The sequence below is a fragment of the Balaenoptera borealis genome (genome assembly GCF_965194805.1).
Source record: "Balaenoptera borealis genome assembly, chromosome: 1".
Classification (NCBI taxonomy): Eukaryota; Metazoa; Chordata; class Mammalia; order Artiodactyla; family Balaenopteridae; genus Balaenoptera; species Balaenoptera borealis.
The window spans coordinates 190,950,310-191,022,398 of record NC_138860.1 but is presented as its reverse complement, the minus strand read 5'-3'; the positions used below and the strand labels follow the sequence as shown (position 1 = coordinate 191,022,398).

At 45.9% G+C, this 72,089-nt stretch overlaps 1 long non-coding RNA gene across 2 annotated transcripts; it reads right to left on the bottom strand.

Annotated features, from left to right (window-relative positions):
- Positions 1-18,719: 18,719 nt before the first annotated feature.
- Positions 18,720-61,212, bottom strand: LOC309606113. Of its 2 annotated transcripts, XR_014231664.1 has the most exons (3): positions 32,976-61,212; positions 27,734-27,786; positions 18,720-19,812 (listed from the first exon to the last, which is right to left on the bottom strand). It is a non-coding gene; the product is annotated as an uncharacterized lncRNA (long non-coding RNA). The 2 variants fall into 2 exon arrangements; XR_014231663.1 differs by having other exon boundaries at positions 27,734-61,212.
- Between the last annotated feature and the right edge of the window lie 10,877 nt (positions 61,213-72,089).

The window sequence follows — 72,089 nt, the reverse complement described above, 5'->3', positions numbered from 1 at the left end:
TCAAACCCAGCCCGCCAAGAACCCTTTCTCAGAGCAAGAATTACCGGGCAAGAAAGCTCACGATGGGGTTTTTTTTCTTTCATCAAAAACAAGTCACGTGGTGGTGTCTCTTTACGTGGTTGACACACCTCCTTGACTGTTTTGGGTTTTATCTGTTAACACAAGTGTTCTGCAGGCCATGAAATCCATGATGTTCAGATTCTCAACCTTAAAGGAGGATAAAGAGAAACCCGGGTGCTCGGAAGCTCAGGGTTCACAGAGGTCCGCGGAGGACGCGTGCTCTCACAGAAGCCGTCCGCAGGGGTGTTTCTCCCAGGTCCCACGGTAAGTGCTCACACACAGGAGATGAGGAGATGCTCTGAAAACACAGGGGTGCTGGAAATAGGGGCTCCTCTGCTCCAGAGGAAAAGGAACCATGGGATTGCCCACAGCCCCAGCTGCCACCTGAGTTGGGGAGCAGAGTGACCTTTACAATGTAAGTTAGCCAGCTCACAATAAAAGCCAGCTCGCACCATTGACTCATGTGTCCAGGTCTCCAAGACTCCATTAGCTCTTTCTTCTCAGTCCCCGTTGGCCTCTGAGCTCTTTCCTGCACACCTCTCGGGGCTGGAGCGAGACGTCCACACTCCATGTTTCCTCCAGCAGTGGGGCGTCCCTGGGCGCTGCGTGCAAACTTGCAACCTTCCGGCCCACGACACCTCCCTGCCTTCCTGCTTTGGTTTCCTCCTTAGTGTACATCACTATTTAGCCTCCTATATATTTGGTACCCTTACCTTGTTTAACATATCCATCTGCCCCACTAGAATGTAAGCGAAGGAGAGCAGGGAGTTTTGTCTGGATTCCCCACGGCTGTGTCCCTGGAACAGTGCCTGGCACAGGGTGGGCATCCATTAATCACTGGGAAGGGATGAAAGAACCAGTAAAGAGAGGCAGATAGAGAGATGCCGCGGGTATAACAGAGGATGCAGATGCTGACAGTCTCTGTGAGGGAACTCTCGTCTGCCAGGCTTACTGGAGACGTTGTTTTTCCTTTGAAGAAATATATTCTGATTTTCATCGCATAGGTGAGTTGGAAAATATGATTTTTAAATACAGATGCTCAGTTTATAGCCAACTTTATTGGAATATTTCTGTTCAGTAAATTAATTTGCATCACATCACATTTTAGTGGCTGAATGGGATTTCTGAGAATACTTAGAATTCTGTGGGTGGTCTTGTACTTGCTTAGATGTACGTTGATGGTTATATTTTTCTCTTGATAGGGGAGATCGTTCTAATCACAGCTCGGCAATATACAGATAAGAACGTTTGTATAATTGGGCTTCATCAGCCATTGTGAAAGGTTTGGGATTGGATTGGAGATTCTGGGGGAGTATGGGGTTAGTTGGTGTCTCTCCCAGGTCGATTTGTCCAATGCTAATTGGCACCAGGAGAATTACAGCCCTCAAAGAGTCTGATGAGAGGATATAAACCATTTCCTCCTAATATTTTATGCCAAAAGTTGATGGTACAAAATTTAAGCTCCCTGAAGTCTGACAACTTTTCTGCAATAAATTTTAGGAGGAGAAAATAATGACTCTGGAACATCACCTCATCTCATCCCAGGATAATTTCTTTACTCTTCCAAACCATGGCTGCGGGGATGCACGCACATGACAAGTGATGGTCGGCAGGGCGTCTCCTGGACCACGAATGGAGTCCCATGCCCTTGTTTCTAATGTTGAACTGACTTCCCAGGAACAAAGGCTTTGTCTTCTGTGGGCCCAGAAGGAAGCTGCCCCGCATCTGTTCGTGGGCACATCCTTTCCACTAACCACCGTGACCAGGAGGGGCGGGACGAACGGCTGTGCTGTCATTTGGAGGCTTGTGATATGGAGTCTTTGTGGCCAGATCACTGCATTGGCAGGCAACCCGCAGATAACGGGCTTTCTAAATTATGCCACGCAATTGGTATTTTCACACTTTTTTCAAATGTAATTTCAAAATTAAATTAGGCCTGATGCAGACAGGAATACAGTGGGCACTGTTCCCCGTGGACCGTGGCCAGATTCTTCTCAGGCCACATAGAAGGGGAGGAAACTAATTAAATTTCTAGAACCCCAGGACTGGGTCTGTGTGTGCCAATGCACCCCCCCCCCCCAACCCGCCTCCCTGCTCAAACCTTCCCTGCCTTTCTCGAGGACGCAGTTGGCATCTGCAGGTTTCAGAGGGAATCCATCCTCTCCCGGTGGTCACAGTTTGCAAGTGGCAGGAGAGCAGGGGCAGGTGACAGGTGAAGGGGGGTGAGTTGACAGTTATATGGGTTCTGCTGACTCTCTGCCCCTTCCCCAAAGCTCAGCTGGGCCTGAGTCTAGATTCCGTTGCCCGACCCTATCAAGCTGCACATTCTTTATTGGGTCTTGTGTGTTTGCTAAGATCTTGCTTTAGAAAAACCAACTCTACAATGAGGTAGTGTGTCTCCCCACATCTCCCAGGTGTTGTGCCCTTGGATGACCCTCATCCACCTCATGTATCATGGTTTGGGGCATAGTAGGACCTTTGTGGGCTCAAGATCATTCCACAGACAGCCTGTGAGCTCTTCCTCTGCAGACAGGTGTCCTTGGTTCTGTAGGGGAAACAAAAATGCACGCGTTGTAGATCCTGTCCTCAGGAAGCTTCCAGCTGGGAGGGAGCCATAACACAGGTTTTTCAATACCAAACACAGGTCAGAGTACCCAGCACAAAGCAGAGTACTGCACAGGACAGAGTACCCAGCACAGGGCTAAGTACAAGCACAAGGAGAATACCCAGCAAAGGACAGAGTACCCAGCTCAGGACATAGCACCCAGCAAAGGGTAGAATACCCAGCACAGGGCAGAGTACCCAGCTCAGGAAAGAGCACCCAGCACAGAGCAGAGTGTGGAAAGAGCTGCAAGAGCATCCCAGAGATTCTTTTCTTTTTTTCCTTCTGAAATTTCTGTCCATAGTCCATCAAAGAGATAACCTTTTTTGGAGGTAAAATTCACATAACACAATACTCACCTTTTTAACCGACTTGAAGTGCACAATTCAGTGGTTTTACTACACTCACAAGGTTGTGTAACCGTTCCCACTATCTGGTTCCAGAACTTTTTCAATCCCAGCAAAAGAAACCCCATTCCATTAGCAGTCCCACCCCCGTCTTCTGTGCCCCCAGCTCCTGCAGCAGCTCACCTTCTGTCTGGAATGTGTCTATCCTGGACATTTCGTACAAATAGAATCACACACTATGTGGCCTTGTGTGTCTGGCTCCTCTCCATCAGCATCACGTTGTCCAGATCCATCCGTGCTATCGTGTGTCGCTTATCAGCACCTCATCTTTTCTTATGCATGGACCCACCACATTTTGACTGTTCATTCATACCTTGATGGACACTTGGGGTGTGTCTACATCTTTGTTGTTGTGAACAATGCTGCTGTGAACACTTGTGGACAAGTGTCTGTTTTGAAAATATGTTTTCAAATCTTGAGTATATACCTAGGAATGGGATTTCTGGGTCAGGTGGTAATTCTATGTTTAACTTTTTAAGGAACTGCCAGCTGTTTTTAATGTAAGAATGTTTCAGTTTGACCAGCACATGTTATTTAATGAACTGTTAATGATGATTTTGGCCATCCTAGTTGGTGAAAAGATGCTCTTTAATGAGCATGCTCGGAGCTTCCTCTCAGCCCCTCTCACTCGACCTATGAGACATTGACCCTGGGTGGACTTGGCCTGGAGTGGGGCTGTAGGGGAGGAACGGGGCTGAGGACTCCCTGCCACATGCTTCCTCACCAAGCTCTGGGCATAGGGCGCTGGCAGCCACCACCCAGGGCAGGCTCAGCCATCAAGGCCGTGCATGGATTTGCACCCCAGCAGGGGAGAGAAGCTGTGCCCAACATGCTCAGAAGGTAGTCCTGACTCCTGAAGATGGCTGTCTGCAAGCCAAGGAGAGAGACCTCAGAGGGACAACAGCGCCCACACCTTGATCTCCAACCTCCAGCCCCCAGGATTCTGAGAAAACGAATGTCTGTTGTCTCTGCCACCCCGACTATGGTAATTGCTACGGCAGCTCCAGAAAATGAATACAGTGAGTTCCACGCGGGCACTGGTTCCCATTGGTTTCCTTGCAACGAGCCAACTAGTCCCTTCATCAAGGTCAGGAGTCACCTGCCCAGGGGCAACTAAGGTTTGGTGGAGAGTGAGCGGAGAGGGTGTGTGGGGTGCTCTAACCTCCTAACTGTGGATCAGAATTGTTTACCTTAAAGTGGCTCCATCACTGCTCTTTTCAGCAAATTTCCCATGGCCTACGGCGAAGTGCCGTCTAACTTTCACTCTAGGCCTCGTCTCTACCATTTAATTTTAGGACACTGCCTGGGGGACAAAGGGGCCTTCGCTCTCATTTTACAGGAAGGGAGCTGGCACCCAGAGCGGTCATGGAGCGTCCCTCAGCAGGTCTGGGTGGGGCTGGGAGAGGAGGGTGCCGGCACACAGAAAAAGCTGCATCCAGAGCCACTCAGCCAGCGAGAACCAGGCCGGGAGGGAGAGAGGAGGGAAGGAAGAAGGAAGGAAGGAAGGCAGTGCTCTCCCCCAGCTCTGAGTTATCACCTATGCATTGCTGACTTGGAAGAACAGCTGCGGCTTTTGCAGAGACCGCGAAGGCCAGAGAAGGGCTGCATCTCTGATTTCATTAGCTGTGATGGGCTAGAGGGAACCAGGAAAGTGCCCTCCTAGACAAAACAGAGGGCTGTCCCCTTTTCCTGCCACCTCTGGCTCACAGGGCACAGCACACACCCACACACAAACACACACACACACACACACACACACTCCATGTTGCCCCTTCCAAACCACAATCTTCCAGACTGGGTTCTTTCCCGATGCTGAGTCCAATTGCCCTGTTGACACAGGTCATGCTCTAATGAGTGTGTCAGGTGTGATCTATATGAGTTATAGCTACATTTGCTTTCCTTACTGGTTGAAGGGATTAGAACCTGTGTTCTGTTCATTTTCAGTGCCTGCCTAGCATCTAGCTCATTTCCCAGCACGTAGTAGGCAAATTACTACCACGTGCATGATTCAATTGAATGAAAACTTTTTCCAGTGTTCATCAGTGTCACCAAGGGACCCCGACCCTGGGAACTCCATGAGTCAGGGGTGGAGAGAACTCTGGTTTCAGAATACCAGGGTGGGGGTCCCCAGCAGCTCTGAATCCCTTGCCTGTTCCTGGGGCTTCTGATTCATACTTAATTCTTCTTTTTGGCTAATAATCTATCAGCAGGCTTCAACAGCGTCTGACCACTGCCTGGCTTCTAGCAGCGGTGGATTTTGAACAGCATTCTATTCTGTATTAAACGCAGCACTTATCTTTCTTAAAAAAAAAAAAAAAAATGGGTAAAGGCTTTGAACATTGATTTCTACCTTCAGGCTAAGGTTATTTGGAGAAACAGTGGTAGGATAAAGGATGTTTTGATCTGTTTTGCATTTGCCTTAAAAAATAAAAATCACACCCAACACTTGACAGCTCATTCATTACACCCACCCACCCCCTGTTTTGTGAGGTTGATACCCAAATGAAGAAAGGCTCTCTGCTTGGCGATGCACTCCCCTTGCTCTGGAAAAGCCGTGGGGAGGAAGGCGACTGGAATCCTGATAACCATGGCACGTCGGGATGGGGGACATACAGCTGCAAAACAGGCAGACCTGGTGGAAATCCTCCATCTGTGGCTTCCATCTGTGGGACCTCAGCTAGGAGCTTAATTTCTTCCCAGGCTTCTGTTATCGTAGATGAAATGGGCTGGGTGCTTGGACCAGCCTGGCAAGGCTGCTGAGACCACATTTATGAAAGTACCTGGAACAGAGCAAGTTGTTTTTCTTGTTGTTGTTGTTGATATTATTATATTTAACCTTTAAGACACTCGGGCAGAGCTAAGAGGCCAATGTGATTGAGGTTTCGGGCCATATCAGAGGTTTGAGTGCAAGAGACAGGTGCCGGCCAAGCCTAGAGAAGGGTTTGGACCCATTAAAATGAGTTGGTGTGAAGCACAGAGAAAGTCCCCTGGCCGTTGTCCCAGTTAAGCAGACGTGCTCTTTATTAAGGGAGCAGTGATTATGTGGATTCTACTGTATTAATAACAATAAATCTGAGTAATGTCCTGAGCACAGCCTCCTTCCCAACGCAATCACTGAGTCCATGCATTAACTCTGCACTGCTTCGTACACAGAATCAGAGCTCCCACTAGCAAATTCCCTCTACCTCAGCCAGGAAACGGTGCCTCTCTGGACACACCCAATGGCACAGTCAGCTTGGGACTGAAAGGGAACAAGCCAGTCTCTTTCCGATGACATTTAAAGGTGAGCTAGGACCAGCTCATTATGGAAATGAGACAAAGAGGGAGGGTGGAGGCAAGAATGAGCACCGACTCCTTTCCAAAATGTGGGCTGCCTTTCATCTGTCTCCCAGCCACACTTCTATCAAACCCAGAAGTGTAGGAACTGATTTGTGGTTTGAATCAAAACAGTAAATGCTTTATGGCAGACATTTACTTGCTTATTCATTAGATTTGCATTTACATAAAGAACATTTCCCTTAAAAAAAAAAAAAAAGCAGAGCTGTTGCCTATAAAAATTAAAAAAAAAAAAAAGTGGCAGCAAGTTTAGCTGTTAGAAATAAAAGAATGTTGTGCTGTAGCCTATCCTTAAGAGAAAAGCTATGCAGGAAAACATTCTGACCAGAGATCAGAGACTGGTCCAGGGATAGGAATCCAGTGAACAGAAGTGGTAGAACCCACTTCCACCAGAGCAATTTATTGTGGCTATACTAGCAAACAGGAGACCCCAGAATATGGCTTAGCAGCCCATAACCAGCCTCTGAAGTTGACAATCCCGGAAACACTGGGCATGGACAAGAAAGAGAGGTCAAAGGAAGCCTCCCAAGATTTCTTCCCCGCCCCCTTCCTTCCTTCTTCTTTTTCTTTAGATTTAGAATAGGAGTTGGAGCTGCCAATGGTGCTGGTGAAGGAAGGGGTGAGCCCACGAGCAGAAATGTCCAGAGATAAGGCTGGGACCCAGGAGGGAGCGGGTGCTGTGGGTGCCTGCCTCTTGGACGCCTTCACCAAGGGTTACCTTGAAGGTACCACTGCAGAAGAAGAGAGAGAGGTGCCCAAGGCGGGGTCCCATGGAACGGGGCTGCTGCTGTCTCCTGGGACCCTGGGTTTCCAAAGAAGGGCCTGTAACAACCTTGCAAAAACGGGGAAGAAGGAGAGGTAGCAAGGCGTTGGGATTCGCATGCCCTGAGCCTGTTGTGCTGCCTCACGTGGGTGATGGGTGGACCCCTTTTGTTTACATGGAGCAGGGGTTAGGGTTGGGAGGGCCAGGGGTGTGCAGAGAAGGGGTGAGGAAAGGCAGTGAAAGTTGACACCAGCGATTCTGTGATTAAGAGCAGAGTGAGTGTCCGGGGAGCTTGTTGGCCTGAGCAGTCTGACTGAGGGCTGGGTGGGGTCAGAGATGCAGCCTCAAGTTCACTGGGGCTCTTCTGAAGTGCAGAGGCTCTTCCCCCAGACCTGCAAATCAGGACTGATTTCAGTGAGGGCCTCGGGGGACTGACAGGCCTGTTAGATTGCTCTGCTTTAGACCATTCATCTTAAAAGGTGATTCTGAACAGAAAGAGGCTGGGAAGTAGATAGAGGGAAAGGTAAGCAAAGGAATTGCCATAAAAAATCCATTTATTATCACAACAAATATTAATAAGCTCTTACCTTCCATGGATGTGGAGACAGCACAGCAAGACAGGCTGCTCTGTGAGCACTTGGAGCTTCTTCTCCAGGGAGCAGCAACAGACCACGCCCAAATACATTGTAGGGATGATGTCAGCTTTGCAACAAGTGTCATGAAGAATAAAGCAAGATAATGTGACAGGAAGTACTGGGGGGGATGGTTCCAGAGTGGGTGGTCAGGAGTGACGTTTGAGATGAAACCCCAAAATAAGAAGTCAGTCACGGGAAGATCTAGGCAAGAACCTTTCAGAAAGGGGCGACAGGAGGTGCTAAGGCCCTGGGGCAGAGGAAGGTGGGCTGTTAAGATGGAAGGAAAATGGGCAAAGGACTTGAGTAGGTATCTCTCCAAAGAAGACACATGAATGGTCATCAGGCACATGAAAAGGTGCTCAGTGTCACTAATCATCAGGGAAATGCAAATCTATTATCAAAAACAAAAGATAACAAGTGCTGGGGAGGATGTAGAGAAAAGGGAGCCCTCGTGCACTGTTGGTGGGCATGGAAATTGGTGCAGCTGCTATGAAAACAGCATGGGGGTTCCTCAAAAATTTTAAAATAGAACTACCATAGGATCCAGCGATTTCCCCTTTAGGAATATATCTAAAATGATTGAAATCAGGATCTCAAAGAGATAAGCTACACTCCCATGTTCTTTGCATCATTATTCACAATAGCCAAGACATGGAAACAACCTCAATGTCCATTGATAGATGAATGGATAAAGGAAGTGTGATATATATAATGGAAAATTATTCAACCTTTTAAAAAAATAGAAAATCCTGCCATTTGTGATAACATGGATGGACCTGAAGGACATGATGCTAAATGAAATAAGCCAGACAGAGAAAGACAAATACCGTGTGATCCCACTTATAGTTAGAATGTAAAACAGTCAAACCCACAGGAGCAGAGAGTAGAATGGTGGTTGCCAGGGGCTGAGAGGAGGTGATGGTCAAGCGGTACTGAGTTCTAGTTATGTGAGATGAAAAGTCCTAGAGATTTATAACACTGTGTCTAGAGTGAGCAGTAAGGTATTGTGCACTTCAAAACATATTAGAAGGTTAGATTTCATATTAAGTGTTCTTACAAAAAAAAAAACACACACACACACACAGACACACACAGCAAACTAGAAATAAAGAACAAGAGGAAGTTTTTGGAGGTTTGGTACCTTGACTGTGGAGATGGCATCACAGGTGTTTGCATGTGTCCAAACACATCAAGATGCATGCAATTGTTTGTATATCAATGGTACTCCAATAAAGCTAAGAAGCTCCAAATTTCAGGCAGCCAGTGGGATTGGGGCACAGATAGGAAGTTGGTGGGTAGGAGGGATGAGGATGGGGGAGAGGCAGGCCCCCTGGTTACCAGTGAGGAGCGTGGATCTGGGTCTAAGACTGCCTTGGCGGGAGGGAGTGCTGACCATCGTTGAAGAGTAGGAGCCGCCAGCCGGAGGGAGGAGATAATGAAGATACAGAAGGGAGGCCACTGTGTGCCGGGAAGAACTCTCTGGAAAGGCAATTAGGAATTGCATGGCCTCTCGCTGAATGGGTGATCATCCCTCCTTTTCAAAGCAATCGCTCATAAAATTAAGGCCTAAAAGAAAGAAAGGGCGTGAGAGATGGAATACAAATTGAGTTTCAGGGGGTGAAACTTTGCAATTTTGGTACACAGAGGCCCTGCCGGCAAGGCCGGGGATTCGGCCAGGAAGCGGCTGCAGGTCACGCCAGCAGCACATATGTAATTCTGTCCCTCCTCTCTCCCGCTCTGCACTAAATTCTTCACATCGAACACCACCTCATGCTCCGAGATGGACTGTTATTACCTCCGCACAGGTAACGCATAACAATAAACAGCTTTTTAACGTGAGCTGCACAGCCGTGCAGGTAACAAGCCAGCTGCTACCTGGCATCACTCCGCAAATATATGACAGGGACAGGGTCGCTTAGCCAAGGTCAAGCCATGGTCAGCCTTAAGTATCCAAGGCCAGGAAGACAAGCCCGAGGAGAGCAGGGCCAGTGGGAAGGCATCTATGGGGAGACAGACCCATGCTACCCACACTGTGCCCGAAGGGACTCTGCCCTGGGGACACCTGCCTGCCCACCAAGGAGAAGTCCCCTCACTGGGCACTCGCAGTGCACTGACCACTCCCTTCGTCTCCTTTAACAACCTGGAGAACCACCCTTAACCCCCTCGCAGTTCTCCCCATGCAGCCTCACCCTCAGGAAGACTGGAGGGGCCCAGGGCACGTGAGTAGAGGGTCTTTCTATCAAAAATCACTCTCCTGCTGATGCCTGGAATCCCACCACTAGCCCTCTGTGCCTTGAGATGGGAGTTCTCTCTCTTAACTGCCTGCACTTCTGGGAGAGGTGGTCTGTTAAGACTCTGACACCCCCGTGTAAATGATTTTATCCAGTAGAACACAGCCTCGGAAGATGGTGCCTGAGAATCCTCTTCGCCTAATCAATCATTCTTTCAAGGATGAATTGCTGACAATTATAAGAAGTTAGACCCCAAGCAGATGTTCTCGAGATACAAATTACTATGTATAAAATAGATAAGCAACAAGGATATATTGTATAACACAGGGAATACAGCCATTATACTCTGTACGAATACTGAATCACTATGCTCTATACCTGAAACTAATATAATATTACAAATAACTTGTACTTCAATTTTTAAAAAATTTCTCCTGACTTATTTATTCATTTATTTATTTATTTATTTATTTATTTATTTATTTATTTATTTATTTATTTGATTGTGTTGGGTCTTCGTTTCTATGCGAGGGCTTTCTCTAGTTGTGGCAAGCAGGGACCACTCTTCATCACGGTGTGCGGGCCTTTCACTGTCGCGGCCTCTCTTGTTGTGGGGCACAGGCTCCAGACACGCAGGCTCAGTAGTTGTGGCTCATGGGCCTAGTTGCTCCGCGGCATGTGGGATCTTCCCAGACCAGGGCTCGAACCCGTGTCCCCTGCACTGGCAGGCAGATTCTCAACCACTGTGCTACCAGGGAAGCCCTTCAATTTTCTTAAAGAAGATGTTCTTGCATCCTGGCCATCAGCCCCGGTTCACGCTTCCGGGGTTCCCACGATGCCTGGTTGCTGCAGAGGGTGCGAAGGTATCCCCATCTTACAGGCTGTGCTACTAGGAGGGATGCAGCCTAGACTCAGACTCAGATGTGGGGGGCTTCCAAGCTCAAGGTCTTCTCTCCAGCAGGCATCTCCTGGGAGCCCATCATTGTTTCCACAGTGTCAGGGGGCTAGTGGTTCCATTCCAGACACTCACGCCTCCTTCGCTGGTCTCAGGACAGTATTGCTACTTTCAGGACGTGCCCTACCAGCTGTTGCCCCCAGTGGTCCCTTACTTTCTCTTCCACCAGCACCCCATAATAGCACCCTCTTTATTTAACAGGAGCATCTGTCCCTGCTAAGTCGTGGAGGGGCGCTGGGGCACCAGTTGGAGGGGACACAGGCGGGGCATGGATTCCCCTATTGTAAAGGAAATTTGCTAACCCTAACCTTAATCCTAACCCTAACCCTGAGAAGTTTACAGTACAGTTGGACAGAGCCTCCAGGGAACAGGTACAGAATAAATGCAGAAGCAGCCACAAAACCCCCAAGGGTTTGAGAGGTACCAAAATTTGCCACTCCCAAATATGCCTCTTTGGCACAAGGACTATTTTGAGCTGAAAGCCACTGAGAACCAGCACACACTAAAATCAGGTCACAGATTCCCCTTTTGTAAAGGAAATTTTCTTTTATAAAGGAAATTCCCATTTGTGGAAATGTGTCACTCTCCCACACCAGGAAGAGGAGGGCTCTTCACAACCCTTATCTGTGAAGAAGGCACCAACTTCATCTGCAAAACACACCTCACTAAACAACCCTTGTTAACCATACTTTTTCCAGTCACCCTCCCATAACTTGACTCCCCCACCCAGAAACCCCAAACTCCTTTTATTTTGCTGGTTTTAAGCCCAAGTTCTATCCATCCCTTTGGGCCACTTATCGCTGGGTGCTCCCATGTGTGCATGCCAAAGGCACATGTTTGTTTTCCTCTTGGTTAACCTGTCTTTGGTCCATCTCATTATGGGTCCCCAGCTGGAGAACCTAAGATGGGTAGATAAAAAGTGTTTTCCTCCCCTCACCCCCTTCTGTGCAGTCTCACATACTCTCTTTCTTCCCCTTCAAGGCATCCTCATTGTAAGGTAGATCCATCTGTCTGATGCATCCAAGATAAAGATAAAAATACTCCCACCTACTGCATAGCTGTTAGGCACTTGCCAGACTCCTCCAGTCTCCTTGACTTCTCCCAACAATCCCACGAAGTAGGAACTATTTGTCCCATTTGAGAGAAGAGGAAACCGAGGATCCAAGTGATTAAATGCCTTGCCTGAGATCCTTGAAAATGAGAGCCAAATGTAAACTCTTTTCCATCCAGCCCAAAAGTGACTCACCCAGGTCCACTCAGCTTGTACTTGGCTGAGCAGAGACGCCCCTGGGATGTTTGAACTCTTGTTGCCCTTCAGTCCTGCCACCCCTGAACACTCTGCCCTCACTGGGTGTGACAGTCCCTCTGCAAGAGGTGACCAGGCACCATCTGCCCCAAGCACCCAGACCTGTCTTTGCCCTGGCATCCCTTTCCCACCCCACAGCGGCCCCATCACCCCCACATGCCCTGTTTTTTTTCTCCTCTGGCAGAGGAATCAAAGGCTCAGATGAGCTTTAATTTGTGACTGGACACTTTCCAACAACATATTTCCATGTCAGATGTTTCATTTACTCCGTTTATCGTGAATTCTGTGATGCTATCTCAGAGCCTAACAGTCTTCAGCTTGGGCAATTGACACATCCAAACGGACTATTTGGATGGAAGCTTCCATCTGACCAAGTGCAGCCAAAGCACCAGCAAATGGAAAACACAAACATATGGCAGAAGGAGAGGAGCAGATTTCCAGCCATATTACAAGCTCTGTAACAAATGGGGCTCTTGCAGGGGACAAAACTCTTATTGTCTTTGCTCATGGTGGACGGCCTTTAGGGCAGAATAATGATAACTGAGAATTTTGATTCAAGTTAACTCTTAAATTAGCAAAGTTCTTGAATATTAAATTTTGGCATTTATTTTCATATAAACTTTTTAAAATTAAACACTACAGTGTTAGTCTTATGCCCGAAATTATGAGCCTGGGCAAAAATTATGAGTCTGGGCATAGTTCTGGTTGAAGGAAAACCCAGCTTCACTAAAAACAGCATTGGAGAAGGGAGGATGGTGGCAGAAGCCAAGCAGGAAATGCCCCATGCCACAGATACCATACCCATGTGTCCTAGAGGTTCTCCCTCTGGTTGCCAACATCCTGGGGTCTCTGAGAAGTTGAGGGAGGAACACAATGGAATTGGATTTTGGGATGATTTCAGGGCCTAGAGATGGTGTTCCAGGGGGTGGTGTCTCCTTAACAGCCTCCTGCTGTAGTCAGAGACCCGTTCAGAACACAGAGGCATTCCTGCAGCCAAAGCAAACTTCACCGAGATGGGGTGAAGGCTGTCTGAGGGCTGGTAGGGAGATCCCAAGGAGAAACATCCTCAGAGAAGGCCAGTAACATGGCTGTGGTGTCTATATCAGTTAGGGTCCTCCAGAGAAACAGAACCAGTAGGATGCCTATGTCAGTATCTGTATTTGTGTCTCTAAATGTATCTCCCTCTATCTATCTCTCTATCTGAGATTGTGAGGCTGGCAAGTCCTAAATCTGCAGAGTAAGCATGCAGTCTAGAGACCCAAGGAACATTTATGATGTGATCTTAAGTCCAAAGGCCATCTGAAAACTCCAATTCAAAAAGGTACATGCACCTCTATATTCACAATAGCACTATTTACAAGAGCCAAGACATGGAAATGTCCATTTCAGATGAATGTCTATTTTCAGATGTCCATTTTCAGATGAATGTATAAAGAAGATGTGGTGTATACACACACACACACACACACACGCACACACATATATATATAATGGAATATTACTCAGCCATAAAAAAGAACAAAATAATGCCATTTACAGCAACATGAATAGACGTAGAGATGATCATACTAAGTGAAGTAAGTCAGAAAAAGAAAGACAAATACCATATGATATCACTTACATGTGGAATCTAAAATGTGACACAAATGAACTTATCTATGAAACAGAAACATACTTACAGACATAGAGAACAGACCCGTGGTTGCCAAGGGGGAGGATAGGTGGGGAAGGGATGAAGTGGGAATTTGGGATTAGCAGATGCAAACTATTATATATAGGATGGATAAACAGCAAGGTCCTACTGTACAGAACAGGGAACTGTATTCAATATTCTGTGATAAACCATGATGGATTATATGGATTATTACTCAACCATTTATATGTATGTACATAAATAACTGAATCACTTTGCTGTCCAGCAGAAATTAACACAACATTGTAAATCAACTATACTTCATTATTAAAAAAAACACAAACAAACACTGTATGGAGGCAAAATTCCCTCTTCCTTGGGGGACCGAGTCTTTTTCTCTCAATGTCTTCAACTGATTGGATGAGGCCCTCCCACTATGCAGGGTGATGTGCTCTACTCAAAGGCTATTGATATAAATGTTAATCACATAAAAATACCTTCACCATGACATCTAGACTAGTGTTTGATTGATACCTGGGTATCATGGCCCTATCAAGTTGACACATAGAATTAACCATCACAGGGTCTCAGGACTCCAGTGGATGGTCCTCCCCAGCACAGGAGGCTCAGATGTGGCCAGTCAACATAGCACCACTCTTGTGCCTGGGCCCAGCATGGGAGGACAGCTGGGGGACATGATGGGCAATTCTTCTGGCAACAAGGGAGGTGGTTTGCTCTAGTTCAACCACTGAACACAATTTCCCTGATGCCAAGGAGTCGACTAGGATGGCTCCTTTTCATCTTCTACGCTCCTCATCAACATGATTATTAATCCACGTTGTCAAGAATGTGAGGCTATTCCAGCTCAACCATCATCATGGCCCAGAGCACGGTCTTAGCATGAGCCTCATACCTGCCGTGTTCCTGGTACTTTAATCAGGTTGGGGAATCCTTGTGTTTTTAAGGAGTTTAGATTTTGATGACATGTCCATTGTTCCTGATTGTTACCAGCTGTTAATTTATTAATTCCCAGAGAACAAGCATCTCCATTCTTGGCATATAGATCCTGAGCTGATCAAAGTTGTAGCTAATTAGGACTTTTAGGGAAATTTCATGGACCCGTTGGCTGGCACCCATGTGGTGTCTGTGGGTCAGAGCTTTTCTGGGTTTACAAGTTGTGGTTCTCTGTACTTGGTGCCAAAACAGCAATTGATGTGGCTCAGTCTCTGAAATAATTCTCTTATCATAGTGTACAGTTCACTCATTGACTTGCCAATCAGTTTCCTTGGGGAAAATTGGTTTTAATTGCCACACGTGTCCCATGAAAGGGTGGATTTCTTGCATTTGCCTGAGCTCCCGATGAGGTGTAGTCAGCGTGTTTTGGCATGTTCACAGGCCAGTGTTGCAAAGCATGGACTTACACGTGTTTCCCGAGGCTGTGGTACGTGGAAACTTCTAAGAATTCTCATTGGAGAGCTGGATCCTGTCACAGAGTGGATGCCTCCCAGAACTGGGAGGAGAGGGGAGGTAAAACCTCAGGGGCACATTCTGTGAGGTTTCTCCCAGGTGGGCTCGAACAGACCAACTCCTGGCCTGGGAACATCACAGGCTGAGTTGAATTAACCCACATGGGCTCAAATACAACCTCTCCTACCCTTTTTCTCTCTTGTGTGTTGGTTCGTGTAGATAAGAGAGTGTGCAAAGACACCTAAAATGGTGCTCACGAAACAAGAAAGAAACCCAACCAAACAACTCCGCCATCCTGTCCCCTTCCTCCCAACATTTAAAGTCACTTTGATCAGATAAAGCCCAGGACAATGTGTTTCCCCCTTTCCTGGGTCCTAGGAGCACTCACTTGGATTGCTAGGAACCAATTATAATGATAATTATGACGATAGGAAGTTTTCTAAAACTGTAAGTGCTTAAGGGTAGAGTAAATGAGACACAATTTCAGATTAAAACACCTCCCACCTGCCCTGCTTCCATGGCTAAGCAAGCAATGTCCAGTTCTGATAACACAGCTAAGGATGCTAGACTCGGCCAAAGATGAACACTGGACTTGAGTCTCTGGCTCCAGCCCTGGGTCCCATCCACCAGGCCCAGCCGCTTCTCAATAGTAAACACAGGCAAGGGAGTGTCAGATCTAAAACTCACACACTGCAGGCTTGGGTTCTGTGTGGCCCAGGTCTCCTTGCTTTTTTCCACGGAAATAGAGTGTCAATCTGAAGATGGTTATCACCGGTCACCATGGGGACCCTGCTAAGGTGCCCCACTGAAAAATAGCTCCAAGCTTATCTTTTATGCATGATGGGACCAGCAGGGTCATCTCAGACATCATAAACACAAGTCTGTGACAAACAGCTTTTCCAAGATCTATGGGAAACAGTCCCATGAAAGTTAATTTTGAACAAGAAAGAACCACAAGGTCAAAATTGTGGGTCAGGGTGGGAGTGAGCAGGCAAGGACTCAGATGTCAGAGTGTCCTGAGAACAACTTCAGCAGCATGTACTCAAGCACGGGAGGGTGTGTTCATGCGTGTAGGTGTGTGCTATGCGTATTCGCACAAATACATGAGTATGCGCATGTGTGTCACCTCTCAGATCATAGGCGGAGCATCTGTAGTGACATCAGTTAAGCATGGCAGACAGCATGTGTAAGTTTCACACGTCAGGGTACGTCCCTTCTTGATCTGAAAATGGAATCCACACCTAGGGAGCTGGTGAGCTGGCATCAATCTCCCCGGAGCTTGTCTGCAATTAAGAGAGTGAGGTGTGATGCAATTCTTTACTTTGTAACAAGGAAGGATGTTGTGGAGTTCAGGACTCATGTAATCGGTTAGGTGGCTCTTAGGCTCTCAAGTCAGACTTCCGCTCAGCTAATGACAAAGACTGCAATCCAGACTTCATCTTCATCTTAAATTTCAAAAGGAAAAACCTTGGGAGTGTACGCTCATGGTCGATTTTATCAGATTCTCAAGTCTTCCAGGAGCTTCTTGGTCTGCTCTGAGGACACTTTCTTGCCTATAAAAGGGGGTCCAAAAATATTGGCGGAGTTTAATTGGATTACATGATATGGAATCAAAGGAAAGACTAAACAATCAAATCGAAGCAGAGACATGAACGTCAGCCACACGGCCAGACGAAGGTGTTTTCATCCTGACTGGGTTGTTGACCCTGGCATAAGATGAGAGAAAACTTGTGTTTTCCCTCTTGTGCTACGAGAAGAATGTGTTAATTTCAGTGAGGAATTAATTTGGTCAAACGATGTGCACAGGGCCGGCCAGGGTAAGATCAGAATTTTATTATGTACAATGGCCCAATGTCAAAGCAAATTCAAGTCCTCAAGAGAAGCTTTGTAATTCTTTATTCAGATGGGACTTCTCCTTCCTTCCATGTGTTGGGATTCGATCCCCACAGTCACCGCTGGGAGCTATAGTTTTGACTTGCTTCTGAACTATGTGAATACGAAACAGAATAATGACTATTGTATTTTGTTTTTCTCCTTTGGCTTTTTATTATTCCCAAGATGATTAAATGGATTAAGTTCTGAAAGTGTTTAAAATGGAAAGAAAAATAGCTTGTTTTCTGGTCAAGACCAACAGGAAACAATTTTGGCCCCAAAGACATTTTCAGAGAGAGTAATTATCAATCAAAAATAAACTTATAATAGAAAAAGTTTTTCCACTATTACTATAATGTGAGCTACTAGGAATGTAATCGTACTTATATATGGAGATATGGTTTTTATTTTAGAAAATGCCTATAATTCTCTTGCATGCAATCTTGGAATGGATTGTAAATTTCTATTTGACCACAAGGCAAAGGCCCAAGGACAGTTTGAGGAGACAGTGCAACCAGGATTCCTAAGTCACAGTCACAGCGGTTGTCTGAATACATGGAAAAAACTTGCTTAACTGTCGCCCTTGCAGCTGTAATTAAAAGGACAAACACTGTCTCATATGGGCAATGCTACATTCTGCTCCACGGTTTAACCGGTGCATTCCCAGGAACATCGCCTTAATTAAAGACATAAATCCATTCAGTCATCTGCATAAACACTGCGAATTGCAAGACTCTGAGGATTTTTCTCCTCCAGGTGCCACATCGTGGACAAGATGGAAATGATGAATTGGGACAATCACAATGCAACAGTGACAAAGAAGAGATAAAACAAGAAAAAAGTGTGGATTTTGGTGTTAGACAATAGATAAACAAGAGGGCTTTTTTTCCTCAACACATTTCCCTTTCCGTCGTTCTAAAGTTTCTTTATCAAAGTGTGGGATCCTGGGACACGGACGTGGCCTGGGAGATCAGAGTCCCTTCCTTGTAAAGCAGTGAGGAGAGCCTCTGGGGCGTTCTTGGTCACTGCACTCCACACCCTTCTACACCCTGACTGCTAAGTATCCCAGGGAGACGCTCAAAGCTTCCACCGGGAGGGGCAACCTTCCCCTCCCACTAGTGACTTTAGAGAGAGGAGCCCAGAGGCTGCTGCAGGCTGTGAGTAACTTCAAAGGGATAGTTCCAAAAAGAGGAAGCCCTCCTGGACTGTTTTTGGAGGCAGCTGCCAATCTCAAGCAGGCTCGGGACACGCTGCCCAGCTTCCTAGAAGATCTTTGCCCGGTGATGGAGACCCTCCTTCTGACTTCCTCCTTTCTCCTTTGCACAATCTCCATCTCCCCCATCACTGTTTCTTTCTTGGAAGTTCTATTTCCATTTCAAATCACGTGGAGATTCTCCCTTCTGGTCCTAAAAACAGACTAACCCCTATCTCAGAGGCCCAATGGACACCAGGTCAAGATAAATGAGACTTTTTCTTTCCTTTGAGATGAAAGTGAATGGGCTGGTCTGAGGGACCAAGGGGGTGAGGACAGGAAATCTGAGAGGGACACTGATGCTAGTTTGGGTTGACAGGGGCCTCGAGGGGGCACATGTAGACAGAGGGCTGGGACCCATTTCCCTCCCCTGCTGATAGGGGCTTCTGTTTGTACAGAGGGACCTGTGCATCCCCAACACTAGGAACTGATACAAACAATCTAAAGGAAGTCTTTGTGACACTCCTCCACGAGACTTCACCCTCCTTGTTGGCACACACGACAAAGGCAGTGTGCCTCTTTCTTTGTGAAACGGTCCACAACAGCTCTGCCTGGCCCCAGCTCTCTTGGCAGAAGAGGTAACACCGCAGTGGATGTCTCAAAGGATGTGAGTTGCTGTATACTCCAATCAGAAGTTGTAGACGAAGCGGATCCTCCTTCTCTTGGCTTCACATTTCCATGGGAAGGGACATTTATGTCTGTAACACCTAAGGCCTCCCTCCATCTCTCGACAAGAATCACTGGTGAGTTTGGAAAAGGCAGTGTGTCGGATGGCTTAGTTCTGTCTTCACCTTGCTCCATTTGTGGCTCTTCTGCTTGTGATGACCCCGGGTAAGTTTCATCTGGGGGCTGAGAATTAGGAAGCTCCCTGTGGCTGCACCCCTAGACCACATTCTCCAGACTGCCTTAGCAGTAGTAAAAGTTTTATTTTGGTTCGCTATTCTTTTGTCTTATCACCCAATTGCTACAGCACACAAGTGAGCTCTGGATCCAACAGGGGCCACTCCTGACTGTATTCCTGGGGCGAGAGACCATGCGCTCAGGGGAGGATGGAGAAAGGAAGAGCCTCTGCCTGCTCAGAGGTCCCTTTGTGGCTTCAGACTGGATTTGAGCTGCTTCATTTTAAAACCTTTTTCATCTCAGCCAGAGGGAGGGGACAGTGTGGCCCTCAGCAGCATGGTGTGGACAGAAGACACCGTGGATTCTGGTCCTGAGGAATCCATCAGTGTGTGGGCAAAACCTTCATACTCTGTGCCAACAGGGAGGAGCCTTCTGTACAGGTGAGTCTTCAATCTGGGGAAAGAAGAAAGGGAGGCCTGGTGGGAAAAGGAGAGGAGAGACATAACTTCTGAGAAGTGTGCTAATGTGCTAGGGTTCAGATATAGTAAATGGTCAAAGAAAAATGAGGGAAGATTCTTACAATACCTCTTTTTTTTCCTGGATGTTAATAATATTATATTGACATATGATACTCTGTCTATAAGACAACCAAACTGGTTTGTCCATGAATCTCCATTGGACTTTCTCATTCACTATTGACTATAGGTTAAGAACAAAGGGGAACATGGATACTTGTCTATAAATCACCAACTGTCTTGTTGCTGGAGAACTCATTACGCTGACAGCCCCATCTTTTACACTGCATTTATTACAATGGTCGTGCTCGGGGATGAGGAGTGGATGGAAGGAAACACTGAGAGCTTAGTCTGTATCCCTACCCTAGACCATCAATCTTCTCAATAAAACGAGGCAGGAGGTGTCATCCTTCCAGAAGGGATGGGATAAAAGATGTGCTGCTGAAACAACTTATTATTACGCATTTGCATATGAGAACTTGCAATTTGTACCCATCAAACTTGCTTCTCCTAGGCTGGCTTTGGCCCTTTGTTTTTAAATTAATAATTTTCAGTAAGCCCAAAACCATGGAAGGAGCTTTAGAATGATCCAGAAGGGCCTGGTGCTGTGGGTATGTATGCGTTTAGTATGTGTTTAATGGATTTTTAATTGATAAAGTTAATAGGCCCTCATTACAGAAAGTATAGAAAAGTGCAAGCATTGGTTTTCCTCTTGGGAGTCATACAGGTTTCTCAGATTTAAATGAATGGCTGCATGAGAAAACCCTAGATCGGGGGTCCTTGAAGTGTGGACGCTGGCTGGCAGCAGCCCAAGACCTGTTAGGCTTGCAAACTCTTGGGCCCCACCCAGGACTTACAGAATCAGAAACTCTGAGAGTGGGGCCAGTAATTTGTGTCTGAACAAGCCTTCCAGGTGATTCTGATAGACACTCAGGTGTGGGAACCTCTGCTCCATATGAGACTTGAAAAACAAGTGGTGACAATAATTTGCGGAAGGCATTCCCAGTGAGACAAACCTAGGAACAGTCATATCACATGATAGAATGCAGCTTCTCTCCTGTGGGCGTGCATAGCCTAAAGAAAGACATAATAGACCCTCAGAATGTCAAAAAGGTATTGAAGTTATACTGAATTTCTCCCAAATACTAGCATTTTGTGTGTGTGTGTGTGTGTGTGCATGTGTGTGTGGGGGGGGTGGCAGTGGGTGGTGGGGTGGGGAGAGGGCACATGGGAATTCACAATTTTCTTCTTCATAGGCTTGGAAAGCCAACCTACTATCCATTTAGTAGATAACAAATACTCAGTGAACATCTACTACATGCCAGGGGTGATCGTATATGAAACATTGGCAAATAACTTGGGAGAAATCCTCTCCTTCTACACTTCTACACTACTCTTTCTTAGTGGATCCTACAGCCTCATACTATCACTTTTAAACAATGATATTATGTAATAGGTGATAAAAAAGTGTGAGCAGAGGGAAACAGAACAAAGCTTCATTTGGAATCATCTGGAATGTAATTCATTATCAGTTTTTTGTCAATGACACCACACACATGATTACATTTCCCTTTAATGTTCAATCAAGGATGATGACAATGAGAAATGGAGAGATACCCTGGGGAGCCTTCCAGCTACAAAACAATTGGTTCTTGCATAAAACGTAATTTTTATTGCCTCCCTCATCTTGCATGGAAAACTTGAAGAGGTCTTAAAAAGAGGACGTAGAAAAACAAAACCTAAGACAACAGAATGCACTTTCTTTTCAAGTGCTCATGGAACATTCTCCAGGATAGACCATATCTTGGGTCACAAATCAAGCCTTGGTAAATTTATGAAAACTGAAACCATATCAAGTATCTTTTCTGACCACAATGCTATGAGACTAGATATCAATTACAGGAAAAAATCTGTAAAAAACAAAAACACATGGAGGCTAAACAATACACTACTAAATAACCAAGATATCACTAAAGAAATCAAATAGGAAATCAAAAACACAGTGACCCAAAGCCAATGGGATGCAGCAAAAGCAGTACTAAGAGGGAAGTTTATAGCAATATAATCCTACCTCAAGAAACAAGAAACATCTCAAATAAACAACCTAACCTTACACATAAAGTAATTAGAGAAAGAAGAACAAAAATACCCCAGAGTTAGCAGAAGGAAAGAAATCATAAAGATTAGATCAGAAATAAATGAAAAAGAAATGAAGAAAACAATAACAAAGATCAATAAAACTAAAAGCTGGTTCTTTAAGAAGATAAACAAAATTGATAAACCATTAGCCAGACTCATCAAGAAAAAAAGGGAGAAGACTCAGATCAATAGAATTAGAAATGAAAAAGGAGAAGTAACAACTGACACAGCAGAAATACAAAGGATCATGAGAGATTACTACAAGCAACTACATACCAATAAAATGGACAACCTGGAAGAAATGGACAAATTCTTAGAAAAGCACAACCTTCTGAGACTGGACCAGGAAGAAATAGAAAATATAAACAGACCAATCACAAGCACTGAAATTGAGACTGTGATTAAAAATCTTCCAACAAACCAAAGCTCAGGACCAGATGGCTTCACAGGCGAATTCTATCAAACATTTAGAGAAGAGCTGACACCTATCCTTCTTGAACTCTTCCAAAATATAGCAGAGGAAGGAACACTGCCAAACCCATTCTATGAGGCCACCATCACCCTGATACCAAAACCAGACAAAGATGTCACAAAGAAAGAAAACTACAGGCCAATATCACTGATGACCATAGATGCAAAAATCCTTAACAAAATACTAGCAAACAGAATCCAACAGCACATTAAAAGGATCATACACCATGGTCAAGTGGGGTTTATCCCAGGAATGCAAGGATTTTTCAATATATGCAAGTCAATCACTGTGATAAACCATATTAACAAATTGAAGGAGAAAAACCATATGATCATCTCAATAGATGCAGAAAAGGCTTTTGACAAAATTCAACACACATTTATGATAAAAAACCCTCCAGAAAGTAGGCATAGAGGGAACTTACCTCAACATAATAAAGGCCATATATGACAAACCCAGCAAGAGGGTACCATTACAATCTCCATTTTCACATGAAGAAGTTGAGGCTTAGAAATATAGGAATCATATCACTAAGAGCAATGCTGCTTCTTGTGGTTCCATGGTTGACCCCGTCCAGGGGGCTGAAGTCTTCCTTCTGCCTGAGGGGAGGGGACGGCCAAGGGATGGACACTTGAGTTGCTTGAGGCTGTCCTTACTGTCCCTAGAACTTTGTGGGAACATTTCTTTACTTTGCTCTAAAGAATAAAGTGGAGCTAATGCTCTCCTCCCCAGGTTCACCTGGAAGTACAATGCATTATGAACCATTCAGGCTGAATTCCAGCTAAGGAGGAAACCAGACAAGGTAAGGCAAGGGAGAAGTAGTTACTCATTTGGGGTTTTCCAAAATGGCAGGAGTGAAAAATGTGGGAATGTGAGTACTTGTCATCTTCCTTGAAGGCAATGACATTGGTCCCCCCTCCCCAAGGTCCCTAAGCCCAGCTTTAAGCCTGTTATTCAGAGAAGCAAGGATGACAAGGCTGGGAAACCCCTAACCCATCCTGTTGGGCCATCCACTAGCCATTCAGAAAAGAGTCCCAAGTGAGACGTTAGTAACAGAGCTGCAAACAGGACCCTGCACTCTCAAGGTGCTGGGGGTCAGGGATGAGATTCTGCTTAATTATGGGCCTGGGATTTGAACTCAGATCTGTAGAACCATAGAACCCATCGTACTATGAAGCTACCCACCAACTGCACTCCGCTGAGAGATGTGAAGGTCCTCCATTATTAACTTATAGGCTTTCAGAAAACCCTCACTCAGCCATCCCCCTCTTTGGCGATGGGGCTCTTGCTCTGTGCCCCCAGAGTCCCAGCTGCTTTTCCCTAGGACAGCCCTCTCCACGCTGGGAATTTCTGGGTTCCCCTTGTCCCCAACTAAGACCACTGGTACGGCTGTGGGTCATTCATGTCCACATCTCCTGCTCCTGGCACAATTACTGTCAGTAAAGGCTCTTGTTGATCAATGAGGAAAGTGACTTTCATTTTGCAGTAGGATTTGCAGGGAGAGCAAACATATTTCAGATTAAAGAATGCGTATCACAACATAAAATAGCTTATCACAACCATTTACTGTCAGGATGACAGGAGGGATCACAAGAAGGTCACAGAGAGTGAGTTTTACCATCAAAAGCCATATCGACCAAAGTCCATTATGACGACCTGAGAGCATGGGACTGGAAGGGCTCCGATGCATTAGTGATTGTCCCGAATATGAGAAAATAGATCAGTGACAAATTAATCCTGGCAGCTTTCATTTTCGATTTCCTTTCTGAATTATACAGAACCATTATAATGTACCCAAATAGAAAAGAATAAGACAGGACAAAGAGAGATACATGTGCCATATATTGATTTCTTACAAATACAGTTGAAGAGTAGATTTAATTTAACTAAATGGTAGTAGTAATATTGACATAGTCATCATGCTTCTTACAGCAATGCTGCTTCTTAGGGATCCCTGTCTGACCCCATCCAGGGGGCTGAGGTCCCTCTTCTGCCTGAGGGGAGGGGAAGACCAAGGGATGGACACCTGAGTTTCATGAAACTGTCCTTACTGTCCTTAGGACTTTATAGGATCATTTCATTAATCTAATGAATAAAGTGGAGCTAATGCTCTTCTTCCCAGATTTACCTGGAAGTACAGTGCATCACGAACCATTCAGGCTGAATCTTAGCTAAGGAGGAAATCATGCAAGATAAGGCAGGGGGGAAGTTGTTACCAAATGGGGTTTTCCAAAATGGCAGGAGGCTTGGATAAGGAGTGAAAAATGTGGGATTATCAGCACCAGTCATCTTCCTTGAAGGCAAAGATACTGGTCCCCCATCCCCAAGGTCCCTGAGCCCAGCTTTGAGCCATAATCCAAAGGAACAAGGGGAGACAGGAGAGCAAGAGGCAAGGCTGGGCAACCCCTAACCCACACCATTGGCCCATCCACTAGCCATTCAGCAAAGGGTCCCAAGCGAGGAGTTAGTGATATTGCTGGGACCAGGACCCTGGACTCCTAACGTGCTGGGGTGTCAGGGATGAGATTCTGTTTCACCATCTGCTCAATAAGAAGACTGGACCAAAACAGTGGTTCTCAAACTCAGGTCCATGGACAGGCTATGCAAGAATCATCTGGGACTTTTAAAAATGATGGATTTCCTCAACTGCCAACTCAACAGTGGGGCCCAAGCACATGTGTTCCAAAGCTATCCCAGCAATACTGATACCACTAGTTTGCATCTATGTCTCTTTTCTCATCCTAGGGCTGCTGTGACAAAGTCCCACAAACCAGGGTGCTTCAAACAACACACATTTATTCTGTCACAATTCTGGAGGCCAAAAATACAAAATCAAGTTGTTGGCAGGGCCATGATCCTTCCAGAGGCTCTAAGGAAGAGTCCATTCCTCACCTCTTCTAGCTCCTGGTGGCCCAGGTGTTCTTTGGCTGTGGCTGCATCCCTCCAACCTCTGCCTCCATCTCCACACAGCTTTCTCCTTTTTCTGTGTGTTTCTACTCTGTGTGTATCTTATAAGGATACTTGCCATTAGATTTAGGGCCCACCCATATGATCCAGGATAATCTCATCTTGAGATCTTTAACATCTGCAAAGACTCTTTTTGTTTCAAGATGAGGATATGAACAGATCTTTTGGGGCCACAATCTGGCCCACCAGAGCACTGCTTTCTTAAACGTTCTGGGTGCCAGAGCTGCCCCCCAAGGCAGGGCACTGACATTCACTCTTGCTCCATCAATCAGAAGTGGCCACTTCCTGAGGACTCAGTTCTTGGAAGGGGCCTTGGTCATGGTACCTGGAAAACAGGACAAGGATGGTCCTAGAGACTCTCCCTGGCCTGTTTCCTTTCTGCAGCAGGTGTCACTGGGCCCATTGTAAACCTGTTGCAAACCCTTCCTCCAATCCTGGAAGGAGAGAGAGAGAGAGTGGCCAGCCACACAAGCTGCATGAGGGCCGGACCCTGGTTCTGTTCCTGGGCCTGCCCTGTGCTGAGGACAGGGCCTGGCAAAGAGCAGCCCTCCAGCAAATGGTCATCAAGTCCCCAGACACGTGCCTGGCCGGCTCCCTCACCTGATCTGGGGTTGCTCCAGTGCTGAGTTGAAGAGGCTTCACCAACCATGGCCTGTCAAGGAGGTCACGCCACTCTCTTCCCCCATCTGCCTCTCCTCTCTCCGACTACATCAGACACACCACCTAATCACTCAGCTGTCCTTTGAGCATCCCCACAATCTAGAATGGTCCCTGGCTTAATGGATGGATGGATGGATGGATGGATGGATGCATGGGTGTGTGGATGGGTGGGTGGATGGATGAATGGATGGGTGGATGGATGGATGGATGGATGGATGGATGGATGGATGGATGGATGAATGGGTGTGTGGATGGGTGGGTGGGTTGATGAATGGATGGATGGATGAATGGACAGATGGATGGATGGAAGCAAGGATGGATGGATGGATGAATGGGTGTGTGGATGGGTGGGTGGATGGATGAATAGATGGATGGATAGATGGAAGCAAGGTTGGATGGATGGATGAATGGTTTTGTGGATGGGTGGGTGGATGGATGAATGGATGGATGGTTGGATGGAAGGATGGATGGATACTTGAGTGGTTTAATAAGCAGCCTAATTTGATTGTAGGTCATAGGACTTGGTGTGTGGAAGCCGAGGAGGCTTGTGTTCTGGCCCTGGGTTGGAGCTGAGCCCTGGGAGGCTGGTGAGGAGCTGAGTGGTGGGTTCAGCAGGTGGTGAGCCCAGTATAGAGGGAAGAGTGTTGAGAATGGTTGCCCACATCCTGGGTATATCAGTCTTCTATTGCTGCCATAACATTATCACAAATTTAGGAGCTTAAACATCATGAATGTATTATCTCACAGTTCTATGGGTCACAAGTCTGACATGGGTCACTGGGCTAAAACCAAGAAGGAGACAAGGCCAGGCTCCTTTTCAGAGGCTCCAGGGAAGAATCCAGCTCCTTGTCCTGTAAGACTGAGGTCCCTGTTTCCTTGCTGGTTGTCAGCTGGAGACTGTTTCCAACTTTTAGAATCTGTTCACATTACTTGAGTCTTGGCCTGTGCTGTGGACTGAATTTTATCCTCCCACCCCCGCCCCAATACATATGTTGAAGCCCTAAGCCTCAGAACGACTGTATTTGGAGTTGATGCCTCTAAGGAAGTGATTAAGGTTAAACGAGGTCAAAATGTTGGGGCCTGATCCGATAGGATTACTGTCTTCCTCTGTCTCTGTCTCTCTCTCCATGTGACGGCAGCCAGAGAGCAACCATCTGGGAGCCAGGAAGAGAATCCCCACCAGGAACCACATCTGCCGGCACCTCGATCTGGGACTCCAGTCTCCAGAATTGCAAGAAATCAATGTCTGTTGTTCATAAGTCACCCCATCTGGGGTGTCTTGCTACGGCAGTCAAAGCAGATTAAGATGCCTCCTCCCAACTCCATCTTCAAAGCCAGTAACAGCAGGTCAAGTCCTTCTCACACTTCAGTTCTCTCTTAATGACCCTCCTGCCTCCCCTGCCCACATTTAAGGGCCTGTGGGGTTACACAGGTCCCCCTCAGAAAAACCAGGATAATGTCCACATTAAGGCCCATAACTTTAATTCCATCTGCAAAGTCCCTTTGCCACATAACATAGGATACCCACAGGTTCAGGGATTAGAGTGTGGGCATCTTTAGGGGCTGACCACACACAGAGAGAGATGCCTTGGGCCCTCTGCAGGGGATGGGTGTCACTAACCTGAAGAGGGCCTGATCTGTGGACCCACGTGACCAGACTCTGCTGTGGTCCCCCTGGAGAAACAATGAGAGAGAGACAGAGAAGAGAGAGGGATGGGGAGGGTAACCAAGGCTCACCTGGTTCACCATCCCACAGAGCAGAAGGGCACCTGGCCAGGCCGCCTGCAGCGTCCTGCAGTGGGAAGCTCCAGGCCCTTGTCCCACCTGGGGCAGTATTGTAACTGATTCCAGACTTCTTATCTCCTGGAGGCTCAGAGCAGATTCAATTTGCTTTAGAAAAATCCAGGAATGGGCATTTCCTCCAATGGAGAGAGAACAATTTATACAGAAGCAAATGAACTCAAGTCTGGGCCAATGGAGCCCAGCTGTCTGATCACCCAAATACCCTGGCATGTGCAGAACTAGGAAGGGAGCAGGAGGCTAGGTCAGGGCCACCTCTCCCTCACTGGCCGGCACTTGGGCCGGATTATTTTCTCCTGCACTGTGTGTGCATCCCCGCACCTACCAAGGTCTGCATCCCAACCCCAAATCCCCCACCTCCCCACACAGCCCCATCCTCTTCCCACTTCACAGGGCTCGGGAGACCCCTCTGTGCCCACCGTGGGCACCATCTTCTTGCAGCTGCTGGACAAACAGTGGTGATTTCTGAGGTGCAGCCCCCAGGGTCAAGTGCTCAGGCCCCGGTGGCTGGGAGACACTGGGAATAATCAGTAGTCACAGCCTGCCCTCCCTTAGCTGATCCCTGGGAGAAAGCTACTGCCCCCACAGAAACCAGTGCCTTGCAGGCTTCAGCTGGGATGCTTCATCTCCAACCTGAGTCCACAGGAGTTTTTGTGGGGAAAATGCTAGTGAGAAGGTGGCAGGATGACCAGAGACATCCTGGTTCCTTGTCTTGCAGAGGACTCTGCGAAGTCTCCCCCCCCCACCCCCCAACCCCGTCCCGGCCTCCTGTCCTGCATCATCAGCATTTGTCTAAAACTGCTTCCAGCACAGCGCTCGGTACCAGATACCAGAAACCGAGGGGCTTCTCACTGAAAGGGTCCAACCTGCCTCCCTCCGGCTGCCTTCCCTGAGCTCTGCCCGGCTCACCTGCCCCCCAGCCCAGGCAGGCTCCTCTTCATCCTTGCCCTTACCTCTGCTCTTGGCAAACACCCTTTCCCCACCAGCTCTGCCCTTCTTGCCACCGAGACCCACAGGCATCCTGCCCTTCTGTGGGTCCCATCAGCTACCCGCCTCCTTGGTGCCCCGCTGGGATTTCACTTGCCTCTTGCAGCCACAGAACCAGGCCTCTCATCCTCTTCCACAGCTGGCCGTTTCATTTGGATCCTGTTTGATGTTGTGCCGATGTCCACTGGCAACACACCCACATCTAAGCAGCCTCTGTAGGCAGCCAAGGTCACGTGCATGGCTGCCTGTACCCACAGTGACAGAGGTGCCCCCATGGTGACACGGGCACACGGCCACCCATGTCCCATGGTGACAGTGGAGGGGACAGAAATGCACGGGTCCCTCTTGCATCTCAGGCACTGTGCTGGACATTTCCCTGACGTCGTTGCTTCCGGCACATGGAATGGTGAAGAGTGCCAGCTCAAGGACCTTGGTTACATAAATGCTTTGAGCATTTGAGCGGGACTAAGTTCTTCCAAAAGCAAGACACTTTCACCAGGAAGTATTGTAACAAGACTCAGGGAGCAGGACAGTGGCAGGACCAGGACAACTGACAAGGGTGTGATCGTGCTTTGGGTCCTTGTGGTCCATGAAGATGGAGCCCCGCCCAGAGGGGAGGACAGAGCTGGGAGCCTGCCTCTCCTTCACCCACACTTGAGGTCAGGCTCGTCGTGTGTGCAGCTTCGGACGCACGTTTACAGGGCATATCCACCATCCTGTCCAGCGGTTAGAACCAGGACAGGGTCCCGGATGCACTTCAGTTTAATTCCTCCAGAGGCTACATACCGATTCTAGGAGCAACCAGTTTCAAGGTTTTTGGGAGTTATTTAAGGTGCGGTCCTTCTGTCATGTCTCTGACTCAAGGGAAGAGAAAACTTCAGCCTCCTGACGCCTGACAGATGCTTTGTAGGTATTGCTAGTTCCAGGATTCCAGCAAGACATACCTGTGTGAACGAAAAATGGTGCTGCCTATCAGTAAACAAAGGATACCGTGGCCATCAAGCCATCACATTACAGCCACCCCTGATGGTGAGCCCCGAGGGAACTCAGGATGGAGATAAATGGGCTACCCACTGCCAAGCCCTTGACCACTGCAGCCACCCTCAAAGGTGCACCCTGAGGGGACTCAGGATGGGAAAGAACAGGATACTGGCCCTAGATAGGTAAGGTGAATATCAAAGGAATGATTTCAATGAGCCCAGACTCTTGCATCTTCCCAAACATAGAAAAAAGTGCTAAATTTGTTAACTTGAGATGTCTGGTTTTCTTTAATTAACAGTAATCTTTTGATGGTCCGACTACCTGGTCTTTGTTGCAAAAACTCCTATATATCCTGGCTGCTCCCTTACCTCTTTGGAACAGTCAGTCAGAGCTATTTTAAGAGGCTACCTCCTGGGCTTAAAGCCCTAAGTTTGTCCACAGAATAAAACATAACTCTCAACTTTTATGTTGTGCTTTTTTTTTTTCAATCGACACCTGGGTTCCTTCGAAGCAGAAGGAGCCCAGGCAGGTGCATGAGAGTGTTCTACTTTGACAGCTGCTGCTTCATCCATCCACCCATCCATCCATCAATCCATCCATCCATCCATCCACCCATCCATCCATCAATCCATCCATCCATCCATCCATCCATCCATCCATCCATCCATCCATCCATCCTCCCAAGAAAACTTTGATTAATAGGGTAAGGTTCCAGAGCCTGTGCTGGAATCCTGGCTATAGGATGGACATGGTGAACCCTGGCACCCATCCCAACCCAAGCATCTGCCCACAACAGGTGCTGGTTAAACACAACTGACAAACAAACAGACCCGGTGAAGCAGAAAGGGCAAACTGCCCCTGGAGAGGCTCGATGGGAGGGTCCAGCTGGGATCATTAGTTGCTACTTGGCTGAAAGAAGAGAGTTAGAGTCTATGTCATAAAATGAGATCCTTGGCTACTGATACAACGTGGCCTCTGGTCCCCAAGACCACCAGGGGCAGCCAATTAAAGCAAAACCACTCTGGAAAGCAATTAGAGAAGGGAGCCCTGGGGAGCCTCCAGCCCACGGCCCTGGGAACCGCCTATCAAGACCCCAAATGATGTGCTGTCTTTCCCAGAAACCCCGGAGTGAAAATGAGCTTTAATCACCCGTCCCCTTAACATTAATCACCACCCATCAGCAGGACAGATCCTGCCAAAGTGGAGTCATTCTCAATCACATGGGCTAAATAAATGAATAATTGCAGGAATAAATGCTGTGGTTAATGCCAGCGTGTTGAGCACGGAACGGCTCCCTTCTGCTCCCGGCCTGACTGCAGAGTCCTCAGGATCCCCCCGGGGCCACCGGGAGGGGACAGAGGCTCACACACCAGGCTTGCCCTGGGAGGTCTTTACCACACCCCTGCCAACACGTCTGAGCCATGCTGCACATCCTGGAGAATTAGGATTGGCCACATCCTTCCTAGGAGGACCCGGAGGGCAGCTGAAGGGACTCCCATTGCTGGGGACACACGAGAAATGGGACACAGCGGCAGCACCCCCTATGTGGTCCAGGGCGACTGATGCTGCCTTGGAAAGAAAAGCCACAGGCTGGAGTCCTGGGCCTACGCCATCTCCCAGGCTGCTGGGTTCACCTTTGGGGAGAGTCACAGCGCCTTTGCAGGGAACAGGGGTGTCAGTGGGGCCCACGGAGGTGACTTCACAATGACCAAAATCGCCCTTGCCCACCGCTGCCTGCACCTGCTTGATCCAGAGCCCTCCAGGGCCATCACGTAAAGACAAAAAGAAGGGGCGATTTTCTTCTCCTGCTCTTTCTTATAGAAGTAATCAAGTGGTGGTGTGTTCAAGCCACGGTTTACCCAAAGGAATGAGCAGAGATCAATATTAATACCTGGGCACCTACACACTAATCTTCTCGAAATGTCACACAAAAAGGCATCAAGAAACTTTATTCTAGATGTTTGCCAGTCACGGGGGTGAATCTCAATATCTCTCTCTCTCACACACACACACCTCCCAACACGCACAAACTTCTGAAAGTGACACACGGCACCTGAACAGACACCGACAATCCATGTGGAATTCTGGGTCCTTTTCACTTGGAAAGATCAGTGTGAACCCACAGTCGGGACCTGAGGGCAGAGGTTGGAAGATGCAGAGGGAGTTGGACCCTCCCCCTCATTGGTGTTGGGTGGGCCACAGCCCCAAGCTGCCTGCTGTGAACACTGCTTAAGATGCCTTCTCCAAAACCCACACTGCTGTTTTGTTATTTATTGATCGGAAGCTCAGATCTAAACACAGACGCCTCCGAGGGGTCCCCACCTGCACGTGCAAGTAGTTTGTGAGTCACGCTCAGCATCCACTCCAGGAAGGTCAGTCCGGAATTAGGACTGAGTGGGCGCCTGGAGGTCCTGGAGCTGACTCCCCCTGGAGGCAATTTGTGTCCCTCTTGAAAGCCCCCAAAAACACAGTCGCGGGGGCGGCTCTCTCTTTACTTCCTTGGCTCTGGATTCATTCTCCAAACGCCCAGGTGTTTCTGAGAGCCCCAAGGAGAAACCTTTGAGATGGACATTGTTCCCACAGCTCAAGACACATCTTCCTGAACTCTAGTGGGTCAGGATTTGGCCGGTAAATGTGCCCTCTGCCAGCCCCCCCTCCTCCACCCAATGGGCCACACACAACAGCCTGGGGCCACAGAGGCTGTGAGGTCTTGACTCCTTGGAGCCATGGTTCCCTTGTCTGAGAAGCAAGACGAAGCAGAGTCATTTCTGAGTGGACACAGGTTAGGGATGGAGCCTGTGAACTGCCCACCGCCACTCCTGGGATATAGTTAGCCCTCGGGAGGTGTTAGGGGTCTCTTGGTTATCAAGAACCCTAAAAATATCGGTTAGTACCATTTGTCATTATTGATTCTTCTCGGCTTGTTATCGCCACCCACACATCTTGGCTAATCACCTTGCAGACGGGTAGGTCAATGTGAAGGGCGTCTGCTCTTTGCTGTCTGCCTTGGTGTCCCTTAGTTGTGCCCCAAAGTCCCAGCTTCTCAGTCCCTGACGACAGAGGGCAGAGTGAAGGGCCCAGCTCTTCCAACTTACCTGTGGGATCTCGGTGAGAACCTTCCAGGTGAACATCTGAATTCCTGTGATCCTGACTCCTTCCTGCGCCTCCTGTGAGAGGATGGGACAGACAGGGAAGCAGGCGAATTGCCACACACCTGACATAGGGACGGGGTGCTGTGCTGGGCTCCCCTTCCGCCTCTGTCACTCACACAGGAATTCCACTTCCTTCAAGCCAATGGACCACAAAACAAAAACGTACCTCAGAGAAAATTATAGTCAGAACCGGAGCTGATTAGCAGTGAAGCACGAAGAAATCCTTGTCAAACCACTTTTAAACCAGCAAAGCTCTTTCCTCAAGGAAATCATGCATGGAAACAAAACAAGGCCTATGTTATATTAGTGCCAGTCTATTTTACAAGTCTCAAATTATTCTGTTCCTCTGTCTTAAAGCAAAATCAATATGAAATGAGAATCAGGAGGAACACCAAAATCAAAACTGATACTTGTAGATGGAAAAGAAAAAAGATAAAAAAAAAAAAACACCTCTTATAGTAACCTTTGTTTCCAATATTTTGGGGGCAAAACATGAAATTTTTGATTTGTGTAGATAAGTTGTCACAAATAGAGTCACTTTTTAGCATCTCATCTTCAAGATCTACTTCCTTTAGGCTGATCCAGAAACTTGAAAGAGGAAAAGCAGGAAACGTGGGTCTTAAAGTTGAATCACCGAGTTAGAGACAGCAGCTTGCAGGCTTTATCACAAACTTTTTTAAAAAATCAGATAAGAGGCACCCAAAGTTTACAACAAGCTCTAAGACAACATATGATGGTTGTCATCAGTGCCTTGTGACTCTCATGCTCGGCACACACCCTGTCCCTTGTATTCCCAGCGCCCCTGGGGGGCTGCAGGTCCAGGGTTGGATGGAGAAGAATCTTCTTTGGCACAATTTTACGTGGCTGAGTGTGTACCATCCTGATTCCAGCGGTACCACTTCCTAATCAATGACACTGCATGTACAATTCAAATGCTTGCACAGGCAGAAGAAAGTCCATCCCAAATCTGCAGAAAAGTGTATTCATCGATATCCATAGTTTCTATCATGCTAATAATACAACATGTAGGAAAGGATGTCTGTGGTTTAAAATGTCTTTGTGGCTTAAAGACATTCAAATTGTGAAAGGCTTTCAAAGCCCCTCTGAGCCACCTTAAAGGAAGACAAAAGTAAAGAAGACAAAAGAGCCTCCTTCTAGCAAGTTCCAGTCTTGAGATACACCGCCAGGCAACCGGGTTAAATCCCACCGCCACGTTCCAAGGCTGTTGGCATCTGACTTTGCAGTCAAGGAAACCGAGACCAAGAGACATGAGTCAACCTGCCGAAGTCCATGCAGCGAGGGTGCAGGAGAGCCCAAGTTTGCCCTGCCCTCAAGTCCACATTCCTTTTAATGTAATGACCATACGATCCCTGGGAACAAAGGAGACTTCCGGGGGCTCTTGAGCTGGCCCTAAAGACTTCCACTGCCGTTCCCACCACCGTTCCTCGCCCCCCTGCTCGACCTCCCTGCTGCTCCTCCAGGCACTCCCCCATCCACTGCCCCTCGTTCCAAAAGTCCTTACCCTCAAGTGTCTGCCTGACTCTCTCATTTGGCCCCGTCACTCTGAGCTCACATGTGCCTTTTGAAGGAGCCTGACCGTGGCCACCTCATCTAAAGTCACCCCCTCCCACTCACTGCCTAACCTACCGCATTGCTTTTACTTCTGTATTATGCTTATCGTTAATCGTCCATCTTCAACACAATCTCGTAAATTCTGTTTGTGACCTAGGATAGGAGTTTGCGATGGTCCGTTTTACATGTCAGCTTGACTGGGACGAGGTGCCCAGTGATGTGGCCAAACAATATCCTGGATGTTTCTAGGAGGGTGTTTGTGGATGAGATGAACATTTAAATCTGTGGGCTCTGAGTGACGCAGATCACCCTCCCTAGTGTGGGTGGGCCTCAGTGCATTAGTTGAAGATCTGAACAGAACAAAAGACTGACGACCGCCCCCCCCCTCCCCGCAATAAGAGGGAATTCTGCAGCAGACGACCTTTGAACTCAAACCCCAGCATCAGTTCTTTCCTGGGTCTCCAGCCTGATGATCCATCCTGCGGTTGCTGGAACTCGCCAGCATCCATAATCACATGAGCCAATTCCCTACAATAGATCTCTCTGTATGCAGGCATATTCTGTTGGTTCTGTTTCTCTGGAGAACCCTGACCACACAGAGCTCACAACTGTCTGTTGAATGAAGGAGTGAAGAAATGAGTGAGTGAAGGAATGAATGAGTGACCTTGCAGGAGAAGCAGGCCCTGACAAGGACATCATGGGGGTTCCTGTTGGGAGCGAGCCAGCATCCTTGTGGATCTCTTGGTCCTCTCCTGTTACCCATGTGAGGACTTGCTCAACCACTGAGCTCCCATCAATTTTAGGGGCTCCTCATCCAAAGGAGCCACCTCTTTTCTCTGGAGAAGTATTTAAGGTTCAGGATGTCAGGTCTTCTGTGATCAGATTCTCCTTCAAAGTAAGGAAAGGCAGTGTGCAAGGTTTGGAGTCAGGAGACCCAATGACCATCTGTGACCAGAAACTCAGCCTCTCAGAGCCTTCATTGCCTCGAGTCCACAGTGGGGAGAATGGTAACCCCTACCCCAGAATTGTCGTGATTTGTCAACACAGTTCACATGGACAAAGAGTTTGTGGAGTGCCTGTTGAGTAGGCTCAATGGTGGTAGATACAAAAATACCAGCCACTGGGTGGCTTATAAACAACAGAAATTTATTTCTCAGAGTCCTGGAGCTGGGAAGTGCAAGATCAAGGTGCCAGCAGATTTGACACCTGGTAAGAGCTCTCTTCCTAATTCATAAATGGTCATCTTCTTGCTGTGTCCTCACATGGTTGATGGAGTGAGGGGCCTCTCTTGGGCTTCATTTATGAGGAAACTAAACCCTAATCACCTTCCAAAGACCGCATCTCCCAATACCATTACCTCGAGGATTAGGATTTCAACACATAAAATTTGGGGGACACAAATATTTAATCTACAGCAATAATGTAAATAAAATGGAATATATTGAGTCTACAAGCAATATCTCCAGTCCTCTTGCACTAGACCTTCCCAAAGAATGTTTGAGGAAACCTTCCAGTTAAGAGCTCCATGTTTGATCATTCATTTGTTTATCCATCTATTCATTCATTCATCCATTCATCTGATTGCCTCCGCTAGCATCAGCCTGGCTCACAGCTGAGGAGGAATCAGCCAAGGGCATGAGCTACTTCATCTCATTTTCAGGAAGGTCATGGGCAGCAGGCAGAGCATTGAGGGGGCAGGATGCGTCCACAGTGCTCTGGGAAGGCCTGGGGGCAAGAGGAGGGATCCTTGCTCAGGACCACTGCTCCCAGACGACCAGCCAACATAAGCCAAGTCAGTGAATTTTCCAATACCCACCACTCCAACTGAATTCTGAAAATGAGAATCCCACACAACCCACACTCAAATTCAGAAGCATGGGGCCATGATGTGCTTTCAGCCATCTGCTGTCCACCTGTCTTCACAAGCCATTGGTCAGATTCACCATCAGATCCTGGGTACCATCAACATGCCCGCATGTACATGTGTGCATGGTCTCCTGGCTAATGAGCCCCAGGGCTCCCCTCCCCTGCGGGGCTTGGGGTTAAGTTCCAAGGGCCTGGGCTGCACACACATCTTTCTTAACTCAAAAGCCCTGCGTGGTCAAGTGCTTGGACACTCAGAACCAACGCAAAATGAAACGCTTGACAACATGCTTTGTCCACAGTTAACATCACAGAAACTTGCATGGTTATCTTTCATTTCTTCAAATGAAATGAAACCCGAAGCGCCATCCTGCATCTCAAGAATTACTGTCATCCAGGCTCCTAGAACTATAAGCATGAAACCCAGGAAAATTCGGGGCTCTGGTGGAGGTCCCAGGAGCCTGATTCCACCTAAGTCTGCCATCTTGACGTGATTGACATTGACCAAGAGTGGCTGTGCTTTATCATTTTCTATCTGATTGTGTCAAATTGGCGCAGTTGCCTTTAAACTATTTGTGTTTCCTATTTTGGGTCTCTGTGTTTATCCTTTGAAACGGCCTGGCTTACAACTCCTATTTCACCTCCCTGTTTCCTTTTAGAAAAATGAATCTCATAAAAATCACCAGACTGGTGACTGAGCAAATTCTTTGGCATCATAAAATTTTGATTTAGAGGTTTAGCAAATGTGATGGAATATTTTTGTGTGCCCTTCTGATGTGTGCAAACTATTTTTGGTGTGAGGGCATTTATATAATATCGCCAAACACAGGCTTATTTCACCCCCCCTCCTCTCTTTTGAAATGGGAAGTGATGAGTCAAACCAGGACGAAACAGGTTCTGAGTCAGAAGACACGGGTTCGCCAGGTCAAGCAATTCAAGGTAACATTCAGGCACAAAGTACTGGAGTCAGATGGTGAGACAGCCCTGGAAAGGTGAAATACCGACACCCAGAAAAGAAATATGTTTGTGCCCATCATCAGGTAGTTGCTGCTACCCCGAGCGTAAGAGGATGGAGCAAACTTTGATCATCTTTTGAGTGGAGGTAAATGACTTGAAGTCAGGCAGTGGGTCCCCAGTGGGGTCATGGGACCATCTGCAGGTGACTGGAGGGGCTATGGGAATGAGACCCTTCTTTCTCCCCTCCACGTCACCCAGGAGGATGCATGTACCACGGGACACATTCTGGAAAATGGCTACTTAAAATTTTCCCCCCAAACTGGTGAAACAGATACAGAAATGGAGATTCAAACAATTGGTATAAGAATGCCCCAGAATGTCTACAAGGGAAGAATGAGAACTGTCTCAAGATGACGGTAGCTGACCCACTCCCCACAAGAAGATGAGATCTAGGATTTGTGGGAAAGAAGAAAATGACATTTCTCTGGGTTCCGTAGGAGAAAGCCTGGAACTGGACTTGATGTTTGTAACCTGCTTGGATACTTACAATAAGCTTATGATGAAATACGAAAGCTAGTTAATGTTTATTGTGGTCTGACTGCAGGGTTAGCTGTTGACTTGTGTTTCTGAATCCTCACATCAACCCATTTTGTAGACAGGGAACTGAGGCAAAGCCAGGTCTTTGCTACTTGCCTAAGGCCATCCAGGAGGTAGGGTCAGAGTTCAGATCCAGAAGCTCTGCATTTCACACTGCACGGGCTGCTTCTAATTTCTAAATTATGGCTCTGCTTCTCCAGAAATGGAAACTGGGGCTCAGAATGGTCCAGTAATTTGTTTGCAGTCCCACAATGACAGTGAGGGAGCCTGGATTCACACTCGAACTGGCTGACTCCATAGTTGGTGCTGTTTCTGGGACACACCTGTCCTCTCCACCCTGGGGGCAGTTGGCATACCCTGTATTATGGTCTCTGCTGAGGGCTGGCTGGGTTGCTGGTTCAGTGGGAAGGCATCCTGTTGGCATGGAGACCACCCTAACCATGGACGTCTTCTACCATCTTCATTTCAGAGCCCCTGGGCTGTCCTTATGAGCATCCTGGCTTCTTGCTGTCACGTTCATTTCCTCCATTATACTTCAAATTGCTTGATCTACATTGTGCTGTCTCGCCATTGAGTCAGTGGTTAAATTAGCTGCTATTTCTCTCTCCTGCCTCACAGGCTCAGAGAAATTTGTTTATGAATCAAATGGTTCTGTGGGCTCAGAGGGAAAGCTTAATATATATTCATTACAGCTGAGCCGTAATCACTTTCAATCACAGGAACCTCGGTCCCAGGCAAACCACTAGTCTTGCTGGGAGCAGAAGCCCATCTTTTACCTGACTGGGGCATGCTGCTAATGTGTGAATTTTCATCAGAATTCATGGAAGGGCATGCAAAGGGGAAGCAATATGTTTTAAAAATCTGTAATTTCAAACTGATGCAAGATTTTTTACATGTCTCGCCCTCTACGTGTTCAGACAGTGCCAAACCCAGGTCCACCCACCTGGCCTCCAGCCTGGGTCAGTATCGCCATCCATCTCATGTGGGAACAAAGATAAATGTGGATGAGCTCAGAGCAATGGTTGGTGAGATGCACCACACTTCTCCTCCCATCTGGGGCCATGATGCACGTTCACACTTTGGCACTGCACCCAATTGGACCTTCTCCAGAAGAGCCTTCAAGGTCCCCACAGCAGATACTGGCACGTCCACCCCAGGGATCTGCTCCCAGTAGATGGTGGTGCTCAGAGGGCTGACTCAGACCCACGAGGCCTTTCACACCAGACCCTGCCCTCCAGAGGTGTGGGGTCTCTGCCCCTCGGGCCTGCTTTTCCTCATCCCCTGTGGGCCCCAGCCCAACCCAGCACCTTCCAATTCAGAGATGGGATAGTAAGTGGCAAAGGGCATACTGTCACACTTCCTGGTCACTTATCTACATTTTAATAGGACAATTCTAGACTCCCGACTATGGTCCCTGCAATAGACTGAATGTTTGTGTCCCCCCCAGAATTCATACGTTGAAATGTAACCCCCAAAGTGATGTATGGAGGTGGGGTCTTTGGGAGGTGCTAAGGTCATGAGGGTGGAGCCCTCAGGATGAGGTTAGTGCCCTTATAAAAGAGACCCCAGAGAGCTCTTTTGCTCCTTCTACCACATGGGGACACAGCAAGAAGATGGTCATCTGCAACTTGGATGAAGCTTCTGACAAGACACTGAATGTGCCCACTCCTTGATCTTGGACTTCCAGCCTCCAGAACCATGAGCAATAAATGTCTGTTGTTAATAGAGCACTCAGTCAAGGGTGTTCTGTTATAGCAGGCAGGACAGACTAAGACAGTCCCCCTCACCCTCCAGTGGGTCTCAAACAGGAGATTCTGGTGATGGAGGCAGATGAACGAGGGAGAATTCCAGGTGAGGTGCCTTGGAGAAATCCTAAGATGTGTCAGGTGTGGCCTTTCCTGAAAGTGGGCCCAGAGGTACCCCCAGGAACATCAGGAGGCTGGCATAAGGTGGAGTTCCCCAAGGATCTGTGAGTCTGTGTCAGGCCTGTCTGTCCTAAAACGCCAGACTCCAATGCTGAAGCTGAGGGGTCAGTGACTTAGCTCAGACTGACACATCTGGGCAGGTGTGGAAGATCGTTGGGAGCTGAGCTTACCTGGAGGGCCTCTACCTGTGGGTGGTGATCCCACAGCTGAGATGGGCCTGTACCCACAGGCACCCAGAACTTCCTGTGGTTTCTCCAGAGCATTTCTCTTTCCCAGTCAGAAAGGAGACCAAAGCATCTCAAGTCACACTGCTGGGAAAACCAAGAGTAAAACTCCCAAAGCCAGAAGCTCAGGATATTTCCATTCTGCATGACAAGCACTCCCCGTCAGAAATTTTATTTGCGGATTTTATTAGAAACTAGTTTATGACACAAATTACGGGATGGCAAGGAAGTGTAAACAAATCAGAACCTGCTTATCTGTTTCAATGGTGAAATCCACGCCATGCAGGTTTTTATCGCCATCCATTTAAAACAAAGCCTGATCCATTATGGTCTTACAAAAACATGCTTTACTCCTAATTCCATGGACAATGTTCTACTTAATGAAATGTCTGAAATAACCACATGATAATATTCTTGACTGTGACTTCACATGGAGAGACCAAGGATGGAGCAATGCCCAATGTCTTCACTGTCTTTGGAAATCCTAATAGAAACTCTGGAGTCAATGTTCAAACCTTTATGGGGAACAGTGGGCACAGAGGTCATCCCAGCCAAGATATGGGAACTCTTGGGGCCAAGACAGAAGGTAAAGCAGGTTTAAAAAAAGAAAATGTTCCCCTGGAGGCTAAAGCAGAAACTCATCCTGCTCACCACCTGGGCCGTTCCTCTCCCCGGAGCTGCATGCCTCCACATCTCCGTGGGCTGTGATTCACGGCCAGGGCTGACACTTAGGACTGAGTCACCTCCAGATCATGGGGGTGTGTGTGACAGGGTGATATATTTGTGTACAACACCCAAGTGCCCCTGGCTGAAGCAGATTTTTCCAAATTACTATCCTCCCAATCCCATTTAAAAATGTAATGAAGGCCATTACAGAAAGCTCTTTAAGGTAGATCTAAATGAATAAATTTACTTAAACTCTTAATGAATTTTCATCTCTCCAAACTGGAAGGCACTGGGGCTGGAATCGCTAACTGCGGTGTTGGTGGGAGCTGAGGATGGGTGGCGGGGCTGACAGCCTAACGCTTAGCTGGGGTGGGGGTGGAGGGGCGGACAGCTCGTTTATTATCTGGGTCCCTGGGAAGCAGTGACCAATTACTCCAACTGCTCAACACCTCTCTTCCCAAAACAGACAAATTAAGCCCTAGACCAGTCCCATGCATCAGATCCAGCTGGGATGTAGGACCGCCCCCAACCTAGAGAGAGTCTCTAAATGCAAAAGCAACCAGAAAGAAGTACCTGGGAAAGGGGTCTTGGGGGATGCCCCGTGGCTTGTTGGCAGGGAGGAGGGCCAGAGCGCTCTCTTTTGTTCAAAGGGACTTGCTCTTGCCAGAGGCCAAACCGTGGACACACTGGATGGCCGCCTGCAGGGCTGGTGTCCTGGGACCCGTCTGGGTGCACCTGGGAGCCAGCATCATGTATGCTCTGAGGCCTCCACTCAGAGCAAATGTCCCTCATTTCCTTGAGCCTATTCTGCCCTACTGTTAGACACAAGAATTTTCAGTACTGTCCAAATAGCCCAAATCTACAAACGCCGTTCTTGACCTTCCTGAGATGGGCTTCTCTTTTATGAAGATTTGGGTCAAGGGTAATTTGCTTTCCTGCCTCTTTCCTTTAAATGCCTCTCTCCCCAAACTTACCCCACCCCTTCCAGACCTTGGAGTCACCACCGTCCCCATTGCCCCAATGAGCACATCCATCCATCCAGTTCATGGAGGGGCCTCTGCTCTCCATCTGTCTGTCTGTCTGCAGGGTGGGGTATGCAAGGGGTGTTCAGTGATGACTCACAGAATGAAACTCACTGGATTACTTGTGAAAGGCTTATCAAGAAGCTTAGGAATGCCAGATTTTTCTGGGCTCTGAGCAATTTCTGAAGTTTAATGTGTCAAGATGTAGGACAGAACTGGGAATAACCTAATCGTCTGTCCAAAGGACTCTCAACTTGACACGGGTTGAGTACCCAGCATGCTCTTTGTTTTCCATCACCTTGAAGGAACCTTCGTGAGCCGACTGGTGGGTCATCAAGATTAATAAATACAAAGGCTTTAGCTCATGCTCAGCCACAGAAAAGGCACCTGGATCTGCTCTTTCGTGACTGATTAATTAGGGAAAGACTCGGGGGTGTTAATTAGAGGTTGAGTATTTTCTGAGTTTTAACATTCATGGTATGCAAGTGTATCAATTTCTAACAATATCTAACAAGATCATTTGAAAGTGAGATTCTCCTGAGAAATGCAATCATGGTTTGGGGAAGGTGTGGGGCCCCTTTGGTTTAGTACAAACTCATCTAAGTCAACAGGAAGTTCGTTACCAATTGTACTAATGTTCTTTAGCAAACGGAGAGATTGGCCAATAAATATGCATTAGATGTAATTCTATCTACCTGTTGCATTGAATCCCAGAAGCAAGGACCATTACATTACGGAAGTTTGATGAATGTTTTCATGTGCTCATATGACTTGGAAATGAGTGAGTTTGCCCAGATGGGGGGAGAGAGCTACACGTGAGGCCGAGCACCTTCACGGCTTCCATGTGGAAAGCTCTAAATTGAAATCTGTACCTTTAGGGATTGTGAGACCAAAAGTAAACTGTTGGGCCCCAAAGGGACCATTCCCCACCATAATGAGAATTTTAAATGGAGGGTTTAAATTCTTTGAAAAGCCTTTCAGAAACGTGTGCAAATGATGGTTTCTGAATTACTGGCAGAGATTAAATTAACTTAGAGAATATCTCCTCATTCTAATTTCCCAGCCTGAAGACCCTTCTCCCTACCCCAGGAGGAGGCGGGGGGTGGGGGGCACATCCCGGTTACAAGCAGACTGGGAACCCAAGCAAAGGATTCTTCAAGTGGCCCCAGCTGCTGAATTTAAGCCCAGAAGGGAGAGATGCACCGTGAGAGGGACAGCCAGGTAAAGAAAGGTGACAATGGAACCTGAGATTAAAGGGTCCAGGGAGTGGGTCCCCAGTGCATCTGCCTCTTCTTCACCTGGTTACAAGCTCACTAACCCTGGGGAGCTGTCAAATGTTAGCAGAATCCCCCTCAATTCACCCACAAGAATGGGTAGCTCTAACAACCACCCGCCGAGCATGGACCAGTGCGGGGCTCCCTCTAAGTCCCACCTGGGTCACCCCCTTGCATCTTCAGACTCTCCTGGGCAGTGCATACTGTGAGTGCCCCATGAGAGTGGAAGGTGATGAATCTGAGAGGCTTTGTTTAGAACATAATGGTTAAGAAAGCAGCAGGCAGCCTGCCTCTTGGGTTAGCTTCCTGCCTCCATCAGTTCCCAGGTATGTAGGTGGGTTACCTTTCTGAGCCTCCTCACCTGTACAACAGGGATAATAGGATTACCTGTCCCAGGGGAGTGTTGTGAGGATAAAATGAGTTCATCCATGCCTTGCATGGACTCCACAAAAGTGGTCGTTGTTACAGAGGTTAAGTAATGTGACCATTACAAGTAAACAGGGAAGCTGGGTTCCTACCAGTTGTGAATCAACTCCATATTGTACATTAAGAAAGGGGCAGTTGGGAAGAAATTGACTTTTCGTTTAAAAAACATGTGCTGGGCGACTGACTGAAGGGTGGTGAATAACGTGGATGACAAGCTGCAGAGCCGACGGTCATTTTTAACTTCCGAAGCCTCAGGGAATAAATGTTAGTGGTCATAGTAAGGGTGGTTGGTTCAATGTTTGGGAATCTGGTCCAAGTTCAGACTTCTTAGCAGAACGTACAAGGCTCCTTGAAGCCCAGCACCTGCCTTGTCTCCTGGTGCTCCCATATTCTCTGCCCCAAACAGCCGCCAAATCCTACCCACATGGCATGACGTGATAGGTGGAATAACAACCCCCGAGATCAGGTCCCAGTTCCCCGAACCTGTAAATGACACCTCATTTGGAAAAACGATCTTTGCAGATGTGATTTACTTAAGGATCTTGGGGTGGAGAGATTATCATGGGTCATCTAAATGGGCCCAGATGCCACCACATGTGTCCTTATAATAAGGGGGCAGAGGGAGATTTGACACCTGCACAGAGGAAAGGCCAGATGACCACAGTCACAGAGATTGCCAGCAGCCACCAGGAGATGGAAGAAGCAAGGGACGGATTCTCCCATAGACCCTCTGGAGGGAGTGCAGCCCTGCTGATAACCTGATTTTGGACTTCTGGACTCCAGAAATATAAGCAAAGAAATGTATGCTGTTTTAAGCCACTCAGGTTGTGAGAATTTGTTATGGCAGCTCCAGGAAACTGACACACATGGGTTTTTCCATCTCTCTGCTCTTGATCAAATTGCTTTATTCTACCTGGAAAACACCTCCTATTCTCCTATGTCTAAGTGATCCCTACAAGTCCTTCAAGGCTCATCACAACCTCCTCCAGAAAGCTTTCCAGGACTACACCTCCCACTCCTCACTCCTCTCCTCTGTACCCCTCTCACAGCAGCCCTGGATGGCCATCATCTCTTTCCTTATATTTCTCCCCAGCTAAACCAAGGGGTCTTTAGGAACAGGGATTGTCCTTCCTTCCAGTGACGTGTGGCTGTGGATGAACTGATACCTTTTATCTTTCTTATTAAAAGAACTCCCTGCAAGACTCAGAGGTGCAGCCATTCAAGGGACACACAAGGAGATTTCCAGGTGTCAGCACCTCCACTGTTTTGTAGGTACCAGTGGGGTTATGTTCCCTACAAAGAGCCCACAAGTAGAGGTTAGCTCCTCAAAGCCACTGCTCACTGTGAAGACTGGGGTGGGGAAATGCCACCAGACCATGATGAGGCTCCACAGGAGCCCTGGAAAAGCCCCCAGGGGGCTCCTAAGAGGGCAGTCCAGCTCTTTGCATGGAGACTTGAGGCTCAGTTCACCAAGGCTTCACTGGGAGCTTCTTCCCGTGCTGGAAATAAAATGTGTCTATCAGTGTGGAGGCTGCAGAAAGGGGCGGAAATGACCCTCACCATCATGGTCACTCAACAGGCATTGAATTGGGACTTGGAGGAGTCACTCTGTCCCCAGGTGAGCTTGCTTGGGCGAGCGGGTCCTCAAATGCCCTGCTTCTAAATGAGGGCCTTGAACTTGGTGGTGTCCACATCCATTAGAACTCTCAAATGAGACGACATTTAATGAGGGCCTCCAGTGGAACAGTGCTGTATTGTTGATGGACTTGGCCAGATGCCAGTGAGACGTGGTCTTGTTTCTTCATGTCCTGGCCTTGGCCTCCACTTGGCAGCTTCCAGACAGCAGAGTGTCCAAATTTTTCGGGTGTGGCTTCCTCTACCAGCAGAGAAGAGATTCTTGTCTGCACTCACCACTGCTCTGCTGCCAGGGTGCCTGCCCTTGCTCTGACCATCATGAATCTTAACTCCATGGGGATGGCCTGGGCAGAAGGAGAATGTCCAGAACACATCAGGCTGTGGAACCTGGGATCTCATTAGGTAGGGACTGGGGGCTTGGGTGTTATTAGGGTTGGTTTCCTTGGCCCAGGCAGCCTTCTTCGATGGCTGTTGGGTTCTGAAGATACTTTAGTGATGTTTCGATGCCATCAGTAGCAGATGAGACTCCAACTGGACCTGAATAATTAGGGTGTGGAATTAGAATAAGAATCAGAATTGTAGAAATGGAATAGAATAGGATCCATCAGTCTCTAAGATGACTGTGGTGCAGTAATGACAGTGGTGGAGCATATGGGCTGAGTCACTAGTTCTATTTCTTGCTGGCTGTGTGATCTTGGGTGAGTTATCTCACTTCCCCAGGATTCACTTCCCCAACTGAAATGTGCAGGGAACTATAGTAATTGCCTTATTGGGGGTTGTGGTAGGCCACAAAATGTCCCCTCTCCCCCAAGGTATACATGTCAGAACCCTGTATATTCCTGCATTTGGAAGAAGAGTCTTTGCAGATATAAGTTTAGGATCTTGAGATGAGATCATCCTGGATTATCCCAGTGGGCCCTAAATGCAAAGGTAACTATCCTTATAAGAGACCCACAGAGGGAGACAGACAGGCACACTGAGAAGGCAGAGACTGGTGTGATGCAGCCAAAAGCCAAGGATGCTGGCAGCCACCGAACTCTGGAAGAGGCAGGAATTATCTTCCCCCAGAGCCTCTAGAAAAAGTATCGCCCTTTGGATACATTGACTTTGGACTTTTGGGCTCTAGAACTGAGAGTCAATTTGTTTTAAAACATGTTTTTAAAGCCACAAAGTTTGTGGTAATTTATTACAGTAGCCATAGGAAACTAATACAGGATTTATGAGGATTAGGTAGTTTAATACGTGTGAAGTGCTCAGAACAAAGTGAGAGCTCAATATATATCCATAATCATGGCATTGACATGGGTTTCCGCTTTGTTGATCTGTGTCTGCCTGATAAAATGGGCAGTCTCACCCCATGTGAGACTGCACTGTGTGAAGATTTTAGTACTAGTCAGTCATATAATACTAAGCATTTCCTCTCAGAATTTATTCAGATAAAGTGGGTGGAAATCACCCATGGCCTCTCCCTTACTTTACTAAATAAATATATTGAAAGCCTACTCAATGCCTGACACTGTGTTAATTTAATTTGTGATATATTATTAATTTTCCCACAAGCCCATTCATTAATCCAACGGGTATTTAGTGAGTGTCGACTGTGTGCCAATTATCATTCTAGGTTTTGGAGGTGGAATGGCAAACAAAATACACAAAACTATGCAAAGCTTCCCACCCTCAGGGAGTTAACTTTGTTCTGAGGAGAGAGGCAATAAGCAACATAAATGAGTAAAATAACAAAATATATTAGATGTGGTAATGAGTGTGGAGAGAATAAACAGAGACATAGGAAAGGCCTCACCAGGAACATGACCACTGACCAAGGTGCTGCAAGTGAGAGAGCAAGGCATGAGGACACATCTGAGGGAAAGACCACCCAGACTGAGGGAAACCTGGGAGGAGGCATGGAGAGTGCAAAGGTCAGCGGTGAGGTGGGTGGGTGGAGTCAGATAGGGACGAGGTCAGAAAGGAAGTAGGTGGGCCATTGTTAGTCCTTGGGTTTTGATTCTGAGCTCGTTGGGAACCAGCTGTAGGGTTTGTGCAGAAGGGGAACCCGACCCATCTGTGATTATGAATGTGTGTTCTATTTGGGATGATACTAGAGGGAAGTGGTGGTTGGAGCAATACCTGAAAAGAGACTACGTGGTTGGTCCAGGGAGATGTGATGGGTGTTTGGCTTCAGGGTAGCATGATGGAACAAGGATGGATCCCTTTATCCTGGGGCTGGGAAGAAGCAGCCAGTGAACAGGAATAAATGGAGGAAGGTGTGGTATGAATGGGCCAACGGACAAGTGTGTTTCTGGGAGAAGCAGGAGACTTACAGGGTCAAAGTCTGCCACAGGTCAAGGAAGGTTAGCCTGGGAACCGACCACTGATCAGTGTCCTGGAGGAGCCTCAGAGATGGACAAGAAGCTGAACACTAACTCCCCTTTTCGGTAACAGCACCTGGATTATCCTTGCAGGAAACCCAGCTCCCTTAAGACATGAATCTCTGTAGAGCTGTCATGTCAGTCAAGAGCCCCAGTTGTCCTTGGCCAAGGTAGAACTTGGGGCCCAACTTAGACATGCTTTCTCACCTTCTCTCTCCTGGAAATTCTCATCTTCCACTGGCATAAGGTAAACCAAACCACACAACAAAAGGTCATACTTAATCCCATCAAGAGGCACATGAAACTACTATCCACTTTTCCATCCTTCTATTTCCTTAAGGCGGCCTTAATTCCTGGGTATTCTAAGACTTTCTCCTTGATTCTGTCATCCCATATAATTCTAATGGACCTTCTCTTTGCAGCTCAGACTGCTACTTGGGCAGATGAAGAGACGTCTCGGATTGTCTGTATGCCTCCTGGTTGGTCCACCAAATACAAATGTGGATTGGGAGTGAGGCCCTGAGATCACGAATTGCACCAATGGCTACAGCAAACAGGACAATTCTGGGCAATTTTTGCAGTTTATTCTTCTCAGTAAACCTGAGAAGTCTTTTCACTTTGTCTCAGTATTGACTAAGGAAAAAAATTTGAATGCTAAACCACATGTGCGTGCACTGGAGCGTTTACCCTGTCTTGCCCATCCTTCAGGGACAACAGTTTTCTGTGGTGGGTGAATTTATCCAAAGGTGGTTTAAATAGTGCCTGTCATCTACTGTCAGTTTGTCCCGCACTGTAAACCCAAAAAGAAGTTGCCTACCTTGGATTTCTTACTTATGCATGTTCACATATACTCAAAACAATATCTGACTCACACTTTGCTTATTTCTATCTCCTAACAACACATCACAGACACACACACACATACACACACCTGCATGCACAAACCCACGCACATATATACCACTACACACCACACACACACCTGATTTTTCTGATTATTCACTTACTTTTTGGTTAGTTTTATTGTCTAAAATGTCCCAATTATCCCCTCACTTGATAAGGTTTGAATTCACTTCTTGAGTTGCCAAATTTGAAAGAAAGAACGCAAGACAAAACTTTTGGTTTGGCTCTGTTTCTCTCCTAATTTCATCATGCGTGCTAAATTTTTACTGTTGACATTCTCATTTAGGTTTCTGCTTTGTTGGGATACTTTGGTTTAGCTTTTTAAAAACTATCAGATATTTTATAGACCTTCTAATGGCATGTTTGGTGCAAAATTAATTATCAAAGATGCGCAGAGTTTTAAATTAGATTTTCTCTGTTCTTCAAGGCAAACAACTAATTCTGTTTTTGTCCTTAATATAAGGTTCTCATTGCTGCCTTTTTTCCTCTACAATGAAATGATAAAACAAATCTTCAACTTATTTTAATGTGCTAATTGGGGGTTATTACAGCTCATTTTATTTACATTGAAATAAAAAAGCATCAATTCATTTTCTTTGCACAAACAACTTAAGAAGGACTTTAATTGCCTCCTATACAACACACACTTGTAAAGGGAAATGATATATAAAACTAAAGGCCTGGAAAAAAACTTTGTTTGGGCAATGGGCTAGATTGAATCCATGGTTTTCTAAATAGACACCTAATGCCTTAAATGATTTCCCTTTTGAATGACTGATTCATACAAATGATGCTCCATACTTTGCAAGAAATAAATGCTGGTAGGAGATAGAAAAATCCAGAAAAAGAAATGAACAGGAGATTATTTCAGAGCATTATGGGTGTCCCACTCAACATTTTAAGTTGTTGTTGTTGTTGTTTTGTAATAGGTGAACACACAATAGTGTAGACTAGTTAGAAGCTGAAATTCAGGGTTAGTGGATCCCACACCCGTGGATATGAGAAGATGCACAAAACCAGTCGTTTATGCTCACCTTTGACCCTCTTCCAGATTCATCCCTGTCAATCTCCCTCTGTTCCTTCAAGTCTCAGAATACTCGTTCAGGGTTTTAAACATGTCATAGCTAATTATCGTGCGGCATGAGAGATGCAAAGACATATAATCAGAATATTATCAGATAATATTTCTGATTAATAGTTCAAGTCAAGCAAATATTTGTGGGAAACACTCACAAGTCACTGGCTTCTGGAATTACATTTTCTGCCTTTAGGCTTATTCTTCTCACTTTTTGCATCTTTCAGAGTCAGAATCTTTATTTACAGAGGCTGGGGGAAGTCCAGCTCCCTCTGCTATGTTTTGCTTGTATGGAAAATGCGGGGAAGTAGCAATGACACACAGACACGGTCTTTGCAGACTCCCTACACCCTCTAGCTCCCTCTCTCCTGTCTTCCAACTCCTGACTACAATGGGCAGTGGATGCTGAGGGGCTGGAGCTGCTAGGGCTCCTACTCCAAGCCAGCGACTGTGCAAGTTACAATATTTCATTCACTCCTCATGACTCATGACCCTATGGGATGCACTTGGGTTTATGATTTTCAAAACCAGTGGATGGCTCCTGACTCCCCTTGAGGAAATGATTGGTCATGAATTTATCAAAGAAAACTTGCAGTGGACTGAGCCAATAAGGCAAGGAAGCCGTGAGTTAACACTGTTGCAATAGGGGTCAAGACTAACACAGTGAGGGAGAGAGATTAAACTCAGTTCAGGATACAACAGGACAGCTGGGGAGGGATTTATAGCCAACAGGAGGGCAAAGGGGTCACTGAATAAAAATAAATTACCTTGAGGGCCTTGATTGGATATTGTCAGGGGAAAGTCTCCCTAAACTGGCTTAGCAGGATTCTTGCTAAAACTAAAGTTTGGTCAAGGAGAAGTCCTTATCACTGTGCAGAGAAATTTAGAAGCTTGTGGGAAGAAAGAGAAGGTTATTGGGAGACATTTTAGCAACATTCTCTGCTTGGCTTAATGAACGAATGAGCAGAGCCTCATGTGGGAGGAAGCTGGGACATAAACTGACCTCTTCCTGGGGTCACTAGAATATTCTAGCAACAGACAGGCTTGGGCCGACAGCCTTACTCCTTTGGATACTCTTCCCCCTTCTCCCCTATAAGCCTGGAGTCTCCTGAGATTGGGATGCCAAGACCCCAGGGTTCACTCAGCTCCACAGAGGAGGGGCTCTGAGTTCCCACCCACACTTTTCCAAAACCAATCCCCTGCTCACTCTCAAAGGTAAGGAAAATGTGCCCCCAAGGATGTAAGCATCTTGCCGGGGACCAGCCACAAGGCACTGCCAGGGGTGGGATTTGGACTTGGCCGCGGTTTGGATCCACCTGGTGAGGGACGGATCTGAGCGCAAGCATGGCTCCCCACCGGCCCTCGATTCCCGGAATCACCCCATTCTCTCAGCTCCCAGATGTGCACGAAGTATAACTATGGATGTTCTGAAAGCCACCTTAGATGCTGGACCGCAAAGTCTCTGTCTGGATGACATAAGTTTCCCCTCATCTTTTTGGAGGCTGTGGAACGTTCCACACAGCCGGGACCCTGGATGTCCCGTGCTCGGAGCTGGCATCTGTGTGTTTCATCTCATTTCACAAGCATCCTGACACAGAGCCTGCAGTGTGTGGATCCCCTCAGGGCTCAGGAGGAGAAGCGGCCGGGTGTCAGGGGAGGAAACAAGCCAGATGGACCAGGAAGGAAGCCAGACAGGAAGATTGACCATAAAGGTAGCTAATCACACCAGGATCTGGTGAAGGCGTGAGAGGGGCCGGCTGCCCATGGTCTGGCTCATAGGCTGTTGCCTTGTGTGATGCTGGATGCTGTTCTCAATCCTATTTTTAGTGCTCTGCAGGAAGAAGCGAGTGGTCAGCTTAGAACTTGAGTTTAGAGTTTCTTTTGCTCCCATCCTGGGGGAATTGAAACTGCCATCTCTTCCAGATGGTTGGTCACATCTGGTTGCATCTGACCTCACCCTACCTAGATACACCAATTTCCTATGATTCCCCCAAAGAGCACAAGCTCCCAACCAGAGGGTCCTTTCCTGCCCCAGATGTAGCAGGTTTATGGCACCAGACACCCCCTAACTGGGCCCTGTCTGTCTCCAAGGAGACACCCTCTCCCCAAACATTGAGTTCCAGCTGAGATCCATGAAGCTGTCTTTGATACCATCTAGTTTCACAAACCCCTACAAAGTGTGGCGGAAAATGACACCCCCCAAATATACCACCTTGGCATAGGGCTCTTTTGAGCTAAAGGCACCTGAGAAAACAGTAGGTGCAAGAAGGTTGCTCTGAATCCCTTTTCTTCCTGAAAGCAGGACATAATACTCCCATGTGGAAGATGTTCTCCCTGTACCAGGAGGAAAGAAACGTTCTTATCCTCAGAGATGGGAGTCGAGGATGAGAGAGAAATCTGTACAAACAGGCTTGTTAGCATGACTCCCACTGTCCTGTTGTTTCCCCATGTGTTCCAGTTATTTTCTACAATTGTCCTCTTTATTCAACCTGGTTTGTGGGCACTAAGGTTTTACCTCTTCCGTGGGTCTTCATTTTCCTGCGGGGGCTCCCACATAAATGTGAAGATCTTCACGCTTTTCTCTTGTTCCTCTGCCTTAGGTCAATTTGGCTCCTAGGCCCAGCAGAGACCAGAGAGAGAGGAGGTAAAGTTTCGCTGACCCTCCACCTTCCTTGGTTTCCCGTGGCATTGAGAGTGCCCCCCACCCCCTTCTCACACATCCTGGGTTCTTTAACAGATTCAAAGCTGTTTGAAGAGTGATGAGACTCTTACATGGCCTGTGTCACCCTTATGGCTGAGCACCTAATAGGTATTTTTTAAAATGTGTTGCCCGAGCCTCACACTCTTGAAGAAAATGCCCCAAAGTGCTGATAAACCCTAGGTTTTCTGATTGTTGTCCTAGGATGCTGTGCTGGAGAGGGGAGGGTGAGCCTTCATCCTTGGTGCAGCTGCTCCACCAAACCTGGGAAAGAATTTGGCTGTAAACTTGGCGAGAGGCTGCTTCCATCTTCTGTGTGTTCACCAGCAAATAAGGGAGACTCTTTATTAGCAGGGAGCCCTGGCCTCCCTCCCCTAACTTTCGCTGGTTGGGGAGATGGTAGTGCTCAGAGCAGACAGCTGATGGCTGATAGCTAGTGACGGCCACAGATTCTGAAGAGGTAGAAACAACTCGTGGTCTCACGTCTCAAACCGTCTCTTCTTCCTCTTCCTTCACTCTGCCCTGCTTGCTCTCAGCGCAAATCCATCCTTCATTGCCTGGACAAGAGATCTTATTCAACACATAATGCATCAGCAGAGGTTACCTTGAGCAAAGACCAGAGACCACTGGCTGCATATCTTCATTTTAAAACCATAGCCACAGATGCCAGCTGTACTGAGGATGTGATTTCCTCCCTGGGACCCGCAGGAGACAGCCTGCAAGGCAGGACCAATTGCGTTAGTTCAAGGAGCTGGGCATGGGGACAGTTTCCTAAGCAGAAACAGCTGTGCCTTCCACCAGATGTGGAACTGTCATATTGTTTCTCCCCCCACCCCCTTCATTCCAGGGCCCTTAGGCTATAATTGATTTTTGAATATGGCAATAAATCAAAGCTTTGAGAATTACAGAAGACTTTCCCCCCTCTTCCAAATGGCTCTGCTGGTCGCCTTACTGCCCCTTCCCTTTCACACTGTGTTCTCTAAGCACCGAAAACGTGTGCAGATATCCCAGGAATCAATGCCGAGAACAAATCCGTGTTTCAGTCTACAGCATTTGGAGTCGAAAAATAAAAATAAAACCCGAAATAGCATCCATCAATCACCCAATCTGTGTCATCTTGGTTTGGATGGGATGCAGACGTCCCCCTAGATGCTGGGGTGCGGAGTCAAGAAAGACTCTCCATTGCAAAGTCAAAGGCTTCACTCCCAGCAAACGCTGTTTATTTCCATTTTTAAGAGACACATTTTGCATATAAAAGCATCCGCCCGCCGCACCATCTCTGCTCACTGTTCTCTCCCGAAAACAGGCCTCTGTAATTGATGAGGAATAATAATCATAAAAAAAAGAGTGGGAGAGGCTGTACATAAAACCCTCTGTGTGGAAGCGAAGGATGAAAACAGAGAACGGCCTCTGGGCTAATCCGTGCGCTTTCAAAATTGCTATTTCTTTTGTTTTCTCTCCCGTGTCCCCCCAACCCTCCCAGATTTAAACCTCTCGCCTCTGCAGCTTCAAGCAGAGAAACAAATATGCTTGATTCTCTTAATGAGAAAGCTCCAGCTGAGGAGCAAGGTGAAGGGAAACAGAAAACTCCAGATTAAACTCCATTAAACCTGAGCAACTCTTGGCTTGTCACCGACTCCTCTTCAAATCTTACCTTCATCTAAAAAGTCTGGGGCGCCAGAGGCAACAGGTAGTCAGTCAGATGGGGACGCCCTCTGAGGGAAGTTTGCATTCATTTCAGATGCCAAGGTCTGAATCCTGCTCCCCCCCCCCCTCAACCCCATCTAACAGCTGTGTGATTTGGGCAAGTCATTTTAGCTCCGTGGGCTTCAGTTTCCTCATCTGTAAAATGGGCCTGAAAAAGAGTATCCCTCTAAAAAAATATTTTTGTGTGTGAGGGTAAAAAGAAATGACCCATGTAAATCATTTAGGATCTGTGCTTTTATTATTTTAAAAATACCACCAGCCCAGTGGGGTTGTGGGGTTGTGAGCTCCAAGGCATCACCGTGACAGACCTGGTCCCTCCTGGCCCTCCAGGGAACCACGGCCTTTGGTAGGGTTGGCAAAGTCACCTGAGATAGCAGGGTGACAATGGTGGACAAGACAGGATGCTCATACACTGTCAATTCGGGAAGCGTGTATCATGGAAATTTGGATGAATATCTAGGGAAGATTCCGAGAAGAGGCAGGTGCCTGATTTGGTCTAATTGAAGAAAGTGTTTTCTAGCTCTGCTTAAACTGCTTTCCCGTGTTGATTTCTAAGCAGTACTTGAAGAAGCTGGGCCTCTCCCTGCATACTTCAGGAGACTCTCTCTTAAAATTGTGAAACAGCTCAAGAAGTTAGTGGGAATAAAAATATCTGGAGATACTCCCAGGTGTGTGCTAAGTCATTGACAGCCCTTGGAAAGTTTCTAGTTTGTGGTTGCCTCCACAAAAAGATCTATTATGATTGCACACTGTGAATTTACTCCTCAGTGTATGGATAGTTCTGGAAGGTTATGGGTCTTAGTGGAAAGGCTGTAAACTCAGATGATGTGGGCACACATCCTGCATCCCATCTTTGCCAAGTAACAGCTGTGGGCCCTTGAGTGCGAGGCTCCCCATCTGCTGTTGGGGACCCACCTGCTTGCTCAGAGAAGTTGAGGATTGCGAGAGAGGATGCTTGGGAATCTGGCCCTCGATGGGTTGGCTGTCACTTCCCTTCCTTCCCTGACATTTGTTTCAAGACACTCCCAGGTGTCCAACCCTCCTGGGCAAGAGAGAACTTTGATGTTAACTCTCAATTACCGACATGATATAATGCAATTAGTTTTCCACTTGCAATGAATTCATTTCATGATTACAGGGCTGCTTAAAACAATGTGCGTATAATGAATGAATCTTCCATTAGCGTGCATGTCTGCTTAGGTGTAAATATTTGAAACACAGCTGTGTGAAATCAAAATTAAATGACATCGTTTTGGTTGAGTTTGGTGCCAGAAATTGGGGGATACTCTCCCTCCACATCCAACAGGGTTTATTGAGTCTCTACTAGTTGTCAGGACCACTTTCCCAGGTGCTGGGGATACAGGGGCAAATAAAACTGACAGCTCCTTGGTAGCATTGCATGGACGATGCACACATTTGAAGCCTAGTTCTTGACCCACTGTGTGCTCCTTTTCCTAGCGGACAGGGTGGCACCTGACCTCTGCCCCCAACCTCACTCTACCCTCTCCTATCTGGTCTCCATCCTCACTGCACCATCCAAGTGATTTTGGTTGAAGCCACCGGTGATCCTCTTGTCTTAAATGCAAAGCATGTGTCTCAGACTTCATTATACCCACCTTTCTGCATTCTTCACATTAAACCATCACCTTCTCCTCAAACTGACAGCCCCTCTGGGCTCTGGGCTGCCATACTACCAGGTGTTCATCCAGGGGCTCAACCCCTGCCCCCATAGGCACTCTCACCCACACCCATGGCTTCATCAACACTGCACACAGGCATCCCCAAGACCTGCATCTGCTCCCACGTCTTCGCTGAGCACCAAAGCCACATGGCCAATCGTCTCCTTGACCAAAAGCCTACAATGCACCACCAAGTCAAAAAGTTAAGAGCCCCGATTTTCCATAACAAAGCCAATCTTACTTATTTGAAAGGTTGGCCCACCATGAACCCAGTAAACAAGCCAGAAATCTAGGAGTCCCTCTGGCTGTCTCTCTCTCTCTCACCCCCATATCTAACCCATCACTGAATCTTCCCAATTTTAGCCCCAGACATCTGGCTGTTCATACAGCTTCCTCTGTCTCCAGTGCCTGCATCCCAAAAGCCATTGGTCTCTTTGCAAGTGTGCTTCTCAAATGCTCTTCACCCACTCTTGTCCCCTTCAACCCTTATTATTCTTTTCTTTTTAAGGATAATTACAAAGGGGGCAACTGGATACCCAAGAAATAGACCTTGGCCAGAGTCTCAGAGGGCTTGTCCCTCCCCCATGCCTTCCCCAACCATACCCCTGCTCCTTTTTAACAACATTTCTCTTGCTTTTATTTATTGCTTTGCCACCTACAAAGGTATCCCCAAACAACAGAGTTTAGCTTCTGTCAGCTACTGATCTTACAGAAAAAGAATTAGACTACATGTGTTCTCTGTGACTTGCTTGTGTAGCTTATCATTTATTGGTGAGTGGTTTTAGCACTGTAACTTATTCATTTCCATTTCAAGTATTCAGCAATTCATTTATCTGATGTACAGCTGATAGACATCTGGGGTGTAGTCAGTATGTTGCTCTGAAAATTCCCTGTGCAGGTCCCCTGTATAAAATACACAACACTGCAATGGGAAGTGGGAAGTCCTGCAAGTCCTCATCTATCTCATCACCTCCTGTTTTCAGGTCTTTAAGCTTCTACTCTTCTGAGGTATGTGGTGTAGCTCATTATGGTGTTAATTTGCGTTTTCCTAATTAGCAATGAGGTTGGGGTATCTTTATATATGTTTATTGACCAATTGGATTTCATCTTTTTTGACATGCTTATGTAATACCTGTGAGGCTGTATTGTAGATGCTTTTAATTTTCTGTATATTAAGATGTTATAGCATCCTAAAACAAAACAAAAACTTTCTAGCTGGGAAGATACTGCCCCTCTTTGAGCCAGCAGATTCAAAGAGAGGGCAAAGGACCCAGGAGGGAGCAAGCCTTTGATGCGCAAAGTGACTAACCCAGAGCCAGACCTCCTTTATCTGACCCTGCATCCCAGGAGGCAATATTCCCTTGCCTTAATCATCCAGAGCCAGACACCATGTAACTAGGGACCACCCTCATAGCCCAAAGCTAGCCAGAATTATTCAAACTAGCCAGTCCTAAGCTGTTCACCTTGCCCCACCTTTTCTGCAGAAGCCCCACTAAAGACTTTGACTAAATGCTCCCCACCCCCACCCCGTTCCTGCCTCCTGACCACTCTGGTGCTTCCCCATGGGGCCCTGCATGGCATGCCAGCTCCTGTGTCTAGGACTCCTAAGTGTAACAAACTTTGTGTTTTCCTGCACCTCTCCTCCACCTTCTCTTGCGGCAACACCTGACTGACCACCCCATAAAAGAATACAGAACAGGGGCTGTGGATGGATCCTGATAGGTTGTCCATCGTCTCTAGGTTGATTCACACAAGTTCTCACTATCATCTGGACACTGGTCCTCTACTGATAAAAGAATCCAGACACCTCTCTTCTGCTTGAGGTAAACATTCCTAATTTTAATGTCATCAAATTTATGGATCCTTTATTTTATAGTTAGTGCTGTCAGCACCTTGTTAAAAAAAAATCCTTTCTCACCCTTCATGCTAATTCTTGGTAAAGGAAATTATCCCTCCTTGCTCTTCAATAGCTTTATCTGTTTTATCCTCCCCTGCATTTGTTGCTTGGCTTTTATGTGTTGCCTTTTTTATGTCTATGTCAATACAACACTATCTTACTCATTTAAAGATTGTTGTGGTAGATTTTTGGAGTAATGGTCCCCAGTAGATCACATCACTTGTGTGTTTCCATCTCACACTGTGACTTGCTCTGGGCAATGGGACATCAGAAAATGGGACAGAGAGACTTGATAAGTGCTCCTTCACTGGGGATTACCCCCTGGAATGCTGCACAAGAATGACCATGGCATGAAAGACCACATGGAGAGAATGGCTGGGCCATGCCAGCCACTGCAGCTGAACCCAGGCACACACTTCCAAATGCAGCCAGTGAGACAAGGCAAGCCTAGCAGAATGTGTGGGTCACTTCACAGAGGGGAAAAAAAGAGTCACTATTGCTTCGGGGTGTTTGGTTATCAGAAATAGATAAGTGAAGCGATGGCCTTGGTAATCTTGGGTCTCTGTGCTTCTATCTGGTCCACAGCTTTCTCTCCAGTTCCCACCCTTCCATCCTGGTGTGAACCACTGACATCTCTGCCAGAGCCTCTCACTGGTACCTCTGCGTCCACTTTGCTTCATCCAATCTATCGGAATTCAAACATAGAAAAGTACTCAGAAAAATTTAACATACTTCTTTGTACTCAGCATATTTTTAAAATGTCATTTGATATTTCAATTCAAATTGTTTTGAATATAAAGACAATAAAGTCCCTTTGAGCCCTTTCCCAATAATACTCCCACCCTTCCTCTCCACAGGAAGCACTCCAGTAGGAACCATTATCCAACTCTTTGTATTGACTAAGATTCTCTCCTTGACCAAACTTCGGGCAGCCTCAAAATTTGTGCCCTGTTCTCCACTAGGCCTCATCTTTGGGCCCTGTCTTCAGCCTGCCGAGTCCAGTGTTAGCAAGAATCCTGATAAGTCAGTTAGGTAAGAATGCCTCCACCCCCCTGATAGCTTATTACCTTGGCCTGCCTTCATCAAGAATCCTGTTAAATCACTTTAGCAAGAATCCCCCCACCTTGATGCCTGCTCTTCATAATTTCCATCCACTGACCCCTGCACCCTGCTTCTTGGCTATAAATCCCCACTTATCTCTTGTATTTTGGGTTGAGTCCGATCTCTCTCTCCTATAGCAATAGTCTTCACCAAAGTCTTCCTTACCATTTTAACAAGTCTCAGAATGAATATTTTTTTAACAGATAGCATCCTTTTGTCAAGGTTTTTATATGCCTACTATGCACACATACACACAAACACACATACCATGTTAATCTATGAAACATTTTTAGCATTGTATGTGTTACATTTCCATAAGGTTAACAATTCTGTACATTCTATTATGCCTTCTAAAATTCAACCTCATATTTTGAGCACTATCAGGCTGATTCAAACAAAACAAAGTCATTTTTCCAAGGACTGAGTAGTATTCCATCGTAAGACTACACCACGATATATTTACACACTTCCCACTTGGTGAACATTCAGTTACTTCATGTTTTTCCCTCTTGTTGACCTTATTGCAAAGGAGATCTTTGTGCACATAACCTGGTGCATGTAAATAAGAGTTTCTAGTGTAGGATATAAAGAGAAAAGCAGCATTTCTGGGATTTAGGGTTACACATCTCACTTCCCTAGGCAATGCCCAATGTTCTTCCAGAGGGGAAGCATCAAGTCACATCCCACCAGCTATGGATGAGTCTCTCAACACCTTTGCCAACACTTGATATTTATATACATTTAAAAATTTTTACTTTATATATATATATATATATATATATATATATATATATATATATAATTTTATAAAATAATTCCCTTTGAGGTTATTTAAGGAAGGGCCTATGAATATAAAATCTCTTCATCTTTATATGTCTGAAATACATGTATAAATGTTCTTATTTAGCTTTCAACCTTGAATCATAACTATCCCAGTATAGAATTCTGGATTGATTATTATTTCCTCTTTGCCTTTTGAAAATCTTTTATCTTTCCAAAGTCTTATGGCATTTATGTGCTCTCATTCTAATTGCCATTCCTTTATAGATAATTTTCTTTTCTTCTTGGAAACTTTTAAAATTCGTTCTCTGGTTTTTCAACCTCCTGCAGTTTTGCTACCCTGTTTCTAGATTTGAGTTTGTTTTTATATTCTATCCCTTCAATATCTAAACTTTTTTTCATGATCTCTCTCTCTCTTTTTTTTAATTAAAGTATAGTTGATTTACAATGTTGTATTAATTACTGTTGTACAGCAAAGTGATTCAGTTATACATATATATACATTATTTTTTAAATATTATTTTCCATTATGGTTTATTATAGGATATTGAATATAGTTCTCTGTGTTCCTTGTTGTTCATCCATTTGTGATCTATTTTTTATCTTCTTTTAGAGTGTCAATTATTTCCCCTTTATCTCTTCTTTAAGTTTCCATCTCTTTATCCATCTGTGCAACATTTTGGCTGATTTCATTAATGTTCTCTTCAGCTCTATCTAGTTTCTTCAGTCCACCCATTGAATAGATATTTTCCCACATAATTTTGTTTTCTGGAATTTCTCTCTGGTTATTTTCAGAACTACCGACCCATGTTTTTTACTGTCTGATCTTGCTCACAGCTTCTAGCTTCTCCTCTTCATGTCTTACTCTTTTGCTCCCTCATCTATTGTTTCTGTGTTATAGTTTATCTAGTATTTCTTTATATTAGAAGCAGGATAGGGAATTCCCCCATTTCAAATTTTTCCACCATTTTGCCTAAACATTTCCAACTTGTTTTTCCCCCAGCAGCAAAAGTGAGCTGTTAAAAATGTGGATCTGCTTAAATGATTTCACTGGAAAATTTTACTAAATATTTTTTAAAAGAACATCAATTATACATAATCTCTTCCAGAAAATATAAGAGGAGGAAACACTTCCCAATTTATTTTATGAAGCTAGTGTTATCCTGATACCAAAACCGAGAAAAAGACAGTATGAAAAAACTCTAATGACAGCAACTACAGACTAATATTCCTCATGGATATAGATTTTTTTAAAAATTCTTAACAAATTATTAGCAAATAGATTTCAGAAACATAGAAATTACACACAATGACCAAGTGGGGCTTATTCCAGGGAAACAAAGTGGTTCAATATTTGAAAATTAATCAATGTAATCCAAAATATTATCAGGTTAAAGAAGAAAAATCGCAATAATATATCAATTAATGTAGAAGATACATTTGACAAAATCCAGCACCCATTCATCATGAAAAAAAAAATCTTGGAAAAGGAGAAATACAGGGAAACTTCATCAGCTTGATAAAAGCATCTGCAAAAATAAATAAATAAATAAACAACTAACATTATACTTAATGGTGAGACACTATACACTTTCCTCCTCAGCGTGGGAACACGGCAAGGATGTCTACTCTTATCACTTTTATTCAGTATAGTGGAGGACTTCTAGCCAGGGAGGTAAGGCATGTAAAAGAAATTAAAGACATACAGATTGGAAAAGAAGAAATAAAACTGTCCCTCCTTGCAAACGCCATAATTCTCTATGAAGAAAATTCCATGGAATCTCCAAAAAAACTCCTAGAAGTAATAGATGAATTCACTAAGGCTGCAAGATCCGAGGTAAACATATGGACATCAACTGTATTTTTATATATTAGCAATGTACACATGGACACCAAACTTTAAAATGTAATATAATTTACAACCGCTTAAAAGTTAAATGTTTAGGTATAACTCTAACAAACCATGTACATGATTTGTTTGCTGAAAACTACAAAAGGCTGATGAAAGAAATCAAAGATCTAAATAAATGGAGAGACATACTGTGTTCACAAAGTAGAAGACTCAAAACAGTAATATGTCCTCCTTTAATTGAAACACAGGTTTAGCACAATACATATCAAAATCTCAGCAAGATTTTTTGTAGATATAGAAAAAATATTTTAAAATTCATATGCAAAGACAAAGAGCTATAATAGCTAAAATAATGTTGAAAATGAATAATAAAGAGGAAAGATTTAGTCTATCCAATTTCAAGACTTATTATGTATCTATAGTCATCTAGAATGGGTGGTACTGTCAGAAGGATAGACACATAGGTCAATGGAACAAAACAGAAAACCATAAATAAACCCATGAAAGCATTCCCAATTGATTTTTTGACAAAGGTGCAAAAGTAATACAACAGAGGAAAGATAAACTTTCCATCAAATGACATTTTTTTATGGGTTACATTGCATCTCCCGAAAAAAGTATGTGGCAATTTTAAAATCCAGCACCTCTGACTGTGACCTTATTTGGAGAAAAGGGTCTGTATATAAGTAATCAACCTAAAATTAGGTTATTACGGTGAGTTCTAATTCAACATGACGGGTGCCATTATAATAAAGGGACATCTGGACACAGAGAGAGCCAAACACAGAGGGAGGATGAAGTGAAGAGACAGGGAGAGGCCATGTGAAGATAAAGGCAGAGGTCAGGGTGTTCCTTCTACAAGCTAGGGAACACAAAGACGCCAGCAACCACCAGAATCTAGCAGAGAGGCCTTGATCAGATTCTCCCTCACAGCCTCAGAAGGACCCAACCCTACTGAAACCTTGATCTTGGACTTCTGACCTCCAGAGCTGTGAGAGAATAAATGTCCATTGTTTAAAGTCACCCAGTGTGTGGTACTTTGTTAATGGCAGCCCCAGGAAACTAATACAGTACTGGACCAAGTAGACAGCAATTGTCAAAAACATAAACCTCAACCTAAATTTCACACCTTATACAAAAATTAACTCAAAATGGATCATGGAATTAAATGTAAAACTATAAAACTTCTAGAAAAATCACAGGAAAAAATCTTTAGTATCTAGGGCAGCCAAAAAGTTCTTAGATTTGACACCAAAAGCATGATCCATAAAAGGAAAAATGGATAAATTAGACTTCATCAAAATTAAAATCTTATGCTCTGTGAAACTCCCTATTAAGAGGATGAAAAGGCAAGCTACAAACTGGCAGAAAATATTTTCAAACCACATATTTGACAAAGAACTAGTATCTAAAATATACAAAGTACTCTCCAAAGTCAATAGTGTTAAAAAAAGAAGGAAAAAAAAGCAATCCAGTTAGAAAATGGACACATGACACGAGGAGAGATTTCACCAAGGAGGATACTCAGATGTAAAATTACCAAATGAGAAGATATTCAACATCATTAGCCATGAAGGGAACGCAAATTAAAATCTCAATGAGATACCACTACCTACCTATCAGAATGGCTAAAAGAAGAAAAAAAAAAAAAAATCCACAACTCCAAATGCTGGTGAGTGTGCAGAGAAACTGGATCACTTACATTGTTGGTGACAATTAAACATGGGACAGTCACTCTGAAAAAGTCTGGGATTTTCTTTATAAACTAAGCATGCAACTAGCATATAACCCAGCAATTGCACTCCTGGGCATTTATCCCAGAGAAATGAAGACTTATGCTCACACAAAAACATGGCCACAAATGTCTATTGCAGCTTGAATTTCCTAATAGCCCCAAAATGGAAGCAATCCAATGTCCAATGTCCTTCAATAAGTGAATGGCCAAAAAACTTTTGTACACTCACACCAGGTAATACTACATGCAATAGAAATGAACAGACTATGGATACACTCAGCTGCCTGCATGACCAAAGAATTATGCTGAGTGAGAAAAACCAGTCTCAAAGGTTACATACTCTATGATTCCATTTATGTAACATTCTCGAAATGAGGACATTATAAAATAGAGGTCAGTGCAGTGGTTGCCAGGAGTTGAGGAGGAGTTGGGGATCTGAGGGAAGTGGACGTGGCTATAAAAGGGCAACAACGTAAGATCCCTGTTCTGTATCTTGATGTATCAACATCAATGTCCTGGTTGTGAGGTTGTTTATAACTTTGCAGGACGTTACCATTGGGGAACATGGGATGTCCCTGTATTAGTTCCTACAATCACAGGTGACTCTATAATTATTTCAAGATAAAATGTTTAATTTTAAAGATGAGGATGTTTATTACTCTCCATTGTGTAAACCTCCCATATGAGCTTCCTACTTGTCCTTGTAAGAAGACCTGGCCGTTATCATGGCTAAGGACCCCTGTGATCTTGTCTCTACCACCTTCACCCCCTCCCAGCTCTTCTTCTGGTTTCTGCCCGTGCTCCCACCACACTGCCCTTCCATGCCCTCCATCCTCAAATGCGCCATGACCTTCCTGCCTCAGGGCGTGCAATGCCCTGTCCTCTTCCTGAAAGTTTATGGTACATCACACACTGAGTTATTCACTTATAGTGAGAATTTTTGAACAAAAAATGTCCGGGAGCATCTACGATGTACCAGGTCCTATTCCACGCAAAGAGGAAACAGCAGCGAGCAACCCAGCTGAAATGCTTGCTGACACACAGTCCACCTTCTGCATTGTCCATCTGTGTCTCTGAGGAGGGCAGAAGCTGCAGGACAGCATGGGGTATGTATACCCCATGCAATATTTGGAATATACTTATACCAAAAGTTATTTGTTATTTATCTGAAATGCAAATTCAACTGGGTGTTCTGTACTTTATCTGGCAACTCTAACAGGTAGGGCCTTCTGAGAAACCTCACGAGGTATGTCTTAGACCCACCTGCTCAGGGGCTGAATGGGAGCATGGCATCCATCTCTTCCTGTCCCCATTAGTGAAGGTTGACACATGGGATGTTAACTCCTCTGCACTTCTGGTTGTCTACATGATGCAAAACACTTACGCCAAAAATTAGTTGTTATTTCTTGTTCTATTGCAAAAGTCTCTCACACTCATCTGCACATAGCAAGTCCATGTCAGTAGTTGTTGAGTGAACCAATAAATGAATCATTGATACCTACACCCGTTCTCTGTCCTTCCTAGGAAACTGTGTGCTTTAAACATCTCTTAGACCCCATATCAGACCCTCTTGGGCTCACTCTTCTTCCAGCTGCTGTGATGGGGACCAGTTCTGCACAGTCTTGGCTGGCTTTATGCAGGTGCTACCTGGTAGCACCTTGCCTGAGGCCCATGGCACACCTTGCACTGCCATCCCCAGGGTTCTCTGATGCCCAGTGAGAATGGGAACCCTATGCAAACCTGATCAGCTCTCTCACGTCAACAACCAGAAGTGTGGAGTAGTTACCATCTCCCCTGGCAACCCTTGGCTAATGGCGACAGGAAGAGATGGATGAATGCTCCTCCATTCAGCCCCTGAGTGGTGGTTCTAAGACACAACTCATGAGGCTTCCCCGAAGATCCTACCTGCTAGTGTTGTCAGATAAAGTACAGCATACCCAGGTAAATTTGAATCTCAGTCAAATAATAAATAATTTTTGGTACAAGTATATCCCAAATATTGCATGGGAATATGAACTGTATCTGTATGAATAAGAACAGTATCTGCTGTTCATCTGAAATTCAAACTTAGCTGGGCATCCTGTATTTTCATTTGCTGAATCTGGCAACTAGCTGCTCATTAGTGGGGCCATGTCTATAATGTGTCCTTGTGTTGACTCTCCCTCTTTCCCTGGAATCACAAATAAGTTACTCCCGCTTAAGCCTTTGTCTCAGGCTAAGACACTCTTTTTGGTTTTCAAAGAAAGACCTTTTTTAAAAAGTCAACTGATCCAAAAATTAAGAAAACCCTCTTTCATAATCTGGGTCACCATGGTCTAAGTTAAGGGCATGCTCCCCACCCCTAGCCCCTACTGAGTTCACCGAATTTCCTTCTGAATATTCTTTATACCCTTTGAAGTCTGAGGGATATTAGCTAAGAAGACTAGTACTTAAGTATAAGCCTTTAAAAAGTCGTTTGACCTGGTTAAGTCACCTGTGCCCTACTTTGGTAAAATGTTTTTGAAGTCTTCATCTCGATAGCAACAAATCTTCCCTTTTAAAAAAGCTCCATGGAGAAGCAGAGGGTAGTAAGGCATGATCCCTCCAGTGGGCTAGTTTCAGCTTCAAGAACTTTCCTTATTAGTGATAGACTAGTGTGTGCTTACATAATACACCAATTACTCAAAAGCCTTCATTCAGAGACAAATTCAGCCACAGACATTCTCCCGGGAGAGAGGCCAGCCTTCAAACATCTGTTTTCAGATAAGGGATCTGCAAAGCTTGTGTGTGTGTGTGTGTGTGTGTGTGTGTGTGTGTGTGTGTGTGTGTGTGTGTGTGTGTTGCAGGGGAGGGGGAATAGTGGTTATCAGAGGGAATTTTCCCGAACTACAAAGTAAGTCAAGGGCAGAGAAGAAGTCAGAGGTTTAATAAGGAACAGGATGGTCAAGAATGGTCAGTCTTTGGTGTGTGTGTATTTTTTCGTTACTATCTTTGTTAGCACACCTCAGAAATAGAAAGCTCCTGTTAGACCCAGAGATAAAGCCCTTTCTGCTTTATACTCATCATCTTGGGCGAGAATGTTCTGTTTCGACAGATTCATGATGTTGTACCCATCCTGCTAAAGTGCCAGATGGGACTCACAAAATTATCTCAGTTTAACTGAAAGCCAGTTTTGAACGGCTGAAGAGTAAAGGGGCATCGTCACCCACCCGTGTACTTGGGCTGGTTCGTATCCCAACCCTGCCGAACCTGGTCTGCATTCCAAACTCCTCAGAGCATCATGTGTCGACCCAGAAACCAGGGAAGGGGTGCAGGCTAGCTACATCAGAGTCTCCGGGTGAGGGCAATGAGCCCCCCAGTCCCGGCACCCACCCAAGCCCCTGGATCAGGCTCTCTGAGGGTGGGGTCCATGACTCAGCACCTAGACCAGCTCCTCAGAAGGACTTTGTGTGTTGTACAGTTTGCTAACTGCCCAGTTAAAGGAGACAGACCTGCTCTTTCCTCTCTTCCTTCCCTTCAGGGTCACAGAGGCTAAAATGTCCCGTGTCCACATCTGCCTTTACTCCTGTTTCTCTTGGCTTTCGGTCTTTGTATGAAAAGGATGGAAACTATTTCAGGGGGCTGAGTGCCCTTGCAATCCCACCCTCAAAGACATTTCATGTCACCTGAATCCCATTAGAGGCAAGACTGCCCCTGGTTGGGTACCTTCTGTCCTCTGCCTCTCTCTCTGCAGCTTTCTTGTGTCGCCCACCGAGCCTCCACACCAACTCAACACCAGGGGAATGGAGCCCATCAGCAAGTTCTCAGCTCTGCGTATATCTGAAGCCTTGGCATCACCGCAGCAGTTACTTTTTATAGATTCTTTGCCCAAGATTTTGGGTACCACTGAGAGATGAGTCACCAGGTGTGCCTCTAACTAGCAAAATTAGGAATCATTCAGTGCTTTGATGGTGCCAATTAGCTTCCCAGTATGAGCGCCAAGATTTTTTTCTAATTAAGGCAGAAACGTTTCTCAGTCTATAATAATCTCATTTAAAGTGTGTCCAAAACACCTAACATGCCTTTGTTTAGGAACATCATTCCTAGGCATTTTTCAACTCTGTGAAGATAGATGGATCCGTGGGATGCTTACTGGTTATTCACCAGACACATATGTGGTGCTGGTGTGGGGCTGTGGCTTTGCGAGGCAAATGGGCTGTTCAAGTTGAGTTTGCACCTCTGCACACTAAAGATCTGCTCATCTATGGAAAGAGACTCATACCGTTAACGCCAAAGGAGCAAAGATGTCCTTTGGATAAGAATAGTAGGTCTCTTGTCCTCAGACCTCTACCTCCCAAACACTGTGGAGGCATAGATTCAAATTTGACAGATTGTAATACCTAGGCTTAAGGCTCTTCTAAAGCCCCAGAAAATGGAAAATCAGTGTCCAAGGCTGTTCCTGAATCCCATTTTTAGCAGAGTTCTGTACAATCCAAGATTCATTGGACTGTAAGAGCCAAGAGAGTGGGGATTGGGGTATATTGTGGTCACTGCTGCGTCCCCAGCACCTAGAACAGTGCCTGGCCCTTGGGGGTTGGGGGGCCAAACCAACTGTTGTCCAACAAGTCATGTGACTTGCTCTTGTACTCAGTGAGATGCCTCCTCACAAAGCCTCATGACCCATGTTTCTGATCTCTTAGGTAGAGCTACAGAAAGCTAGAGCTCTTTGGAAGAGATGTAGTTTACCTTGCATGCAATAACCATTTTCAGTCTATAAAACAATCTAATCCAAATTATTTTTGTACCCATCAATTCCATAGTTGTGTGAATGCCCTGTATGGAAGCTATAGAACCCAGGGAAGTCTTCTTCCTTCTGGTAAGGGACATCCTCTCTCCATTGTGTGCTCTGTTGCACGGTAGAATAATAGTGCTTTTGTACACATTTCACATCTGCCTCTTTCCTGACCAAACTATCATTTTAAACAAGATCTGTGGTCAAGGGGGGAGATGAATTGGCCTGACTTGTGCATTTCCTGCCCACTTACTGAGAGAGGCAGGTGCTCATGAATGGTCAGGAGGAAGTAAAGCAAAGACCTGGGTTTTGTGTCTCCGGTGTGAGTCCTCAGGTCACTAAAGTTGTTGGGAAGCAATTCTTCAGATGGTGATGTCAGTGTCCATGCAGGAATCATGCTTCACTTTTCTTTGCATCTCAGGGCCAAGGACTGCATTTGGTTTTAGTAAATGCCTGTTGAATGAATGAAGAGGCTCCTCAGATGGTGTGTAATTAAAAAAGGCACCGTCTTCTCTCCTGCTGTCTATAAATATTCCATCAGTGAGAAACGACGTAGCCCCAGGAAACAACAAAATGAGCTGGCGTGGAAACCAAGCGGCACTTTTTGGAATTCAGTAGAGAGAAGCCAGAAGCCACTTCCTTGGGCAGTCAACAGGGATGCCTGAGAGCTTCTGCCCTTTACAACTTGGAAGACAAACAGCAAAAACTCTGAGATTACAATAAAAATCCCTCTGCAAATAACTGCTGAGAACAGTGACGGGAGGGGAGGGGAGGGTTTGGCTCCTGGCCTCAGACTTACTGAGCAGGATGGGGGAAAGAAAGGAGAGAAAGAAACCCTCTTTGATCAGGAGGAAGTGTAGCCCAGAGGGCTCTCATTTATAAGAAAACATTATCTCCTGATCCATATGTTCCATTTTCTATTTAGAGCTAATTTGCTGTAGTGTGTACTGTGCAGCCCTGAGGGACAGGCTGGCTTTTGGGCACCTGCCAGTCAGCCCCTCACTGCCCAGTTTACTGAATTCAGATAAGCTGGAGCAGATGTGAAGCAGCACAGTTAGTGCTGGTGGTAGTTCTCTTCAATCCCCTGGGTGGCAGGATGCACCCCTAACAAGCGTCCTTGCCATGGGGCTGCCTGGCCCAGGTGTCCCTTCTAAAGAGTCCCCAGGTCCCACTTAGACTTCACTTCTTGACCTCTCCTTTTCCCTCTTGTGTTAGTTTTCTATTATGACATAACACAAATGTAGCCGCTTTCTACAAATCTCAAGTGTTGCCTTGCAGTGTCCGTGGGTCAGGAGTCCAGGCACAGATTAACTAGGTTCTCTGCTCAGGGTGACACAAAGCTTTAGTGGAGGTGTCAGCTGGGGCTGTGGTCTCACCTGAAGCTCAACTGGGGAAGGACCCAGAAGCTCACGGTTGTTGCAGCTCCTTGAAAGCCACTCAACTGAGGGTTCTGTTTCTTGCTGACTGTCAGCTGCTCACCAGGTGGCCCTCTCCAAAGAATAGCTCACAAGATGGTGGCTTGTATCTTCAAATCCAGCACGTGGGTCCTCAAGACAAGCACGGCAGTGTTACAATGTAACAATTGTAAGAATCGTGGTAACATAATTGTGTATGTCCCATCACCATTACCATATTCTATTTGTTGGAGGCAGGTCATAGGTCCCACTCACACTCAGGGGGAGGGAATCCCACAAGGATGTGACCCCCTGGAGGTGGGGATCATGGAAGCCACCTTAGAATCTTCCTTCCACTTCTGTCCACATTCCATCCCTTGATTTTAAATTCTCTCAAAACCGCCAAATTTAAACACCAACTCCAAAATTCTAGACTTGCATATGTTATGCCTATTCAATATCTCCATTAGCAATCTAAAAGTGAGATTGAATTTAACACATTCATGACACAATCCTGATTACCAACCCTTCAAAAACTGATCCTCCTGTGATTGTCCTCATCTCATTTGATGGCAGCACCGTTTTTCTGAATTTTCAGACAAAAACTACCTTTCACTCTTCTCTGTTATATCCCAAAGCCCAATTCCTGCTGCCTCTACATTGAAATTGTGTCCAGACTCTGAAGACATCTTACACTCTGTCCTACTTCTGCACCCAGACCAAGCCAGCACCCCCATGTTTCACCTGGACCAATAGCATCCCAATTGGATTGTTCTTCTGTGCTTGCCGTTCTTCTCAATAGTTTAGCCAGAGTGATTGTTTTAAAGGATTCTCCTCTACTCAAAACACTCCAATGGCTTCCATCTCAATTAGAGTTAAGTCCAAAGCCTCCACTATGATCCATATGGCCCCAGGTGATGGGCCCCAGAGTACGTGTTTGACTTTAATAAATGCAACCTTTCCATTGCTTTCTCCTCTCAAACCTCATTCACCTTCTGCTGTTCGTCAGACACACAAAGCATTCTTCAGCCTCAGGGCTTTGTACAGGCTCTTCCTCTGCTGCAATGCATGTCTCCCAGATATTCCAAGAAATTCCAAGATATTCCAGATATTTCCTCTCTTCCTCAGACCCCTGCTCACACCTTACATTCTGCATTCTGAGCGGGACCTTCCCTGACCCTGATATGTGTGTGTGTGTATATATATATATATATACACACACACACACACACACATACATGGCAGTCTAGCACCTTCTAACCCTCTTGCTCTACTCAGTGTTTCTCCGTAGAAGTGATGGAGTATGTGTTTATGTGTTGTTTGCTGCCCCCACTAGCATGTAAGTTCCACATCTTTTAGCACTCTTTCTCCAGGGCATAGCATCCTGCCTACTGAATAAATGTTGATTGAATGAATGAATGAATGAATGGGTCCTCAAGTCACCCTAAATTTGCTATTGTGCCTTGGGGCACAGGGAAATCCTTTTATCCATTCTCTCTATGTGTATGGGGTCTTCACCTCAATTATTTCTCTCTTCACTGAACCCTAGTTTAAGCCTTTCCGGGACTGGGGTCCAAGCTGTCTCTTTAAATAAACAGCATTTCTCCTTTGGTTCCTGTTTTCCTCTCCACTCATTTGAAAAGTTTCAGCGCTCGATTATGCTGGTATGACTAATATTTTATCCTGGCAAATGCATAGTTTGCAGGAAGTGATGTTCCCTCCCCACATTAGCTTCCAAGGAAAACAACAAAATGACAATGGTGAAGTCTGTGACAATAGTTATGGAGATGAGGAGGAGCCCTCCACAAAATAGAGCCTTTCTGTAGATGCAAATTCCTGCGCCATCTCCTGCCAGCCATCTGACCTTGGCCGTGCTGTTTGCCCTCTCCAAATCTCATTGTCTTCATATACAGAACAGTATAATCACACCACCCATGCCAGACTTTTATGAGGAATACATAATTGAATGGATTCTCAAATGTCTACCACCGTGCCCAGCATGTAGTAGGAACTCAACAAATAGCTAAAATTAGCCTTCATAGGAGGCTGACAAAGGCTTCTACCTTGCAACATGGTACAAAGAATGAAATAACACCCACCTTTTTCCTTTTAAGAGCATTTTTGCTTTTAAAATCACTTTGGACCACCAAGGGAACTAGTTATTTGTGGTCTACCCTGTCACCAGGTAGCCAAACACTGAGTTAATCCTGATGGTGGTCTTGGAATATCAGAGGATTTTCTCTAGAACATTCCACCCCAACCAGGAGAGGGCACGCTTTACTACAGCACAGTCAAGCTGATCTTTTTATTTCTTCTAAATATTTGCTGCACTTTGAATAGTGTGACTGAATCTAAGAACAAAGACAGCGAATGAAGGGATTTTTTGTCAACAAATCCTTTCTGCTTCAGAGGACTTAGCGGAGTGGTTTCTGAATCCTGACAACTTTCAAAATCTCAATTTGGGAGGTAAGCTTTCTGGTGAGGTCAATGTGGTCTCCCATAGAAATAGTCAGAGTAATAAAAGACAGATGCAAACCTCCCCTTTCCATCACCTCCCTCCCATCCCCAACTTCACATCACTGACAATCATTGTTCTAATTTATGAAAATATCACTTCCTGACAGAAAGAAGACTTTCAAAAGATTCAAAGAGTTTTATGATCTTCAACTACATCTTATACAACAACATTTTAATATCATTTACCTCCACAGTAGCAGCATAAAGAGATTAAACTTCCGTCAAAATCGTCTGAGGAGTCAACATTCTAAGCACAAGATATGAGTGGGAGAATACTGCTTCCTATGGAACCCAGAATAGTGTTTAATAACTCTAGGAGCTGAGGCAGTCGACTCCTCTTCTTTCTTAACCCAGAAAGATGCTTGCTTGTACCCACCCAGTCCATTTTTCTTCATTTTCATAAATCTGGCATAGGTCCACCTTAAATTAATGTTAAACA